Source organism: Atractosteus spatula, chromosome 9 (assembly GCF_055471065.1).
Source record: "Atractosteus spatula isolate fAtrSpa1 chromosome 9, fAtrSpa1.hap1, whole genome shotgun sequence".
Taxonomy (NCBI): Eukaryota; Metazoa; Chordata; class Actinopteri; order Semionotiformes; family Lepisosteidae; genus Atractosteus; species Atractosteus spatula.
The window spans coordinates 48,253,434-48,314,381 of record NC_142714.1 but is presented as its reverse complement, the minus strand read 5'-3'; the positions used below and the strand labels follow the sequence as shown (position 1 = coordinate 48,314,381).

The 60,948-nt window shown below is 51.5% G+C and overlaps 4 protein-coding genes across 5 annotated transcripts; all 4 read right to left on the bottom strand.

Annotated features, from left to right (window-relative positions):
- Positions 1 to 5,899: 5,899 nt before the first annotated feature.
- On the bottom strand, positions 5,900 to 10,914 carry tmsb1 (thymosin beta 1). Its single transcript, XM_088924782.1, has 3 exons — positions 10,829 to 10,914; positions 8,064 to 8,180; positions 5,900 to 6,401 (listed from the first exon to the last, which is right to left on the bottom strand). Exons 2-3 carry the CDS (start codon positions 8,164 to 8,166, stop codon positions 6,355 to 6,357), a joined length of 150 nt encoding a protein of 49 aa, XP_088780908.1. The 5' UTR covers positions 8,167 to 8,180; positions 10,829 to 10,914; the 3' UTR covers positions 5,900 to 6,354.
- Positions 10,915 to 11,866: 952 nt separating this feature from the next.
- Positions 11,867 to 15,561, bottom strand: LOC148828701 (solute carrier family 25 member 53-like). The gene has a single exon (XM_088924779.1). It carries the CDS (start codon positions 14,271 to 14,273, stop codon positions 13,305 to 13,307), a length of 969 nt encoding a protein of 322 aa, XP_088780905.1. The 5' UTR covers positions 14,274 to 15,561; the 3' UTR covers positions 11,867 to 13,304.
- A 662-nt stretch (positions 15,562 to 16,223) lies between these two features.
- Positions 16,224 to 26,807, bottom strand: prps1b (phosphoribosyl pyrophosphate synthetase 1B). 2 transcript variants are annotated; one of them, XM_088924781.1, is made up of 7 exons: positions 26,473 to 26,807; positions 20,923 to 21,106; positions 20,389 to 20,487; positions 20,114 to 20,238; positions 19,683 to 19,856; positions 18,901 to 19,060; positions 16,224 to 18,619 (listed from the first exon to the last, which is right to left on the bottom strand). In XM_088924781.1, exons 1-7 carry the CDS (start codon positions 26,592 to 26,594, stop codon positions 18,527 to 18,529), a joined length of 957 nt encoding a protein of 318 aa, XP_088780907.1. In that variant the 5' UTR covers positions 26,595 to 26,807; the 3' UTR covers positions 16,224 to 18,526. The 2 variants fall into 2 exon arrangements, with proteins under 2 accessions (XP_088780907.1, XP_088780906.1); XM_088924780.1 differs by having other exon boundaries at positions 20,917 to 21,106; positions 26,473 to 26,800.
- A 6,396-nt stretch (positions 26,808 to 33,203) lies between these two features.
- On the bottom strand, positions 33,204 to 58,010 carry frmpd3 (FERM and PDZ domain containing 3). Its single transcript, XM_088925640.1, has 15 exons — positions 57,964 to 58,010; positions 57,168 to 57,322; positions 56,267 to 56,369; positions 55,170 to 55,215; positions 53,466 to 53,570; positions 48,759 to 48,866; positions 45,879 to 46,010; positions 45,472 to 45,591; positions 44,680 to 44,816; positions 43,507 to 43,633; positions 42,495 to 42,584; positions 40,284 to 40,463; positions 39,431 to 39,566; positions 37,065 to 37,967; positions 33,204 to 36,016 (listed from the first exon to the last, which is right to left on the bottom strand). Exons 1-15 carry the CDS (start codon positions 58,002 to 58,004, stop codon positions 33,204 to 33,206), a joined length of 5,196 nt encoding a protein of 1,731 aa, XP_088781766.1. The 5' UTR covers positions 58,005 to 58,010.
- Positions 58,011 to 60,948: the final 2,938 nt, after the last annotated feature.

The window sequence follows — 60,948 nt, the reverse complement described above, 5'->3', positions numbered from 1 at the left end:
ATTCGAACTTTCCCAGCTGCCCTCCTGTGTCAGTGCGCCCTGTTCTGGCTGCAATTCAGCTACTGTGTCAGCTGGGGAGCTGCACGCAGGGCTGCCTGCGGTTCACTCCTGTGAGCTGTGTGGGTGTAATCGGCCCCATCTCTCCCCCAGCCCTGGGGGACTGGAAATACAGGAGCCCACACAGATGCCCCCCCTCCCCGCCTGCTCCCTGGGGTAGCGTTTGGAAACTCGGCAGAAAATAGAACTCTTTCCAAACCCCTGTTTGTTTAAACTGCCGATGGGAACGCATGCCCTGTTCTGTTCACAATAATTTGCTAATGACTCACAATAATGATAACTGCTACAGTCTGGGGATCCACGAGGCGTCTTTTGCCAGGCCCTGGCTGCCGAGTGAACTTTTGTTTGTTCACAAGGATGGAGATTTGCAAGCTGGGGACCAGAAGGTCTGTTGTAACCCCTCGCACAGGGGCTCTGCTGACAGCGGGCTCTCACTCCTGCTTCCTGCTCATCGTACAGGCGTGCAACCTGTCCCACGCTCACAGCTGCAGCCCTGCCATCTGCCATCTGCCGTCGGCGCCCCCTCCCTCCCCAGGTCTACACGTGGGTGGGCAACTGCAGTTGACTGGGGCTACAGCTAACACTCCACAGCTGAGGGGGCTGGGACTGGACCTGATCGGACTTTCCAACCCCCGACAACCGGCCTCCTCAGATCCAGCTGCTGGAACAATTCGGCCAGCCCAGGGGGCCCTGGTGGAGAGGCTGCGCTGGTGATGTACCAACAAGGACAGGGACTCTGTCAGGCTACGCTGGTGACGGTGGACAGGGACTCTGTCGGGGGCCCAACACCAAGCCAATAATAATAAATAAACAAGCAAACAGTGAGTTTTATTCAAACAGGCCTTAATTCACTCAAATAAAAAATACAAAGCAATTTAGTCTCCGTCTTCAGCATTGTGGATTATGTAGTGAGCACTTAGTCTCAAGTTCACTAAAATGAACAACAGGTCGATGAGGAACATTTCCATCATGATTTCCCTCGACAAAATTAACACAGATCATCAGGCAGCGATCTTCCTCTCTGCGAGGCACGGTGCTGAGCTTCCAGACCAACGCCTTTCAAATTAGCATGCAGCTCTCAAAGTGCTCCCAGTGGACGATATGGTGACTCCAAATGTAAAGACAGGCCAGGGGGGTAGGATTTGTATAACTTCCTGAAAGCAACATACTGCACCTGATAGGCGTGCTGTAGCTTGCCAGAGCTCCAGTGGACAAGACCTCAAATACTCATCAGCTCAGGAGAGCTGCTCCTGATTGCAACCCCGCAGAACATGCAGGAGTCGCCTCTCATAGACCAGAGAACTTGTGTCCCCTTGAAATGCCTCTGGCTTTTATTTCCTTTCCATTTCTATTTTGAAAACTGTCTAATGATCAGTTAAACAGAAAACCAAAGCATGGACACGCGCTGAAATGTTCCTCTGTGTCCTGTTTCCCGGGATGTCTTAGCTTTCTGCCTGTTCTATATGCAGTGGGAGTGCTAGCAGAGGCTGTGTGAAAAGTTGGCAATTCTGCTGAAGCTGTTGTGTGCGAGCTGTCTGTTATCTGAGTCTATTTGTTCTGATAACTGGTTCTCCATGACCTAATTTGGCACTTCTGAGCTGCCTGGAAAATGCATTAAATATTTGTAGCTACTGAACGCACACAAAGACTAAGATCTGAGGCAGGAACTGGGTGGCAAATCTCGCTGGGGAGTTTATCAAACAGCACATTCTCCAGCGCAAACTTTGCCACTTTCACCCGAAGTCTGCCTACGGTATGTTCAGAGGAGTTTCAGGCAAGTGGAGACATGCATGGAGCTATAATGTAATGGCAGGTCCCAGGCTGTAGAGCACATTCCTGCACCATGACTTTCATAGCTGCTTTGAACAATACACCCCTGCAACACAAAGTCTCCTGGGGGAAGCAGCCAAGGCAGTAAAGGAAAAAACCCAGCATGCACACTCCGCTCCTGATGTTGCCAGACAGATCCTTGTTAAGTGTTGTGCTTGGATGTCACATTGCTGGTGACTGAAAGTTAGGGTTTCGCAGACATGACACCTGTGTATTACACAGCTCAGGTGTGATACTGAAGCAAAATATGTCAATGCCAGTCTGTAAATGAATCATTGAGTTATGGAATCATTCATCTATCCAATATCCAAGATCTGGAAATTACTGTGACAACCCTGAGTTTATCCCAAAACCAAAAGGCACATAGACTTTATTATTATTATTATTATTATGTAACTCCATATTTATTATTTGAGGGAATTTGCCATTTTAAAATGCCAGCCGTTTGCCTTTGGAATTCAAAGGTAATCAATTTCATTAAAATTCTGAGTATATTTCTATTTTAAAGAAAAACAATCCCGGCACTTTAGAGTAAAAAAAAACTGTAGTAGCTGAAAATAGTTAAGACTTAACAAATTTAGCGAATCGCAGTTATACAACACCGGAAATTTACTTGGGCTGGCCAGTAGCAGCTTGGTTTTCAGTGATTGAAAAGAGGGTCTGAGACCTTATAAACAACAACAAAGTCCTACTTATTCTGCAAAAGACAAGGCAGCCATGAGTGACTCTATTATAGTCTTATGAGCCCCAGTATTACAAATTCATTATTAATGAATGCAGGTCATAAAAAGGCAGGCGGCTTTATTTATCAGTATGCTTTTTAAGTAACTTTCAAATGACAGTTACCAGATTCAATCAACCTCTGCTGCCCCAAATCATGATCAGTCCTGATGTCATTTCCTCATATTAGAAATGATAAGTAATGCACACAAGCCTCTCTCCTCTCTCCCTCTCCTCTCCCTCTCCTCCCTCTCCTGCCTCCCTCCTCTTCCCCATCTCCACCTCTGCAGCTGCCCCTTGGTCACCCCTCACTCCACAGGGGGGTCCCAGCCTAGAGGGTGAAGCCCCACTTTACAAACAACTAAACCCCTCAATATAGATTCTCGACATGCTGAGATCCTGGGTGCTGTTATTCCTGGTGAACCAAATTTCCCCCTGCAGGCTGGGAGTGTGCTGTAGTCTGTTTAGCACCTGGATTAACGCTGGTGTTGTTGTGCAACTGAGCATTTCCAAGTGCACGCTCCTGCCCCGGGCTCTGCCCCCCTGCCCTGCCCCGCAGGACAGGAATGTGAGGTGAGCCGCCAGGGGCAGACGCAACCCCCCCTTGCCCTCCGCCCCTCACCCCTTGACGTGCTGCAACCTGGCTCCAGAGGAGGAGGAGGTTCCTCCTCTCCAGGAGAGGAGGAGAGGAGGAGGAGGAGGAGGAGGTACCTCCTCTCCAGAACCACAGCAGCTCTTTCCCTGGAGCAGACAGGACCAGGCTCCAGCAGCCCCGGCCCCAGCCGGCGTGTGTGGCCTTGTGAGAGGGGTACCGGGGGGAGCAGAGCTGGGGGGGGGGGGAGGGAGGGAATTGGGGCCCGAGAGTCTAGCCGTGAGACTAGCACAGTGAGAGACTCAGACACTGGGGCTGAGAAACCAGGGAACTGATGGACGAGGCCACTTAAAAAAAAACTAAACAGCTTCGACCTGCAGAGGCTGACGAATAATGTTAGGAATCCTGAGACTGAAACCAGCTCAGGCGATCTCTGCCTGGCCACACCGCTAATGATGCATCGACGGATTCAGCTCCAAGAAAAGCTTGATTAATGAGCACACTGCAGGTCTCTATGAAAAAAGAAGGTGATGCGGACATTAGCACTGTAAAGCCACAACAGCCTTGCACTAGGGACAACAGCCTCCAAGTGCTGAACGCTCTGTGAATGTTTGAAAATACTGGGTGAGATAGGTCTGGCTCGACGAGCCTGGTAAATGGGCAGCCTCCTGGTTGGTTGGTTGGTTTTGTTATGATGGTGATTAGGTGCAGCAGTGCGGGATTGGCTTGTCGTCGTTACCCGTCCTGAACTTCAATTAACAACTTCATTTAACTACACAAGTGACCTGTTTTTTTTGGTGAAACTGTTAAAGGACACATGACCCACAGCAGGTGCCAAACAGTCTGGTAACACCTTTTATAGCTGATGGAAAGGGAAGGCTGATAAAAGCCAGGCACTTCAATGGAAGATGATTTTTTGGGGGCCAGCAGACCCACAGAGCGCTTGAACACGAGTCTGACAGCAGCCGCAGTCACTCACCTGTGACTGGAAGCTCCTAGGCGTGTCCTGAGAAATCGCTAAAAGCAGAAACAGAGAAGCGCCGTCCAAGGGAGGCTGGACCGGTCCTCTAATGAACTGCACTGACAGCGGAGGGAACGCTGTGCAGACGAAAGAGAATAGACGGCGTTCAGCCAGGAATCTGGAAGGGGAGTCTGCAACACAGACTGTCGCTCCCTGACATTTAGACTGGGTTGACCACAGTGTGGGCCAAGAGCTGGCTAGAAGCTGTCGTGCCCCACAGCATTCTTGTCCTGAGGGGGCTTCTGATGCAGGACAAGGCTGTGGGCTTAGGCCATGCCTTTCGAACACAGTTCTCCGGGGTGTGTGGATGAGTGGCTGTGCACACCCCTATGTGTATATTCATGTCTGTTCACACCCCTATGTGTATATACAAGTGTGTATGTTCGTGTCTGCGCACACCCCCTCTGTGTATATTCATGCCTGTGCACACCAGTGTACTGTATATGCATGTTTGTGCATACTGCTGTGCGCATTCACGTCTGTGCGTATTCGACCCTGTACATACCAGAGTATGTGTGTGTCTGTGCAAACAGCTTTCAAAAACACCAGCCCATGAGGGAGCAGTTAAGGCTTTAAAATGTAGACTTTGCCAAGAGTCATTGCTCCAAGTGCAGATAAATCTTCTGTTTGCTGGACAATGTTTTGATGTTAAATACGCTCTGGTTTAGTTTCGAAGAGTGAATGAACACTTTGAAAAGTACAATAGTCATATGCTTTTAACCAGGGCTCACCAGGCATGCAGTATTGTATATACATTCCTTTGAAAGTCAGGCCTGGCATATTTCAGCAAGGTGTTTGTTCAGGTGTCAAGTTACAGTGCTCTGCCTCACCTTGTACCTTCACACCGCCAGAAGAGATTAACTGTAAAGAAGTCACAGGGAGTCTAAGTTAACAGAGAGCAGAAAACAGTCACACAAATCAAACCATCTGTCTGCAAACGGAAGCAGACAGCAGTTATATAAATTGATTGCAATCCTGTACCTTCTGCAAGAACATTCATCATTAGTGATAAAAGCCAGGAGCTCAAATGGAAGATGAAACTTTAATAACAATGCGATAATTAGTGAACTTGAAATCTAATGAGCTGTACAGCAGTACCAGTAGTGTGTATCGGTAATTATCAATTACAATGATATTATTAATAATGAATCTGTTTGCACATTCCGGAACCGTAGAAGACCACTTAGATTCAGATCCAGAGGAATCATGGGATTGCGCGAAGGCGACATTGTCCTTTTCCTCTTTTTACTTTGCAAGCCTGGCTCCTGTTGAACGTTCCTGTGCCGTGTGGGAGTGGCTGGGGATGCACACCTGCACTTCCCCTTTCCAGCCAGGATGAGCTTCAGAAAATGCAGGTTTTTGTTGCCGTGTCTGGGAAAGACAGTGCTCTGAATTCCAACAGTCGCCCTCCCCCAGCTGCAAGGCCGCTGGAGACATCTCTTATTGGATAAAAACGTGGACAGCTTCCTCCTCAAAGCAGCTTTCAGCTCGTTTCACAGCCCGGATGTTCAGAACGAGAGCCGGCAGGCATCACTGACCACGATGAGCAAACTGCACTTTTGCTCTCAGCATGATCTCCCCACTCCCACCACACACACACACCACACACAGAAACACCAAGCGCAGGCCGTTCCCCTTTTCAAACATCTCAGTCTTTTTTATTTAAAATCAAAAACTTGTTTTTTTAAAGTGTTTTTTTTTATTAAAGTGTAACAAAACAAATGGCACCAGACACAGAAAACGTTAATCGGTGAAGTTCATGGGTTAGCTGGCGACGCCACCTGGATGCCCACCTGTAGCGCAAGTGCCCCCTCCTCCGCGCTGTTGCCGTGGCACCCAGCTCTCCTCGTGCACCCCCCCCCCCCTCTCTCTCTCCTCTGCGCCCCCCCTCCCCTGGTTTTCCCACCGAGTGCATCACAAAGCAATAGTTTACACAGCTGCAATCCTGCATGGCTCTGAACTGACCCTCCTGCCTTCCCTTAAAAAAAACCCTCCCCCTCCCTGTATTATCGCTCCCCCCCCCAGGCCCAGTCCCACTATCCCGTCTCCGAGTGCCATGAAGGTGATCTTGATCTGGTGGAATGGAGAAGCAAGGCGACAGGCAGGCCTCGAGCGACCGGAGCAGAGAGACGTCTCACTTGGAGCCCTCCGCGCAGCACTGTTTCTTCTCCTGCTCGATGTCTGCAGACGAGAACAGGCAGACGCGCGGCGTCAGTAACACGGTCCCCGGACAGCAGGCCGCGCGGTGTGCCCCTCTCCCCCGCCCCGGAGGAAAGTTGACAGAGACTGAAGGGTTCAGGGCGCTGCCCTCTTTGTGGGTAATGAAAGCTGGGGCACCCCTCATCGACTTTGAGCGTGCCAGAATCTGCTCCAGAGGTGGTCTGCACAGCTGCGAGAGGCCGCTGGCCACTCAGAGCTCTCACACGGGTAGCTACACTATTCGAGCCGGCTTAACCTTTCCCCCCCTTTTCACAGAGGGGGTGCAGGGCAGACAGCTGGGTTGACAGGGGGTTGTCAGGCCAGGTGCCATTTCAGACCTGACTGCCCGCCTGTGTGCCTGGGCACCTCATCATACCACTGAGACGCCAACTGGAAATGGACAGCAACTCAGCTGACTGAGGAAGTGGGCTTGCTGGCTGCAAGGTGCCATTTGCAGCTACCACAGCGTTACAGCGTCTTCACCCGGGGACCGATCAGGCTGCTGGTGTTAAGTACTCAGAGATTCGTTTTGCAGGTGAACAACCAAAGATGATCCGGCTCTGGAATGCAACAGGATGTGGAGGGATGAGAGACAGTAACCCAGGACTCGGACACCACAGGCTTCCACGCTCTTCGGAGCAGGGAATAAAGAATCAGGTCTGTGTGCCTGGCTGGCAGTGAGGCTGCCCTGCCCTGGCAGAGGCTGGGTGAAGGAGAGCAAAGCTGTTCAGCCAAATTCCTGGAGTCTGAGCTCAAGCCTGGTTAACATCAAAGCAAAACTGCCTACACTAGAGGCCACGACCCCCTTCTCTGGCGTTTTTTTGTCTAAAAAGCAGTCAAGACATTCTCTGTGATCTCTGGCATGTTTGAATGTAGAACATATAACACATGCATGAGAGATCACTTCTGGCTGTCCAGTAGCCTCCATCTGGGTGTCCCCTATCGTCTCAGTCCTCCCTCAGTCCTGGGGAAAGTCCTCCGCGTGCCTTCAGGAGGGGCAGGGAAAGGCTCCCAAGCCCACCTGAGCCTGTGTAAGCCTCGTGCAAGAACGGATTGCTCTGCACTGCATTTCTGCCCTGTCGAGCAAGAACTGAGAGTTGCCCAAGCTTCTACAGCCACGTGCGTAAAAAAAGGACGATGAATGTAATGCTACAGTGTTGCGCCATCCGATACAGCTGAGACTCAGCTGCAGCCTGTCACTGCAACCAGCTCCCTAACGACTCCACTCACTATCAGTGGCATCGGGGCTGCAGGTCAGGAGCTGGTTACACTCCGGTGCTGCAGCAGGGGGCTGGGGGGGGGGGGGGTGTGTGGGCTGTCTTGTCCTGTGGGAACACAGGGGCGAATCTGCAACTCCCAGGATTCAGGAAGTCGGTCTGCTCTTCGGTTTCCCTGTAAGTGCAACGTCTGCAAAGTCCCGTAGGCTAATTTTCTTTTTCCCTTCAACAATTCCACACACGCAGAGACACCCTCAGAGGCCCTGCCTGGTGCCAGGTGTTGCTCAACATGGCTGATTGCACCTTTCAGCTGTTCTTTTAAAAAAAGGCTGAACCTGAGACTAAGCCGAGCTTGTCAGGGGCCGCCCGGGCGTGTGAGAGGCATCAGGGCCCGGGGCCCGTTGTGACTGGCCGCTCAGGGTCTCACCTTCCTTGGTGGGCAACGTGTTCTTCTCCGCGGTGTTGGTCTTCTTCAGACACTTCTTGTCGAAGGTCTTCACTTCCTCTTTCACGGGGTTCTTGTCACTCATCTTAGCGGGGTTTTCTGCTCGTCACCGGGAGAGAGAGAGAGCGTGCGAGAGAGAGAGAGGGGAACAAAGCTGTCAAAAAACCTGCCGCTGAAATACAGAATGTGCTCTGGTGTGAAGAAAACGATTCATGACAGCGAAATGCAGACAGCTGTTACGCAACGAGGAAGAATTGAACAGCAGCGGTAGAACGGCCTGTTTTCTCCCACTTTGCAGGCCTCATCTCCACAATACGAGTGTTACAGTCGGGTGCAAGTGAGCAGAATTCCATACGATGCAAATACGGACCTTTAGAAATGTGCGCCCGCAGCTCGGACTTCTGCCGGCCCGAGGAACTCCACAGGCCTCTGCGATCGGAGTGGCTCTACGTACAGAACCGGCAGCGCGAGCCGTGGCGGGCCGGGCTGGGACGCCTGCTCCGAGACAAGACCGCGGGCCCCGCCGGCGCTTCAAGCTGAGCTTCATTGGGCTTCGATGGGATTGAGGGGAGAGCGGCCCGCGGCACCGCAGCCCGGACACCCCCTCGCGCTCGAAAGCTCGCTCCAGCCACACAGCACAGCGCCGACACCCCGATCCCCGACCCTTTCGGGGGAACGTTGAGCAGCAGCTGTCACGCCCTCTGCCTACCACATTCTCACACGGAAACACACCCGCGCTAATTACTCCCCCAGCCCCGAACACTTCTGCCAAACGACACCGCTCCTGCACATCAGCCGACCACGACGCCCCATCAATCAACGCACCCTCTTCCTCGCACAATACTTAAGCCCTCCAGAACCCTCTGCTCTTCGCCTGCCATTGGTCGTTCTTCGGAGCTCCTACTCGCTCTTCGTTACGAACCTCTGATCTTTCCTGCGACCACGTCTACTGTCTTGCCCCTTCGGACTGGAAGCCTTCTCGTTGACTTTCACCTTTTGGATCACGGAACTGCCTCCTGTTCTGGACTGGAACCCTACTCGCCTGCCTTTTGTCACTAACCTCGGACCTCGCCTCTCGCCTAGCCCTCCTAAGGTACCGCATAGGGTTCATCTTCCCGTTTGCTCAGTGGGTCATTCGGGACAGCAGCTGACCAGTGCAGAAAACGGCGGGTTTGCCGGGCGTGAAAACTTTTTAAGCTTCGGAGTCGCCCTGCTGCGGTTGGAACACTGACCACAGCAGGGCCCACGCCCAGACCAAGAACCCCACAGGGAACACGCGCTCTGCCCCACAACTCTCTCTGGGGGGCAGGGCCAGTGACTGACAGCGAGCAGAGCAGACTGGGAGATCTCTCTCTCTCTCTCTCTCTCTCTGCCCTGAGCAAGCCAGCCAGACTGAGCCGGTGGCCGTCTCTGGAGCTCACATCGCTCACCAGTCTCTGCGCCACCAGTGGAGCTGATCACAGGCTGCAGACGCAGCAGCTACCTAGACTACAGGTGGTGTAAGAGCAGGAGCTGTGCCAGACAACTCTAGTTACAAGTAGTTTCACCGCCCGGCCAGACGACGTCTCCAGTGTATAATTTAAATACGATTTGACCTTCTGGAAACTTTAAATACAGATAAAGGCTTTGCCTTCACCTACAGCTCTCTCAGATTAGAAGGAGGCGTTTCTGTCTGAGATCAAGAGGTACCAGAAACGCAGAAAGGGTGTGTTGATTGCTAGACAGATATTTTTTTAACGTCTGTACACGTGCACCGACAAGATTAATATCAATCCCTCGTTATTAACTGCTGCGCCTCCCTTCCTACCGGGGGCCAAAAGGAAATAGTACAATCTTATTGTTCCTTGAAAAAAAAAACGGTTTTCATCATGCAATCTCGGCGTTGCTTCACGAAATCCTTACACAACCAGTGGGACGCGTTCCAAGAAAGACAGAAATATGCGCACCAGAAGGACTGGCGCTCGAAGGGTTCGGGTTGGGCGCAACTGGGCTTGGCCGAGGTTAACTCCGAGCCCGACACCCCCCCCCCAGCCCTTCCCAAATTCCTCCCCGACACGGAAGCACAGACTGCACCCCAAGAGCTGCGGCCGCCCCGCGGGGCAGGTGTTGGGGACACATCGGCGCACCGCGCGGTTTTAAAACAGATGGCGACGCGCGCGTGGGTTGGTTTGCAGAAGGAAAGGGAGAATTTTTTTTTTGGGGGGGGGGGTGGGGAGATCTTTGAAATTGAACATTGTTGCACTGCGTCAGATAAGGGGGGGGGGGGTGGAAAAGGCGGGAGCCGCAACTTGTGATCTAGGCACGAAGACTTCGCAGCAGATCACGCCAGACCCCTGCGTGCGCGAACACGAGTGGGAGAGTTTGAAACACTCCGCACACTGCGGCTCCTGCGCCGCGCTGGGGGACGTCACAGCTGCCGGAGAGAAGATAGCCTCGACTTTCCTCGCATTCACGAAAAAAATAAAAAATAAACCCAATACAGTTCAGATGCCTCTCTCTCCCCCCGGAAAGGCACCGTCCCACCTCGATTAATTTTAATACTGAAAATGTAAAACAAATAACGATGAAGCACAGCTTGCAGTGCAAAATAAAAACCCATAAATTGCTTAAATAAACGTTACCCAGAGCATGACATCAAACCCTTGAATCTGACATAACACCGGGCAGAAACAACCACACAGAATCGCCTAGGTTAAATGACTACTTTACTGACTTTTTCCGTTTTTTAATCAAAATGTAAGACCTACCTGAGACCACAAGGACCAACTGATTCCTTCTTGAAAGGTGTTTCTCTGCTGGCTGGAGAGAAGCAGGAGCTTTAAATAGGACAGCACGCCCCACACCACCTTAACACAGGCCCCTCCCCTCCTCGCCTATTGGCCAAGAGGAGCCCCGTCCTTGCATACGATTGGCTTCTTCCGCGGTCCTTCAAAAGTCAAAACATTTCATAAGGCGTAGGGTTTTCGTGTAATAAAAAAAAAACAGCTTTAGCTTCGGCTAAAACAGTTCTCTCTTTTAACAAACAAAACAAAACGGTGCTTTTCCGTAGAGGGGCACGATTTTATCTGAGCTACGCATGTTCACTTTGGCGTGGTCTGTGCTGTTCCGCGTCAAGTTGGCTTACTGTACATACGAGGAGACAGGAGATTAAAAATGCGACAACAGCGACCTCTGGTGGCCGTTCCCGGGAGCTGGCGCCGCAATTGTGAAAAGTTCTATCGGGATACACGCATCACTTTCCACTGTCCTCTGTCTTCCATTCAAACCTATTACAGGCTATAGTAATTCGGCTGGGCTATTTTACTGGGGTTCACACCCGATGATGGAGATGTGTATTCCTGTTTCTCAGTCAGAAGCTAAAACGAAATCGAACACGCACACAAAGAGAGACAAAAAAACTGATCGAATTCATGACGCGGCTGGATCACACAGGACTCCTAGAACTGTGCGAGTTTTCAGTTTTTCGGCCACGGCGGGGTATCTCGACCCAACGGAATACGTAGTTCAGGTGGGCAGCTGCGTCAGCATGCGTAGGCTGCACAGCAACAAGTAATAGGTTGATTCCATGCTGAAAAGAGAAGAAAGAAAACACAACGTTTCGGCCGTGGAGCCTTCTTCAGGCGTGAGAAAGACAGGGCGGTAAGCAAAGGTCATGTCGAGTGGAATAGGGCCCTTGGCGTCAGGATTCTCGGTTTGTGAAGCACGGAACGGCGACGCAGATATCATCTGAACTTATCATCCATCGTTGTTAAGAAACACAAATACAAAGATTCACACAGACATAATCTTTCAAAAAAAATTTTAATGGCTATTTTATTCCCTTTGAAATCTTATTAAAAACAACCACCAGAGTGCAGATTTAACTGGAGCACTCAATGCACCGTGATGAGCTTTTGTCTTGAATTCAGGACTGTAATAAATACAGTTCCAGACGTTCACATATCTGAGCTCTTTCAATGGATATTTCCAATCGTCCACGAAAAGAAAAAAAAACTTTAAAAAGTGCATTAATAAATTAGAAAACGAACTATGGACTAAAACAGTAAACAAATCAATATAAAAGCTGAGATGCCGGAGCGGGATAGTTTTGTGCGAAACATGGTCTACGGCAGGACCCCCTGAACTTCATTGAAACCTTTCAACACTTTCAGACACCGCCATCTGCTGTTTGGATTTAAGAGTACAGCCCACTGACCGTACAGCGCAGAGAGAAAAATAACTGACGCGCTGGTCAATGCAGCAGTTAGAAACAAAACCCTGCCCTCCCACAGGTCAGCGATTATTTTGAAAATGATGGTTCATAAAAAAAGGTATAAAACAGCAGAGCCCGACACCACACCTGCTCAATCAACATTAACGAGCGCTCATGTTAAGTCATCAGGTTTTGACTTAACAGGAGACCAAACATTTTTATTATTAAGTATTACAAACTCAAAGCGCTCACCTGAAATACTATTATATCGAGGAGCTAGAGCTACCCAGGATCCATGAAATACTGACTTTATGAATCTCTGCTGGAAAATTGACCAGATTTAAAGCTGCCACAAATAGTTCAATATGTAAAGAAGGCAGGAGTGGCGGCTACCTGCAGCTCGAGCACAGAACCACTGTCCTGGACAAGAGCTGGCAGCAGCAGAGGATCCCTTAGATATTCCTCTTCCTAAGGCACCTTCAGGCAGTGCAAGAAACAGGAAATGACCATTTCTCCGCTGTTGGGCACAGAGGCTACTACCCTGTAACGTCCCCGGGAGGAATAAACTGCATAATTCAGAGCCAAGATGGTGGCTTTGCTAAAAACAAAATCACCTCTCCCTACATTACAGTAACTAAAAAAAGAACACACTCTGCCGCCTTTGTTGTTCAGTATTAAGACACAAGAAGGCGTCCAAACATGTTTACTGCTTGGCCTTCTTAGGTCCTCTCTCAGGAGGAAACATGCAACACACAAGGCCACCAACAGCGCTGAGTTCAGGCCACGAAGCGCCCTGCGCTTGATATCAAAGAGGTCTGTGATGGGCTGATGGGCTTGTCTCGGGCGCAGTGCCACCTCGTGCCCTGTTCTTCTGGGGCAGCTCCTGGCGTCTGCATGTCTTACAGGGAATAAGCAGCCTCCTGCTGACGGATGAATCCAGAGGGTGTAACAGAACTGTCCATGTCCCGATCCGGCGCCCTGCCTGTCCCAGTGGCCCGTCCGTGTGCCTGTCCGCCCCGCCGGCGCCCCCCTCAGTCCAGGCGCGGGGGGCGGTGCCCGTGCTTGGCGAGCTGGTCGAAGACGGCGCTGGTGAGACCCCAGGTGAGGCAGGAGCGCAGGACGACCAGCGAGCCGCCGCGGTACAGCAGGGCGACCCGGCGCCCTCGCGCCTCCCACAGCGCGGCCAGGCAGCGGCGGGCGGGGGTCACCTCCGCCCCGACCTGGGCCTGCATGTTGGCGATCAGCACGGTGAGGGGGTACAGCAGCAGGCTGACCGCCAGGCCGTTTGCCCCCCCGGAGACGAAGGAGGCCACGCCCGCGGGCACCCCCCTCTCCCCGAGCCCGTCCCGGAGGGGGTCCCTGAAGGCGAAGTACAGGGCGCTGCCCAGGCCGTTGCGCGCCCCGATGGGCAGCAGGCCCCGGTAGAGGCCGTGGGCCGCGCCGTCCGCGGCCAGCCGGCGCAGGACGCTCCGCAGCGTGGGCAGGGCGCGGTGCTTGCGCCCGTCCTGCAGCACGTTCTGCACCCTCTCCAGGGGCGTGAGCGCCAGCGCCTCCAGCAGGCCCGAGCCCAGGCCGGCCAGGGCGCTTCGGAGGAGGGGGGGGGGGCCGCCCTCGCCGGGGGGGGCCAGCAGGCGCAGGAAGGTGTCGTGGGAGCCGAAGAGGAGCGTGCCCTGCACTGCCTTCGCCAGCAGGGGGGGCGCCACTCCCCGGTAGAACTTCCCCGGCCCCTCGTGGAGCAGCTGGGCCGCCGCCTCGCGCACCGCCGCGCCGTGCAGCTGCTGCCGGAACACGGTCTTGTAGAGCGGGAAGGTGGCCAGCGTGGCCAGGGCGCTGGAGGCGGCGCCGCGCGCGTAGCTGCTCAGCCAGGGCGGCTCCGGCCCCCGCTCCCCGGGGCCCCCCGCCATGCTCGCGCCGCTCGGCAGCGCCCCCTGCGGGACGGACCCGGGCACCGCCTCCTTCCCGCCCGCTGGGACCGGAACCGAGCCCTCCTCACCCACCATGGGCGCCGGGGTCCGGCCCGCGCAGAGGACGGGGGACACAGACACTCACAGCCGGGGGGGGGGCCCCCCTCCGGGCCAGCAGGGTTTGCAGGGCTCTGGCGGAAACCTGCCTCTTCAGAGCAAGGAAAGCCCCCGGCTTGCGCAATTAATCATGGACTCAGGGCAATTAAGGGCTCAGGGGGAAGGGAATGCGGAAGGCTTCTGGCTCTCTGGAACTGGAGGGGTGCAGCCCTGAATTCTGCTATTATTCACAGAAAATGCTCGTTTTCAGAGCTTTCGAGACGGAGCACTGTGGTCCGTGTTATATTATATTATATTAACACGTCAGGCTACAGTTTCAGACCACAATGGGTTCCGGAGAAGCCGATAAAAATATAAAACTGCAAAAATAAAAAAAAGCTACTCAAATAAAACTTGCAACAGCGCGTTTTTTTTTTCCTTTTCCAAAAGTGTGTCGTATCGACGCGTTACTGCTACAACCCCTCCCAGCACGAAACAATGAGATTTCTCCGCATCTGGTCCGCAGCTCCTTGCTCTGCGGTCCCGGCTGTCCCGGCATCTCTTCAGCCCCCTTTACTTGAATCTAGACATTACAGCGCGTTCACTCTGACGGCAAAGGCAACTTCGAACAAACAAAAAAAAAAAATCTTTGCATGTGAGCTAATTAAAATCACGACGCCACACTTTCGCATTCCAGCGTTATCGGATGGCGAACGATACAGCTACCGTACAAAGCACAGAAAGTCCCAGCTCTGACGCACGGAACACTATCGGCATTGAGATACGAAACGACTTCTGCATCTAACTCGGAACGGACCCTATACAGACGTGTAGAAATTACTATCAAGATGTCCTCCTTCTAATTTAAGATTTCCGAAAACACACAATGCGTCTAGAACACATCCTCTTTTCTTGCCATTCGGTGTTCCGTCCCTGGGTGATTAATGACAGCTACTATACCTCCGTAAGACTGTCAATGAGTTCCGACATAGGGCGTTCCGCTTCGTCCTGTAGATTAAAATGTGTATATAAAGAGCTATTTTTTTCCCCCAAAGGTATCCATCTATAGCATTTCACCTTATAGCTACATGCACTGCAATTTGTAACAACGCGTTAAGAAGGCGGTGCTGAATTATAAAGAGGATGCCACAACCCGCTCTCACATCCGTCTAACCCTCCGTCGCAGCGTAACAAAAGAAAGAAGCGACGCGGGTCTAGAAGAGGATTCTCCGAACCGCTACCTGCACCGGCCCCGCTCCTAATTGGATGACGCAGTTCCGCTCCGCCTCACCCAACAGGCAGCACGAGCCCGCTCCACGGCCGCCGGGATGGAGGCGTGCGGCACGCGCCCCTCGTGGCAGCGGTGGGCAATCAGCTTTGAGCAGGCGCACGGATGTGCCGTTCTTGCTCTGGCGCTGGTAAGCGCACTTGTTCAAGGGGGTGAAACCACTCCGGGAAAGCAGGCGTCCATTGTGAAATCAGGCTGGGATTTTTTTTTTAATAAATAAAAGAGCAAAAAAAAGTGTAGGGAACTTAAAATCATGCAATTTGACTCAAGAGAAACCACATAAATTTCTACAGAATGGACAGGAAAAAGGGGGCCTTCTGCCACAAGGCCTATCCAGATGCAACCTTAAGATTTTAAGTAGCAAAAAATGCAAATTAAAATCCCTCTCAAATCTGCTTACCAGTTTAGCAATGGGAGAATTTTAACACTTTATTCTGTAAGTAAGGGGCACTGCAAACACCCCTCTTACTTAAGAAAGAATAAATGTATGTGTTAATACCTGTACCCAACTCCTATTCCCCCTCGTAAGTTTAGAACGAGCTGGACAGAGTCAACACCCTGTGTCAATAGTCCTACCCCCCCCCTCCCCCTTGCACCAGGAACCCACCAAAAATACTTGCCCTGACCAAACCAAAGGACCCCTTCATTAAAACACCACCAACTTGCAACCAGAGATGACTTTATTATTCCATTGAACAGATGCAGTACATTCTGAGAGGCCTCGGGCACACAAGAGGCAGACCGACAGACAGGAGGCCTGCCCCGCAAGAGAAAGGGACAGAGTTAAGCGGACAGGAGATGGCTGGGGGGTATAGGAGAGAAGGGGACTTCAGTCCTTCATTCATCTTGCACTTTAAGGCACCAGGCAGGCAAACGATTCTGCAACATGCCTCTCCAGAGCACTGTCCATGCGAGAAGGAGACTCCGATTGCGGTCTTGACAAATAGTTGCACACACAAAAAAAAACACAGTGTAACAGCAGTAAGTCCATAAGAACAGCAGAGCAAATAGCACACGGACAGGTCTTGCACCTTGCGGCTACCATCAGCCCAGGTTTCACACCATCTGAGTGCCAGGCTCCTTTGTAGCATGTTTGATGGCGAGGGAAATTAAAAAAAAAAAAAGATACAGCAATGGGGTTTGCTAAGCAGAGAAAACTACATACTGCAGAAGAAATGTTTGGGTCAATTATTGTTGAATGTGGAAGAAGGGATCTCCCAATCTTCCTGGAGAGCCCCGGTTTAACCGCTTTATACAGGTTGCCATGAAAGCAACTTCTAAAGCAGTAGACTCCATCGCAGGGCCTGGAAGCCTCATTTAGTCTTTGAGGCCACACTATATCAACCCGGTTAAAGATTAGGAACACTTGTAAATTTACTGAGCAATCAAGCAAGTAATTAACTGGCCATTGAAGGGACGCTGGTTCTTGTGGGTTAACAGGACCCAAGATTTGTTTTAAATCAAAATCTTTAAAAAAAAAGTTAAGACCTATAAAGGATCACAGTTCAATCGCTCCAGGTTTAACAGATTAAGATGAAAAGCTGAAAACCCTTCAAGTCCACCATGGGCTAGTTCCCCTAAAACCATGTGCTTCATTGAGCAATACCTCAATAATCCAGTCTTTAGGAATAGGAGAGTTGTGATTTGGGGTGACTCAAAGATAGACAGGGGATCTCCTTGGCCCTGACAAAAAGCCACTTTTCATATCACCATCATCCCATGGCTTGAAAACATATTAGTGTGGTAAAACAAATTGAAACCTTTGTTCCGATTTCTTTAAAATTGCTTGAGATGTTATTAAATCTTCCAAAAAGGGGTTTAAACTCCCTGAAGATGTAGACAAATATGTCTTCAATGTAGCAGCTACATGACATTGGTGCTACAAAAGGATGCTGCCAACCTGTACCTCCCACTGCCCATTAGTTCCATACCCAGAGGCAAGGACCATGGGACAGGCAGGGCAGAAACCTGTACAAACACACAAGTACTAACCGAAGCAGGAATGTAAGCACGTACACCAGTTTTATTTTTTTTAAAAAAAGTAATAAAATATTCTTCTAGAAGTCCCATTTTCTTTCAAACTTAAAAGAATAAAACGGCAGATAAGAGAGCCATTCACTGAGGAAGCTCTAGTCCCCTGCTGGAACCCCAACATGAAACCCCTCCACTACAACCTCAACGTCTTAGTGTGTAATAGTGTGTGAAATGCAGTATAAACCAATATATAAACCATTATGTATACAAGTGCTGAACCCTGAATACTACTTTTACTACTACTACTAATAATGATCACCATCAAAAATGTATCCTGCTAATTTTGAACGTGAATTTTAATGATTTTTCTTGAGCAAACTAATTATAGTCACTCAGGAGGGGTTTCCCCAGCAGCAACGAGGACGAGAGCTTCCCCTTATTCACTGCGCGCCTTCAAACACTGCTCACCTACACGACTAAGAGCCGAGCAACGCGGGTCACGTTTTCAATGGTTTCAGCGGTCGAGAACGCCAACCGCGGGCGGGTCAGGAAAACAAAGGGGCTTGAGATGCGCGACACCGGAGAGCAAGATTCTCCAGGCTGGATTTTGCACAGAACTGTGGATGGCCTGGGAGGGCACCATTTTACCACCAGCCCTACTAAACCATCTCGGTGAAGGGACTGGCCTTGCGTCACCACTGCTTGACTTTGAGTTTGAGGGAGGTGTGCGGGTGCGAGTTGGGGGGGGGGGGGGGGGGGTGGAGGGATTAAAGGTTGAAGATTCAGCCAGTCGGCACCTAGGAGGAGCACCGAAGCAGCCAAGGAGATGGCAACGCTTCCCCCAGTGTTCCACGCCGTTTTCTTTTGGTAAAAGCCGATGCATCAAAGCACCAGAGGGCTAAAGGATGGTGGCAGAGGTGTGTGTGTGTGTGTGTGTGTGTGTGTGTGTGGTTGGGGGGGGGGGGGGGGGGGGGTGGAGTGGAGTTGAGCGTTACAAAGGAACATGACTGAAAAGATAGGAGACGGACTCGCCGTTGTGTGTCCGCCGGATGGCTTCTGCCAGGATCATGGAGATATCGATCACCTGTGGGAATAAATCAAGACAGATCCTGAGCTCGGGACTCTACTTGGAAATTCACATTGTTGCTCTTAAGACAAGTGCTGGAAATGCACCACTGCCGTTTTAAGCACATGGAAAGACAGACAACACATGCAAGCGGGGCTGTAAAAAAAAAACAAACCGCAGCTAAGCACAGGAGAGAAGCTTGTGAATTCTGTGCTGCCTGCAGCCACATAGGTTTACAAAAGCGCCCACTGGCTGTACTACAACAGGCAGCAGTACCAACACACATTAAGCGCTCTGACCTGTATCTTAGGACAGTGCTTCATCTTGTCCTCCTGCGGGATGGTGTTGGTGACCACCACGGCCTCGAAGCAGGCGTTGTTAATGCGCGAGATCGCCGGCCCGGAGAAAATGCCGTGAGTCAGGATGGCGTACACCTTCGTGGCCCCGGCCGACAGGAGCCTGAGGAAGCAGAAACTACCGTCAAGAACCTCGTTCACACTCCACAGCAGTCAGATAAAAATGGGCAAATTTCCACACCTGAAAACGTTACATTGCAAACGCCTGGATAGCTCATTCAATCACTAAGGAGACTCAGTTAAAGCGAGTAACCATACATCTATAATGCATGAGAAACTCACACAAGGTATTTGCTGGAAAGTGGTCCCCGTCTTATTTTGAAACTAGTGGCTTCTTTTTGCTCACACAGCCTACGCATAACCTCTTTTGGGGCTGTTTAATCTGGTCTGAACTGCGCCAGAGTCCCACAGACAAATCCACACACCCGAAAGCACAGTTTCACTTGAAAACGAACCTCAAGGGGCAGCTCTTTACAAGGCAGGAAACTCGCGTACAGAGCTGCCTTTTGGCCAAGAAAACAGCCAGATAGAGAGATGGCCTTTACGATTTGGCGACTTAGTTACTGGGTCTTCAAGAAGAAACGTCAACACGTTAAGCCATTGCAGTACTGAATAAAACTGCACCGGGTGTGCCGTACTGCAGGGTAGTAGGGTAGGAGGGCCCTACGCACAGACGCAAAATGTTCACCGCAGACCCATGGAAGGGCACCGAGGGCGAGGCTCACTTGTCAGCAGCATGGCAGATGGTGCCACATGTGTCGGCCATGTCGTCAACCAGGATGGCAACCCGGTCTTTCACGTCCCCCACCAGAACCATGCGGTCCACCTCGTTGGCCTTCTTCCTCTCCTTGTGGATCAAAGCGAAGTCCACGTTCAGTCGGTCAGCAATGGAGGTGACTCTGCCAAGAGAGGGCACCGGAATTCAACACTCGGAGAAGGCATGCCACTTGTGTACGGTCTCAATCTACAGCAGGTTCTGTCCAGGAAAGCCCCAATTCAGTTACCCTTCTTTAGAAACTAATGTAATGGTTGGGTTGCCTATAGAACCTCTCCCCCTGTCTGGGGAGGGGGTGTGGGGGAAATCACCAGCACCAGGCTTACTGCAAACTAGAATCGCATAAAATCTTCCCCTTGGCCCCGAAAAAGAAAGAAAAACCTTTTGGCGCCCCCTGCGTCTGGAGACACGATGGTGCAGTTCTTCCACTCAGGGATGTTCTCTTTGATCCACTTCAGCACGGCCGGCTCAGCGTACAGGTTGTCCACCGGGATGTCAAAGAAGCCCTGTGCAGGACCAAGGCAGGAAACAAGCTCAGCTCCACATTGGGTCAGTGTTTCAACCACTTGGGAGTCCCCAAGCACAAAATGACAGCAGGCTACCGTGCTGTTCCCACAAGAAGTCATCGCTGTTAATCTTACTGCACCACAGCTCACCTGTATCTGGGAGGCGTGGAGGTCCATGGTGATGATGTGATCTGCTCCAGAAACAGACAGCATGTTGGCGACCAGCTTGGCCGAGATCGGCGCACGACTCTGCAAAAAATAAAAACAAAGGCTATGGCATACTGGACTCAGCTGTCGGACAAGCGCGCAAGTCTGCTATAAACAAGAAATTAAGTTTAAATTAAATTAATTTTTAACTTGATTTCCAACTTACTCTACTAATGCAATGAATGGTGACCAATCATTTGAAGCTAAAGAACGGCAGGAACTTAAAACTGTGCTAGGGTGACCTATAAATCGCAGGCTTAACTTGTGGTAGTTAATCATATGGCTGAGAGAAATAAAGTTCTTTAACAAAAAAAAATGCTTCAGCCAACAAGGGCATGCCTTTCAACAAAGGGCTTGACTATTTTCAAACATAGGTTAAACGGAAATACTTAGAGTCGGTTCCAGCTGCATCAGCGCAGCTCTCAACTCATGCAGCCATGCTGGGAAGGAATCGAGAGTGAGGCCCCTCACCCCCACCTTGTCCTTCTTGTCCTGGCGGGCGTAGGGGAAGCAGGGGATGACGGCGGTGACGCGGGAGGCCGAGGCGATCTTGCAGGCGTTGATCATGATCAGCAGCTCCATCAGGTTGTCGTTGATCTCGCCGCAGCCGCTCTGCACGATGTACACGTCTTCCCCCCGCACACTCTCCCCTATCTCCACACTGCAAGGGGGCAAGGACAGGGCAGACTCTGGTTACCGCCAGACACACCCGCGGAAAGACCGCTGGACACTACGCTAGGGGTTCCAGACGACGGAGAGGTCAAAGACGAGAAGAGGCCATCTGACAGTCAGCAGCTAAGGCTCTCATCCTGCTGTTTCCTGAAAGAGGCACTGGCTTCAACAAATTGGCTGGGCTGCCCTTTTCATACTTCCATTAACCTTCAGAGAATGGAAGTTAGAGGGCTCTTTGCATTACTTTGTATACAAGCATGTTTGGGCTTCCAAGTCAGAATGAACACCGAGTTAGGGAAGCCTTCATTCGGTTTTGCCTCCCTGTGCCCCTTCAGAACGGCTTCACGCTTGTCACGCACACCTGCTCCTGCTGGACTCCTTTGCTGTGCACTTTCCCCCGCCACACTGCACAGCACGGCCTCGGGACTCCAGAAATATTTCGTTTCACTGGCATTATAAATTAAAGTAAAAACTGCACGAAATGCATTTCCTGGGGCCTTCTGGTTCTAGTCACAGCCTGGACGCCCGCAGTTGACTAAGTGGAGCACTTGGAACAGCAGAAGGTGAAGTCTTCCGTGAAGGAAGTAAAAACCGTCCCTCATCTCTGGTGAGGGTTTTAAGACCCTCTGGTCCCAGAAAGGTGTTTATTCCTGGTAAATGTCAGAACAGCCAAGAGCCCAACCCAGAGGCATACTGCTCAAGGTGGAACGGCTCCATGGACAGGAGGCCAGCTCACTGCAGCAAGGAACAGTTTAGAAATTAAGCCCACAAACATGCATCCCTGGAAGATGGGGGGGGGGGGGGTCAGGAACACATGGAGAAAAAAGGACTTTACAAAGAAGGCACCCCAGGCCAGAACTGAGCCCAGGAGCTGTGGCAGCAGCACCATGCTACATTTCTGCCCACCAACTTAACATAAACCAAAGTGGTTTCTAAAGTAATTTCACCCATGAACAAAACCCCATTTTCCTTGAGACTGCCAAAGCACACTCAGAACATCTGCACTGTTCACTCCTAACTGCCCGCGCCTGGCGTGCTGGTAGCTTAGTCCATGCCGCAGAGAGCTCTGGGACCCTTGGTCGAAGTGCTTCTGACATGAAAGGTGCTTATTGGGGCCAGGTCCTTTGCCTCTGTGACAACCCCTATCCCTTGAGCTTTTTACTTACTGCGCTAATCGCCTCTGACTATTGCAGGTAGGCGCAGGCAAGTGTGGCAGCAGGAGCGACAACAATGAAAGACAGGAGAGCAGAGGCAGCGATCGAAGGGACGACCCAACAGACACGCTGTCAACAACAACAACAAAAAAAAACTAACAAGCTGTGCCCATCAGGATTACTAGTCACTCTCCAAGATTAGAGCTCACGCATTGAAAAAAGATCAGTTTCATTTCAGGACAGTGTTCCCAAGCGCTGGAGTTCACCGAGAACACTAGATCAGCCAGGGTCTGCAGATCTGAGGATCCCAGCAACCAGCCGGGACATGGGACTGTCGTTACCCCGGGCTAGACTTGAATACAGCTGCGTACCAATGGAACAGCAGCTGGGGATATACATCTCACAACTCCTAACAAAACGAAGCCTTTCCCAAGCTATATGAAAATTCATAACCTTGGGGGAAAAAAAAAAAATCAAGATTCCTAAATTATGAAGGCACGCACCTGTTCATATCGGATCCAGATCCGATACGTTTCATACTATGAAGAACGTATAAAAGAGGTTACTACAGGTCACAGTAATATTCCACTGGGTTGCCAGAGTAACACCTGAAAGGTACATGGCTTAGCAACAGGACCTTTCAGGACCAAGGTAAAACAGCACACGCACACGCACACGCACACGCACACGCACACGCACACGCACACGCACACGCACACGCACGGCCAAGGGGAGGAGTGCATGATCTTCTCATGACTTTCCCCACAATAATTCTCAAAACAGAAATCAGTATTTCTCATCTTGTGACAGAGTGCAAACTCTAAACACCCCCGTTCCAACCACAATCTTCCACCAAAAAAAAAAAAGGACTTCAAGGGAGGAGCAAAATAATTTGAACACAAACCCAATTTTATCTATTGCTAGATATACGCCTTTAATGGCCGACTAGCCTTTCCAGAAAACAGCAAAGCTAGGTCTAGTGTTTTGTTGGAGATAAATGCTCTGCCCCCCCCGCCCCACACGCACTCTTTTGCAGGGTTGAAGGTTGTGTATCTGCATGCGTCTGAAGGCCAGGATTAAACGCAGCCACTGTCAAGACACAGAAGGTAAACAGCACAGGGAGGTCAAGACGCAGATGTTTTCCTACTCAAGTCCGCAGAGCCAGAACAGAAATAGAAACGGGTTTCCATCCCAATCGGAGACAAATTTGTAAAAGAGAAAAACCATGGCAACAATAACTTAAGTCTGGATAACACCGAAAATGAAATACCTACATATTAATTCACTTAGCCTGTATGCATATTTTAGAATAGCAATTTCTTTTGAATATTATTTTCAATGAGATTAAACGAACTGTGTTATCAACTGTCATACCCATCAAAAAGGAATAAAAGTGCATTAGTTTTGCTATTTTGGAATGTGGCTATTTCTTCACTTATCTGACCCCAGGACAGTCTGGGACTAAGGCTGTGAAAAAGAAGAAGCAGCAGCTATTTCTTCACTTAGATTTACAAACTGTAAGACATGAGAAAACATGGGGGGGGGGGGGGGGAATCCAGGAAGAGCAGGATAGCGATACTTCCAGAAGCTTTTTTTGCATAGCATTCTTTTAATTTTTCCTGCAGGTTTTGTTAGATGTCAGGTTATTGAACAGTGCTGCACATAAACTGACAAGATAAGGGTAGCACAGCCTCACATCTTGAGAATATCTCCTAAATTGAAAGTGATAGGCCAGTTTCCAACTGGAGCTGCTGCTTTAACTGAACTTTGGAGCAATGTGTAATCAGGTTAGATGAAGAAATATTTCACTATATAGAGCTTCAGAGCCACTAATCATTCAGCCATTGGCCTCTGTTCTGTTCCTGCTGACATTTACCCTACCAGCTGTAACACGATTACCCAGGGATTAGAATTTGTCAGGGAGACAGAACTCAACACTGGGGGGGGGGGAAGGTGTGCACACAGACATTACCAACTCGGGCACCGATAACGATGCTGCAGCCTGGACACTGGAACAAGGACCACTTTCAAAAATCAAACCAATCTGGACTTCGAGCAAGCTTAACCTGCATCACCATCACTCTGCAGTTACTGTCCAACAGGGTCAGCTGACAGCTGGTGTGGAGAGTGTACTGGTGCACTCTGGCTGCTGTCACATCATCCAGGAGGTGGTGGTGGAGGGACATACCCATTACCTGTAGAGCCTTTTGAGTTGAGTGCCCAGAAAAGCTCCATACAAATTTAAGAAATTAAATTTTCTACAACCAACTGGACGAGACCCTAGGATCAATTAACTACCAAGAAACAGGCTCGATGGACCAATTGGCTCCCTCTCATTAGTAATCAATGTTTTTGTGGTCTAAAACTCAAACTTCATCACTTTAGTCATTGAATCAATTTAATAACAGATCAATTCAAAGCTGCCTGAACTTAACTCGCATATATAATCCCCCACCAAGGCTCAGCTTGGAATTATCTGGTACGTTACATACTCATTGAGCACAATTGCGGCAGGTGGATTGTTGGGCCTGAACGCTAACTCGCACCCCCTCAAAAGCGTCGGCACACTTTTTAGTGCAAAGCCAGAACCAGTATTGGCCTGACCGGGGTCAATGTGACAAAAGGAAGAAAAAAAAGACTTGAGATATGTACAAGGAAGGGGTTGTGAAATGCAGAAAATGACTGACCTAAGGGGGAAAAGCACGTCTAGAAACTGAAACCTTAGTGCACAGAGAGCGATAGCAGGAACAGCAACAGCTCTCTGAAATGTACCCGCGTCTCCCATCTTATCTGAAATATCTGTAACAGACCCAATTCCTTACATCCCCCGAGTCATGTACCCATGATCTGAAATTGTTGAAAAGCCTGCCAGCCTCTAGTGTTTTAGGAACAGGAAGACCTTGCGACAATCGCTTTGATTACACAGCGCCGGGCGTCCTTGGCTTCGGAAAGGCGCTTTCTAAACAGATCTGTATTTTTATCGGGCTCTGCGACTTGCATTGCAGGGAAGAAGGGGCCCGGCTCCCTGGTCCCTGACCAGTGACCCCTGCAGCCGCCCCACGGAGGGCCGAGGGCAGAATATCGCCGTTTTGAAGATGTCCGCTCTGTCTGACCTATAACGCTCATCTAATGCGACACCAGCTCGAGATCGTGGGGAACTGAGCGAGACCGGCCACATCTATATTTATATCCATATGTGTGATATGAGTGTGATATGATTTTCTGTGTACTGTTCTGTTCTAGTTTGTTCTTGTGCGTCTGGACTGTGAGTAACTCTTGTATTGTATTGTATGTATTGTACTATTATTATATAATTCGTTACATTGTGGCTGTGTTGTGTGTGTTAAGCTGCTGTTGCACTGCAATTTCCCTCACGGGATCAATAAAGTATCTATATATCTATCTATCCATCAGCCTGAGAAACACGGGGGGGGGGAGGGGGGAGGGGAAGCTGAACAAGCATTTACCCGCGTTTTCATTTCCGTATCACGGGAGAGGGTCCAGCCCGCACTATCCACGCCGCCTCGAACACGTGCCATCTCCTCTGCGGCACTTTGTAAGCACGGGGGCCAGATATTACCATTCAATCGATTCGTACCGGACTGCGCAGACACTGTTCGATATATCCCCCCGTGCACCCGAGGCTTGAACATTATTTGTCCGTTACTCGGCGCACCCCAAAATGCATCTTTTTTTAAGTCGGGCTCCTTTCAGTACAAATTGCATTTACTGTGAACCCGCCACGTATAAACGGGGGCTTTAAGACATGACCGGGGGGAGGTTCTCCCGCCGCAACACCGATTTCATCACCTCCAAATACATTTTTACACGGGTTCTTGCTTTCATCACATGCTCAGCCCGCCGTCCCCGCCATACTATTTGTAGTCCAGGCATGACGACATAGGGATTTAAATAAGGCGCAGAACATCAATACCCAGGAGGCGCCTCCTACCGCAGGCCCCATTGGATCTTGGGATATGTAGTTCAGTCAGCCGCAGCAGCTCTCGGCCCCCGGTACAAGCACTACAAAGCCCAGGGTGCCCTGGGAGGGAGCGGTAAACACTGCGTTGTTACCCGTTACTCAGCACCACAAGCCCATGTGGGTACAGTACCCCCAGAAAAATAAACACCCAGATAAAGGAAATTAAAAAAAAAAATACTCAAGATCCTCCCGATCCAGAATAAAACGTGACGGACTCACCAGGTCTCCTGGTTGCTAAATTTCTTCGTGACAACCTTGCCCAGCTCCAGCCCGAGCCGGTCGGCGATCTTCTGAGACAGGTCCTGGTGAGAGCTACCGCTGAAAATCTTAATATTGGGCATTTTTGGGCGTTCCAGGGCGTCGGCTTACAGAAACGTGGGACGATAGAAGAAATAACACGTGTGCCGGGAGACAAGTAGGTTACTTTAAATAAAATATCTGAGCTCCGAAGCCTCGGAAATCGGTCGAACAGCGCGTCTCCTCCGGGACGTATCTGAGTCTTAGCCGGTCCTCCGTCTGTCCACCATGATACCCCGCGCGCACGCTCACTCACGGCGGGGCACGAGCAAGCTTCTGATTCCCCCCCCCCCCGCCTCTTACGTGGGCGGCCCGCATACGTCACGCAGCCCCGCCCCCCCATACACCTCCTCTGATTCGTCAGGGTCCAAGAGCTTTCTTGAACGGGATTGGCTCACGCCGCTGCGTGACGCGCCCCGCGAGAGCGCTCTTCTTCGTGTTGATTGGTTACTCAGATTCGATTGACTTTTTTTTTAGAGGGAAAAACGATCCGCCCTCTCCCTCATTGCTCGTCTCCTATGGCAAGATGAAGTTTCTCATGAAGGAAAATAAGCTTTGTACAAAGATGTTGATTTATTTTGGGAACCTTGAAACTCACGGGTCCTGCTTGGAGACCTGACGGCAGTTCAGCCGACACATTGCAGTATAACCTTGCACCGTCGAGAGTGGCAATAATAAAAATCAATTTCAAAAGGAGAAACGCAGTTATTTCACTGGTCCTAAAGCTAGGTGTGATATACTCTAATGCCTAGAACCAAAATAAAAACACAACATTTTCGATGCGATTCCAATTAACTTAATTAATTAACATTTCCATTCTCACAACAGAGTCAAGGGCAAAAGTTCTTAGGTTCCCAAAGACCGAGAGCAGTGCGCCCTCTACATCAGCAAACGTTCCCGTGATGTGTCTGCAGCTCAAAGAGAACGTGGCTGGTTTCATTCTGCTGCGCAGTAGGCTATTGTGAGTGGTTAATACTTTGCTACGTTTCTTGGTTGTTTGCAGTTTTTTTATTTAGAAAAAAAGCCTTAAATTGCATTAAAATGTAATGCAAAATGCGAATTTCATTTATTATGCCAGTTTTGAGTTTGTTTCGCGCAGTGACCATCACCAATAGGGACAGAGAAGGGACTCGGTGTTGACGAGCATGGTCATCATGCGGCGCCCTATTCTGTCTTATATATAGATTTTTGTTGTTATTGCATGAAACAGCTGGATGAGGATCAATTAACCGATAATTACCAAACGGGCCAGATTATACTTTTTCTGAGGGAGAATGGGGTGATATCTCTCGGCTGTCTCCTCCCTCGGGAGGAGCTGGAGACTGCTGGCGGGGAGAGGCAGGTCTGGTCTTCTCCCGTTACCCCCTGCGATCCTCGCCAGGGGTCAGCGGTTGGAAAGCAGGGATGAAGATGGAGAAGTGGTGCCCTTTCTCCTCCCCCCTGGGGCGCTGTGTGTGCCCAGAGTGGTAAGGATGTCAGCAGCTGCTCATCAGACCAGCAGTGGTTTACAGAGGCGCCGATGAAACACCACAGAATTACCTCAAGCTGCCGTGTGACTGCAACATCGGTTAATTACCAATTTTCCCGGCTAGTGTTTTTGTCCAAGGCAATTTCCACTTGCCCCCTTTTATACAGCTGAGTGTTTTATACCAGAGCAGTTTAGATGAAGTACTGTACTTTGCTCTAGGGCACACCCGCTGTGTCTCACCAGGGATTTGAACCCGCAACATCCAGTTACAGGGTCTGAAACACTAACCAGTGCTCCACCCTGCTGCTAGGCTAAGAAGAAAATATCTCTTCTGACCTCCTGGCAGCTTGTTCCAGACCCTGACCACAGCTCCATGTTGCGGCCAAGGGACATAAAAGACACCTGAGACATTCAGTAATGGCAACCGGTGCACCGATAGGGACAGGTTGTTAAGTCAGGGATAAAAGGAGAGAATAGAACTTTCTAACATTTCCTTCCTGCTTTTTTTTGCAAACGGCATGGTTTTACACAAGAAAGTCCTTGTGCCTCTTTCTTTTTCGTTCTGGTTCAGGGATGAACGGCCACTCGGTAGCTGTAAGAAGGACTGCGTTGTGCTCCACAACCACTGCAGATTCCACAGTCCTGGAAAGAAGACAACACAGTTCCAATCACCCTGAAGAAGGAAGAGTTTGCTGCTCTGGCCACAGAGCTGGGGGGGGGGGGGTCTTGGTTTATCTGGAATGTCGCAATGTGATGGTGAGGGAGCTGTTGGGAACGCTTTAGCCACTCCGGCTCTGAGACACCTGGGAAAACACTCCCACGATATCTTACAGCTGCACAGGCTGTTCACCCACCCTGGCGGGTTCAGTCCCCGGTCACACAGGACAGAGACTGCTCCTGGGACGTCTTGTTTTCAAGTGTGAGGCAGAGGCAGGCTGGGTTCAGAGAACCTGTTTTCCAGACCTTGGATCCTCAGGGAAGGGACTCGGGAATGAACAGTCATCTCCAGTGTGGTGTGTAACTGCTGACAGAGCTCTGGAGGCAGTTTTCAACTATGTGTTTCGTCACGTTTTAAGAAGCAAAGTGACCTAATTGGCAGCTACAGAACCTGGACAAATGCCCAGCCTGTTACACCAAACACATTGAACAGAAAAGTCAACACAGGATAAGAGGATAAGGGAGTTCTGCACCACAGCTGAGTTGACACATGTCTTAAAGCTACTGAGGCAGTTCAGGTAAACCAGCTGCCATGTGACTCGTGAAGCTGCACACCTGCATGCAAAATATGATCTGTTCCATAGATCTTTAACCCAGTGCATGTGTGCACACATGATTGTCTTTTACTCATTATTGTAATTTATGGCCTTCCGATACCCTGTATTTTTACAGAAAACACAGTGTTTACTCATTTTGTTCTGGGGCTGCTGCTGTCTCGTCAGAAGGCCGAAGGAGTATCTTGAAAAGCCCACTGATTCTGAGAAATGTTTGGTTCTCAGTCCCGCGATCATGCGCTCGATTGACAGAACAGTCTCAGCACAGCAATACAGAAAGTGTCCTCTATCTAGTTCAGGTACAGTAGCAAAAGGAAATAAGACAAGTCACAAATGAGAGGAGGCCATACCTGTTCTTTCAGTTTCTGGTAACTTATTGATCTGAGGTCTTTGCCCAGACTGTTCTTCTGATTAAGGATAAATATTTCCAAACACGTATTGCGTAGTGAGCTGCAGTCACCGAGGTGCCCAATTGCTCTTCCAGACTCCTTTGCCCAGCCACATCACAGCCTGTTTCTGCACATGAACAACTTAAATTACAGCACCTTTTTCATCTCCATTTATCAGGCGTGTCCGTAGAACATTGGTATTAATATCAGGGTTAGAGTTATTGTTAGGGTTGAAGCAGGAAACGGCAGACATTAGGGTTAACATGACGTTTAGGGTTAACGTTAGAGTTAGCATTAGGGTTAGGGTTAACGTTAGGGTGGACGTTAGGGTTAGTATTTAAGGAATCCTACGTCTTTGTTTCCTACAGTATGTCCTGGTGATCTTATCACACGTTAAAAGGCAGGGTTAGGGTTGGACGCCTGAGCCAGATCATAACCCTCATGGCCACAGCTGTGGCTGAGCGGAGAGCCTATGCCTGCTTTCTTTTGGGTGCCAGCAAATCAGTCACATGCTTAACTCACGATCTAAGAGCTGACGTTTCAGTTATTGCCAGCTGCTACGAACAAGCACGGGCGGAGACAGACCTGTGTCCGGTGGCTTCAGTGACCACAGTGATGCAGTTCTGGTTTGTCTGTATCTTTCTGCTTTTCTCGTGCTGTGCCTGTTTTTAAGGCGGCAACAACGACACCTCCATGTAATGTCGGACTCCATTCCACAAGCGTCTCAGCCAGCCTCTCAGGTTACGTGTCATTAACTTTATTTCACTTTATTGCTTTTAAAACATGAACCACGTCAATACACAGACAGGAGACTACAGGTGAAGACAAGGAACATCAGCTAACTAAATAGCTAACCAAATAAGCTCTAAAAGGAAATGGAACAGAGGAGGCGATCTCGTTCTGCAATCGAAGCCCGAGGGGAAAACGCAAAATCATGGCAACACGCGAATCACTTGACCACAAAAAGTGAAAAAAAAAAAGATTGTTTCTGTAAAAATAATGGAAGAACAGTGAGTTTTCAAACATATATATTTTATAAAAATAAACATGGCCCACGCTTTCAGAATTATAATTTTTCTTAAATATAATTTTAGACTATTGATCTCTGTAACTATACATCACTACTAGAAATAATACTAAGATACAGTTGAGTGGTACTTTTTTACAAAACAGTTTGAAGCCTTGTTTGCTCACCTTTGCACTGTCACTGCTGAATACTGTAAAAGAGTGTATTTTTATCCTCACAAATCACCCGTTTGTTTTTAGTACATTATATACAAGGTCATGATATATAATACATCTGGATTGAATTAAAAAGTATGACACTTTCAAAACACACAGGCCCACACTCACACAGATAAAGAAAAGGGTAACCCCCCCCCCACCCCCCCGACATCTCTCAAAGGTGGTCATCGTGGCTGTGGGTGATGGTCACCTTTAGGGGCTAAGGGGGCCAGGGGAGACGAAGTCTGTGCAGTTATCACTCAAGCCCAGCACACTCCGCGAACTGCCACAGACGACGTTTTCGAGACGAAACAAGCAAAGAAGCTTCAGCAGAGAATGGAACCGTCGCTCTGAAAAGATCCCGCTAGGATGAGGTGAACGCATTTGCAGCCGGAGAATGGCTGTGCGAGAATGGTGAACCAAGCGGATGAATGGTACTGCCAAAACACAAAAGCAACCCGCCGTCTGCCGCGTGACTTGGTAAGAGTATCCCGAGTGCACCCAGACCGCAAAGCTAGCTTCCAGGATATTGCTGCACACTGTCCGTTGCAGATTCACACACATGCCAGCTGTCTGATGGCATGAGATTGGAGAGGGACAAAAGAGACAGAGAGAGGTGTTTAGACAAAGAACAGGTGATTGTTTTATTAAAATACATTAGAAATAAAATATACTAGATTGTGTGTTTTCATTTTTTTTTCTCCAAAGATGCATACTGGATATAGGAGATATAAAATTGCAACGTCAGGTTTTGGGGGGAGAAGGGTAAAGGGACCGAGCACGGTTTTCTTAAACACGACGGAAAGTCCCCGTTTGCCGTAACGGTACTTTGATTGAAGTTTCTGCCAGCCTATAAAACTTATTAAAAAATAAGACCTCAGAGAAAAGTGGAACAAAGGGAAACCTCTCGAGGTATCAAGTGGCCTGCAGGGCGGCAGATCAGGGAGACATTTACCTTCCAATCCGTGCTAAAATCTCAGCTGGCAGGAATGTGATCAAGCGTGGCTTGGAATGGGCTGGTGAGTTAAATTCTGTCACTGTGTGTCCTGAGACAGTGCATGAGTATGGGGAAAGGCATGGGAATCTGCCATTTCCATGCTTTTCTGCCCGTGTGAGGAGCTTGTCTGGAGTCATGCAAAGGACATTCGGGATGAGCAGATGATGAGTGTGTATGTGTGTGAGACTCGTGCACGTGCGAGTATAGGAGTCTGGCCCAGTCCTTTGCTTTGGCACATCTGAGTGTGGATCAGAGAAATCACACAGCAAAAAGCACCTCTACAGATTTCACAATGAACGGGTTTGCATTGAGCTCCCCATTGTGGTAGGACTGTCCCTTTGAAATATGCGACCCATGGTGAGTTTGAGTCTCTGCTACATTGTCTGCCCTGAGCATGTGTGCCCCACCTTCTTCACTAGGCATCAAGAAGCTTTTGTGCCCCCATGTGCGTCTTAATAGTACATACATCTGAAGTGATCTAAAAACTCAGCTTTGTGAACACATTACATTTGAAGAGTCCATAAAGACACTGTTCACATACCCAGTGCAGTAATCCATACAGCATCACAAGTATCAAAACATCATACGAACAAACACACCACCCAATCAACCAACTAATTTTATAGAATAAGCTACTCACATTTCATTTTTAGAGGGATATGCTGCTCAGTGCACATTAGATGTCGGTTCTTTAATCACTGCCATCATCATCGTTATTATTAGGATTAATATCATTGTTAAGATTATCTCTTAAAAATTAACGCAGTATGAAAACCTCAAGTCTCAGCCGCTGTGACAGAAAACGCTAATGAATGCCGAAGGGCTTGGTATGATCTTCTGCAGGATTCTCCCCCGGGCCCGGTCTGGTGTCCGGCTGAATGCAGAGGAACGCTGACCTCTTTGGCCTCCACGCCTGGCGCTCGCTGTGGCTGCTGGGGATGGGGTCTCCCTAGGGCGGCCGGAGAGAGAGAGAGACACCCTTTGCTGCCTTGGGCCTCTGCGAAGATGGGGAGAAGGAACGGCTGTGCTGCCATGCGGGCCGGAGGTGTGACGGCACAAAACTAAACTTGGGAAGAAATCAAAGAGATGCAACCAGTAAGGATACTCCTCTTCTTGCCAAATACTCAACAGGTGGTCCTGGAGTCACGAGAAAGGGCAGTCACTGTCCCCATCCCTTTGGTTTCCCAGGGGTCTGCAGCCCCTTTCGGAGGAAGTGGAGAGGGAGGTGGTGTCGCTGGGCCCTGGGTGGTCAGCCAGTCAGGGTGCTGTGAGGAGAGGTGTGTGGTGCGGGCTCCCGCGGAGCTTCACTTGCCGATGAGGGTCTTAATGGAGCACGAGAGGGAGCCCACCATGGTGCCTGCAGGGGCTGGCAGGCCGGCGCCGCTGCTGCTCTTGGTGGGAAGGCTGCTGGATCTGCCCATGGACTCCTCCGCCGCCCGCAGGAGGAAGGTGTAGTTCAGCGCCACCTCCTCCACCTTCCTGAGGAGCTCCAGCCTCTGGGCCTCGGAGCGCACCCCCCGCACCAGCTTGATGAAGGTCTCTGTCAGCCCGCAGAGCACCTGGAAGCTGGCGGAGACGGCGGCGAGCATGCGGGTGGGGCTCTTCTCCACGCCGGCCACGCGCCGGCACGAGGCCCGGAACTCCTTGAACCGCAGGGCCAGCTCCTGCTTGTACTCGGCGAGCCGCGGCGCCTGCAGCCGGGGCTCGTCCTCCGCCTGGGGGCTGCCCGCGCACTGCCGCAGGATGGCCAGCAGCTCGTTGGCGTCGAGCTGGGCGCTGAGGAAGCCGTCGGGCAGGGAGAAGGTCTTGCCCTGCAGGGCCTGCACCCGGGACAGGCTGCCTTCCAGGGTGCCAGAGCTGCGGAGGTCAATCTCCTGACTCTGTGGTTCCTCCTCTCCACTGCAGCCATCAGCGTCCAGGACCTGGAGGGTCTTGCTGACCACGGGGAGGGTGTTTGCGTCCAGCTGCATCCCCGGCAGCACCTGCAGGGGGATGGAATAGGACAGCTCGTCCTTTTCGCTGCTCTCGTCCGCCGCTTCGCACTTGCGGTAGCAGAAGCAGAAGGAGCAGCACTTCTCCCCGTCCTCATCCTCCTCTCCCGGCAGGCCCATCACCACCTCTCCTGCCCCCACCCTGCCCTCGCGGAGCAGCTCCAGCTCCCTCCCGGCCTCGCCCTGGATGGAGAACACCGGCTTCTTCTTCCCTTCCCCGAGCTGCACGTAGGAGGGCTCCCCCGGGGTGGGTACTTTGCTGGCACCCGTTCGGGATCTCTCCATTCCCTTCTCCAGGCTTTTGGCTTTGGCAGGCTTGGCCTCCGCGTACAGGGGTGCCCTTTCACTGCTGTCCGCTTCGCTGATGCTGTAGCGTCTCAGGAGCTTCTTGTACTGAGGCGCCCCCATGCACTCGGACCGGGAAGCGCAGGCAGGCAAGCAGGACATGGGCTGGTCTCGGGGTTCACGGGACTCTAGACTGGTGGAGCGGATCCGGGTGGTCTTGATCTCTAGCGTCTGCGGTCTCCTGTGCCCTTCCTGTGGCTGGGAGGGCTTAAGGATCGGAGGGGGGTGCTTACTGACAGTCCTTTCCCTCCCTCTCCTCTCCATGGCTGATCCCACGGGGGTGTCCGGCAGCCGGATCCCACGGCACATCCTCTTGCAGTCGCAGCTCCGCCGCTGCTCCCGGGAGATGCCGGGGACTTTTTGCACGGGGCTAGTGCGGAGCTGGCAAAGGCAGGGCGTGCCTGCCGGCAGCACTGGCGAGGGCCCCGGAGGGAGGAACTCCACCTGCGCCGCTTTGGGCTTGAGAAGCTCCTCGAGGAACTCCAGCTCGTACTGCCGGACCTTCTGCAGCTGGGCCTGCCGCTCGTCCGTCTCCCGGCGCATCCGGGCCGGGAAAGTGGCCGACAGCAGGTTTCTGAAGCTCAGGAAGGAGGCGCTGCGCTGCTGCTTGTTCTTGCTGCCGTTCTGCCTCTTGTTCTCCGTAGCAGCGGCGGCAGTAGCTGTGGCGTCTCCCGAACCGGCAGGCTGGGGGCTCTCCGCCCCAGGTATCAGATTCCTAGGGACTTTCTGAGACTCCCCGGTGCCTTTGCTCTGAGATGCGTCTGCTTTGCTCTCCGGCTTCTCCTTGCGCTCCGGCTTGTCCGGGGCCAGTGGAGAGTACTTCGGTGGAGCCAGGAGCCCGGGCTTGTGGCTCTGCTCGGTTGCCCTGACCGTGCTCTCTTTGCCGGTGGGCAGGTGCAGCCCCTTGGCCTTCGCTCGCAGCCGCTCGTCGTCCGTCGGGGAAGAGGAATGGAAAGCCACCACCTTCTGTGCCTGGGGGTCTTTCAGGCGCACCTGGGGTCCAGGCTCTGCTCGCCCAGGGCAGGTGCAGAACAGCTCCCCGGCAGGAAGGACGCTTTTGGAGCTAGAAGGCTTGTTGGTCTTACTGGAGGCAGCCTCGGCGTCTTGGCACAGCTTGTTAGTCTGACGGATCTTGGCAGAAACGGCACTGTCCACAGGCAACAGGATGGGTAAGGCTTTGTTGGTAAGTTCTGGGCTTGGGATGCAGAAAACCTTTCCTTTCACCCCTGCAGAAGGGTTAGGGCTCAGCTTACCCTCTGCACTGCTCGGCACCTTCTGGTCCTTAGTGACCTGACTCTTCTCCCCCTGGCTGGCCTGTTTGATCTCCCCACCGGGTACTTGAGAAGGAGAGGCCACAGCGTCACTGAGACTGGGACCAGGGGTGCTTGCCAGGTTCAGCTCCGCGGTCTGAGGGCTCTCTGCTGGGCCTTGCGTCCTCCCCTGCTGCCCTGGGGGTGCCGGGACGTCCTGGCTTGGGCTGACTCGCAGAGGGGTGGTCTTGGTGAGAACCAGGGGCTTGGGGGAGCAGGCGGTCCGCAGCTGTCCCACCGAGAAGGCCGCCCCCCCCAGAGCCTGGGTGGTGCAGCCGGGGATAGCCAGGGGGAAGTCCCGCCGGCTGAAGAGGCGCTCCTTGTTGACGTGGTGAGCCAGGAGATAGGCCTGGCTCTGGTGCTGCTTCATGGCCGACACCATCTCGGAGACATCGTTGAGCTCGGAGGAGTTGGTCTCATGTCCGGAGTCCAGCGACGATTCAGGGGTTATCGCTGCCAGCACGATCAGACCTGCAGAGGACCAGGGCATAGACGCAAAGTCAGGGACAGAAAAACAAAATTCCTGTGTCTTAAAAACCCTTAGTGAAGTGACTATGGATGACTGGGAGAAATACTCATAGCTAATAAGGGTTTTCACTAGGGATCAGAAAAGCAACAGACACAATTGCATTGTGCTCGGCAGGACAGAGTATGACAATTTAAAGTCTGTACTTTGTTTTAATTTAAAGGCTTCTGTTGTAATTGCACCATAAATGATTCCAGTGGCTTATCTATTGCACCCTTTAGTGAAGCACCTTTATGCATTTAATACTTAAAATGGTTTAAACCTGCAGTCTGACATGTGAGCATTTTTTGGTTTATGACTCTTGAGAACAGGCCACAAGATATTTCAGAACAACACATTTCTAGTTTATTACAGCTGAACGTACAGACTTGCCGTCTTAGGGGAAACAACCAAACTATGGCTTCATTGAAAAAAAAAATCCTTTAATACAAATCAGATAAATATAAAAGTAGAAAGAACCATCCTTGGCTGGAGTGTTTGTCTGAGGGAATTGCTCCCTCTTGGATTATGATAACGGGCTTTTAGAGAATTAAATTACAGACCGCCAAGTTCACTACAAAATGATTACAGCGATTTCAGTGGCTGTAAAGGTGTTTTAATGTCAGGAGGCAGCGAAGTCTCAATGCCACATGCCCTTTTATGTAAGATGTAATGAGAGCTCCTCTGTGTTTTGCACTTCTTGCGATTCTGAGTTTTTTTTTTAAAGCCTACAACTTCATGCAGCTTAAAAAAAAGGATTTCTCCACCTTTATGTAACGAGCTCTGGAAAGGAATGACAAGCACACTGGCGCGTCATGACACTGATTAAGACCATGCTGTGGGAGACGTGCCAGAGTGCTGCGCGGTTAAAACGGGCAGCGTCTCGGCTTTGGCGCGGCGCCTCGATGTCTGCAGTGTGTCGGACAGGCCCAGCGAGCCCGGCCCGTTGCTGGTGAGTGGGTAAAGACAGCGGCAGCAGCCTACAGCCTGCAGCCCTGTCCGCCCTGTCTCCACCTGCTGTCTGCGGGGGCTGCTGGTGATGGTGGGGGTAGTCCTCCGACGCCGCCAGGGCCTCCAGAGCCTGCAGCGTGGACACCAGCGCCTCGTCCAGCTCCTGGGCGTGATCCCGGACCGTCCGCGTCGCCACGCTGTCGATCAGCGTCACGGGCACCTCCTCCGACAGCCCCGGCCCTGGCCCCGCCTCCCCTCCCGCGACCACCGCCGCCGCGGCCGCCGCCGCCGCCGCCCGGCGCTTGGGGTCGTCCTCATCGGAGCTGTTGTCGCGGAAACCCGGGGGGGGGGCGGCGATGGTCTGGGGGGCCGGCTGGACGGCGCCCCCCTCGGGCTCCTCCTCGTCCTCCTCGCTGCCCGGTGGGGGGAGAGAGATGAGGTCGACAGCGCCCCCCTCGCGGGAGGAGGCGCAGGAGCTGGAGCAGCGCGGCGGGGCCTGAGGGCGGACGCCCCTGGCTGCGCCCGCCGCCGCCGCCGCCGCCGCCTCGGCCTTCAGCTTGGCCTTGCAGGAGTCGCAGAAGAATCTCTCGGGGCGCTGGGTGGGGTCCATGGTGTATGCCCGGGCCCGGACCCCCGGGATGTTTGGGGAAGGGCTGTCTGGACCTGCGATGGACTCCGAGCTGTTAAAAGTGGGGTCCGATTTCGTGCGAGGCCGGCCTTCCTCCCCTGAGACCAGATTCTCGTTGATGTCCATCAGCCCATCCTGCTGCTGCTGCTTTTGCTGCTTTTGCTGTGGCTGGTCCTTGGTGTGCAGGTAGCAGAAACCCAGGGAGTCTGCCCCCACCTGACCAGCTGACCTTGGGGCTGTGTCTCTGGGCAGCTCTTCTCTGATCGCTGCATCTTCCAGCCTGATGGCCCCCGTGATGGAGGGCACTGGTCTTGGGATAGGATGGGCACTTCTGTAATCTAAAGAGATAATTATCAGAAGAGCTGAAAGGTGGTGAGATAAGTGATGGTTGGATGGAGGATGTCCGGATGGCAGGGCTGCAGTGTTTTGTCTGATTCTGTACCTGATGCAAGAGAGACAGACCTGCCAGTGATGCACTATGGATGGGTCCTGAGATCTCTGTCCGATGAGATGGGCATGACACAATCCTGGACGCTGCCCTTTTATCAGGGCCAATGGTGCCTTAAAGAACCAAGCAATGGTGCTGGGCCAGAACCGATTATTGCTGGACCGAACAGCTTGGCGAAATGGTTTGGGATGACGCTTGCAGGCACGGAGATGTTACTTCTGACAAGCAGGGATGCAGAGGTTGTAGGTCACATGGAGGCGAGCTGTCCTGCTGCCCATGACTTAGTTTGAGAATGACTGCAGTAACTTCAGTCGTGGCGAGGGAGAGCAAGAGAGAAATACAGAGAGATGGAGATCGAGAGACTTTTCAGGACAAGCGAAGATGCATGAAGCGACCAGTAAGATGGCTTGGCTTGGGGAGATGTGAACCATGCCTTCGGTTTAGGGAATGTTGTATTTTTCAGCGCAGGACATAAAAGTAAGCAAGAATCTGTACCTTTGGCAAACGAAGCTGACTTGGGATGGAGATGGGAGGCGTGGGCTTGGCAGAGGCACAGAAGACGAGCGCGTAAATATGGGATGACGTTTCCAGGGTGACTGGTTTAGCATGAGTCAATGGTGGCTAATGCTTATTCTTTCCCCGTGCGAAGAAGCAGATGACCGTCCAGCCAGATGGAGCCCAGGAAGCCATTGTGGTGACATAACCCCTAACTTATAAATCCAGGGCAGCTGTCCACATGTTAAGATCTGGCATGCATGGCCACTGGAGTGGGACCTGGCTGAGCTCCTGGAGTAGCCCTGCACATGCTCGAATGAAGGGAGCTGTGAAAATCAGAAACTGTCTCTGGTTCGATGCTAATTACTAACCCCATGCAGCTTCCAAGAAGCTTCTTAACAATTAACTGGAGATCAAACATCTTAATTAATTAAGAACAGAGTTGGACTGAATGGAACAAGAACTCGGTTGGAACTGGAAGACAAAAGGGCTCAGGGTTCCTCCAGGACCAGGTTTTGGAAGCACTGCCCAAAGTATTCCGCAGGGATTCATCTGGAAGAGAGGCTGTAGCTGCTGCAGCTCTGAGGGCTGGAGGCACTTCTGTCAAAGTGCTACACGATCGCGTGGCTGCTGGGCATTATCAGGTCACAGACTGTGCTTCTCATCACATGCAAGATACAGTCTTGACTAAAACCCCTGCACACCTGAATGAAGCCGTTAGGTTTAGCTGATGCTGGCTGAGCAGCGTACAATTGAACAAACAGCACCACACGTCCGAGGTGAGATATCACTGAGCCTGACATGACCCTCCTCTCTCAGGCCCAGCACTGTAAACAGAAGAGCTACTCACTAACATACCTGCCTTGATCATGTGGGACTGACCAGGTGTCCGGCAGAAAATGGTCTTCTTGGGGTCCACAAAGAGCTTGTAATAGCCCGAGATGAGGCAGGCGAAGTTCATGGCGTCTGGCCACTCCATGAGTAGCACTAGAGGCTGAGGAGGAAGAAGAGTCAGGACAGGAGTCAGCTGTGCGTGTGTGGGTCAGCACTGGCAGCCGGGGTTGTGTGCACGATGACAGTTCTCTCAAAGACATTTCCTTGTTGCACATGTATGGACACTGGACACACTCTGACCTCAGTGCTTCACATTTTGAGTCTGAAAGCTGACCTAACAGCATGTTTTAGAGGCTCACCTCCTCCTTCCTCAGACAAAAACAGCTACAAGGTACACACGAGAGAGCGACTGCAGAGGTGAAATAGTCTAGTTATTTTTGTGAATGTGTTTTTTGTTTTTCAACGGACCAAAATGTTTATAACGAAAATGCCGTCACCTCCTGCGTCCAAGCAGGTTTCGTTTCCACTGCCGAGACCATCACTTGACTTTAGTGGAAAAGCCTGATGAAAATACTAATTAGGGCTGTGCCTCCCAGCAGAGGACTTCTGGTGACGCAAGTGAGCTAACAACAGCTCATTCCTGAGCCCCGACAAATCCCCTCTCTCATCAGGTAGTCGACAGAGGGTTTTTGCTATTTGATCTCTTTTTTGGAAAGTAAGATGTGTTCTCATCGGAAAATAGCTGCATGCCAGCGGGATTCAGATTCGCACGCCAGGGCTGTCCGAAAGTCCCTGGATTTCGTTTCTCCCCAGGAGCTGCTGGGCCTCCCAGCCTGCGATGCAGTGTGAACGGCCCCAGGGCCTGTCCGGACTCTACCTTCCCCTCCAGGATGCTGACTTCCACGCGGGCCACTCCCTGGTTCTCTCGGAAGAGCTGGACCTTGGCCACCCTGCTGAACTCGGCCAGGACCGTGGTGAGGTTGGTCTTCAGGTCGATCACGTGGCTGATTCCATGCCGCGGCCCCACGAGCAGCGTGGTGGCGGACTGCTTCTCATCCTGTTGGAGAAGACAGTGGCGTCCGCACCTCAGAGCCCAGCCCAGGCTTTCCTGCAATACCTCTGCACGTGGTGCAGCACATGCTGAGCCTGAGTGTGTGACCTCCTGGATCAGAGGGCAGCAGTGTGGGGCAGTGGTGAGGTCTCTGGACTCCAGGGGCGGTGTGGGGCAGTGGTGAGGTCTCTGGACTCACGGGTCAGTGTGGGGCAGTGGTGAGGTCTCTGGACTCCTGGGGCGGTGTGGGACAGTGGTGAGGTCTCTGGACTCCTGGGGCGGTGTGGGGCAGTGGTGAGGTCTCTGGACTCACGGGTCAGTGTGGGGCAGTGGTGAGGTCTCTGGACTCCTGGGGCGGTGTGGGACAGTGGTGAGGTCTCTGGACTCCTGGGGCGGTGTGGGGCAGTGGTGAGGTCTCTGGACTCACGGGTCAGTGTGGGGCAGTGGTGAGGTCTCTGGACTCCTGGGGTGGTGTGGGGCAGTGGTGAGGTCTCTGGACTCCTGGGGCGGTGTGGGGCAGTGGTGAGGTCTCTGGACTCACGGGTCAGTGTGGGGCAGTGGTGAGGTCTCTGGACTCATGGGGCGGTGTGGGGCAGTGGTGAGGTCTCTGGACTCATGGGATAGTGTGGGACAGTGGTGAGGTCTCTGGACTCACGGGTCAGTGTGGGGCAGTGGTGAGGTCTCTGGACTCCTGGGGTGGTGTGGGGCAGTGGTGAGGTCTCTGGACTCCTGGGGCGGTGTGGGGCGGTGTGGGGCAGTGGTGAGGTCTCTGGACTCACGGGTCAGTGTGGGGCAGTGGTGAGGTCTCTGGACTCATGGGGCGGTGTGGGGCAGTGGTGAGGTCTCTGGACTCATGGGATAGTGTGGGACAGTGGTGAGCTCTCTGGACTCCTGGGGCGGTGTGGGGCAGTGGTGAGGTCTCTGGACTCCTGGGGCGGTGTGGGGCAGTGGTGAGGTCTCTGGACTCCTGGCGCAGTGTGGGGCAGTGGTGAGGTCTCTGGACTCCTGGGGCGGTGTGGGGCAGTGGTGAGGTCTCTGGACTCCTGGGGCAGTGTGGGGCAGTGGTGAGGTCTCTGGACTCACGGCGCAGTGTGGGGCAGTGGTGAGGTCTCTGGACTCCTGGGGCGGTGTGGGGCAGTGGTGAGCTCTCTGGACTCCTGGGGCGGTGTGGGGCAGTGGTGAGGTCTCTGGACTCCTGGGGCGGTGTGGGGCAGTGGTGAGGTCTCTGGACTCCTGGGGCAGTGTGGGGCAGTGGTGAGGTCTCTGGACTCCTGGGGCGGTGTGGGGCAGTGGTGAGGTCTCTGGACTCACGGCGTGGTGTGGGGCAGTGGTGAGGTCTCTGGACTCCTGGGGCGGTGTGGGGCAGTGGTGAGGTCTCTGGACTCATGGGGCAGTGTGGGGCAGTGGTGAGGTCTCTGGACTCCTGGGGCGGTGTGGGGCAGTGGTGAGGTCTCTGGACTCACGGGTCGGTGTGGGGCAGTGGTGAGGTCTCTGGACTCCTGGGGCGGTGTGGGGCAGTGGTGAGGTCTCTGGACTCACGGGTCAGTGTGGGGCAGTGGTGAGGTCTCTGGACTCCTGGGGCGGTGTGGGGCGGTGGTGAGGTCTCTGGACTCCTGGGGCAGTGCGGGGCAGTGGTGAGGTCTCTGGACTCCTGGGGCGGTGGTGAGGTCTCTGGACTCATGATGTGTCTAAAGCCCAGGAGGGGCACAGCTGTTGCACATCACACATTTGCGGAGGTGAGATACCCAGTTGGATAAAATGTTTTCCGCTTTGAATAAAAGTGTCAGCCGGACTAGTTACATCTCATCCTTCTACACTCTGTATGAGGCCGAGCTATCGTATACCAGTGTGTTTGTGCTTGCTCCAGTGTGTGCTAAGTGTTTTGTTCATGGACACAGTTTTCTGGGGCAGCGCTCAGGATATTGACACACACACACATACGCCGGTAGAGCGACTGCCCCGTTGGAACCCTGTACCCTGGTATGCTTGATGCCCCCTCCCCCTCCCATCCCCGTGTCCGTGCAGTGGGTCAGTTACCACGCCGACGGTGTGGAACAGGAGGCCTCCGAAGGGCGGGAGCTCGTTCAGGACGCGCATGTACTGCAGCTTGGCCTGGAGGGGAGGCACCTGGCAGGGGAGAGCGCGAGAGATGAGCCCGCCGGCAGCCCGCACAGCAGGAGCTCTGTCACACAGACACACAGCCAGCCTGGGGACTGGCACACCCACACGCAGCGAGGCCGCAGTCACGGAGCGCTGTTCCAGGGCGCTGCCACACACAGCGGCGCAAGGCACAACACATGCTGCCGAACAGCTAATTGCCAATAACTGCCGTTGAACAGAAAATAGGAGTGTTTTTTTTTTTTTTTGCACTGCCATCGACTTTTGTCGCCTTTTAAACGTGCCCCTGCAAGTACCGTAAGTGCTTGTTTCCTTGTCCGGCATCATGTTATGACTGGAACAGGCGGGTAGCGTGCTGCAGATTAGTCCAGGTATCCCTCCTTTTAAACTCCCCATTGAGAGCAAGTGCGGAAATAATTGCACTCAATCATTTCAATCAACCCGCGGAAGAGGATGGATGTGAATTAGAATCAGCACTGACACCCTGATTACCACCATCAGCAGACTGCTGTACTTGGCGTTTTGCACCGCCCATCAGCTCTGGGAAGCTTGGCTGCTATTCCACGTTCTGCCACATGAGGGCACTCTTACTGCGCTGATGCAGCACGCCACATGCTACCAGACCCGACAAGCTATCCACAGACATTCCACAGATCGAAGAGTTATGTTGCCCATGTTGGCAAAGAAATTGGCCCGTCTTCTGCGTAGTGTGGTGGAAGCAAAACACTGATCTGAATTATATTGCATCGTTTGGAATCAATGCCATAAAACTCTTAATAGATGTCATAACTTTCCACTAAGGCTATGTACACAACCATGCAATAAATCGTTATCAAGCACTGTGCAGAAAGTACAACAGCTTTGTGCAAGATGCCAGATAGACGCCCTGAGAGAAATAATCCCCATGCAGTAGGGGGCGCTGTGCCGCTACCTTGTTCCCAGAGGGAGGAGGGTGCTGGTAGGTCTTGAGCAGCTGGGAGAGGGACTTGCAGACGTTCTTCTCCTTCACTGTGGGCAGCAGGGTCAGGGGCAGGAAGGGCTCCAGGCCCCACTCCTTCCTGGGCAAACCGCGGGGAGAGAGAGGAAGAGGGCGTCAGGCTCACACTACATATAGGCCTCTTGTACAGGGTGCTAATGGAATCAGTGGACCTGTTCAAGCAACATTGTTGTTAAACGTGTGCACTGGAGGGCAGCAAAGCTTGGGAACGTACTCATGGCACCATAGAGAACATGTTCCCTGGACACTGATTTGGATCTCTCCTTCCGTACGTGCAGTCCATCACAGTAAGGAGCAGTGGAGACGCTGGTGCAGCGCCCCCTGGTGTTGTCCAAGAGAAACTGTTTGCATAATGCAGTGATATGAAAAGACCAGCTCAATCTGTGCACATTCTTTTCCAGGGCATCAAACCTGCCATTTTCAGCCTCACTCAAATCCAAGAGGACGTAACCCTGGACATCATGCCTCAGGCTGCGTGGAAGAAAAGAGCAGTGAAGTGTCTGAGCGCGCCAATTCGGCAACCCGCTACGGCCCTGAGCAGACTCCCTGCCATGAGCTACCCAGCGCCCTCTAATGGTGGAGCGTTGCACTGCCCCCTGCCCCAGCCCCCTGCCTTGGGGGTAAAATCGCCAGAGCAGGCCTGTATTACAACTCCATACCAGTACGGAGCCTCCCTGTCTGCCTGTTCAGAGCTCAGGGTGCATTGTCAGGGTGAACCTATAGACACGATTCCCTTCCCTGCTTATATCAAAAACTAGTGACAGGCAATACAACAGCTACACCAAAGCACTCGACAGCACACTGACACACACTGTCATTGCTTTCTCTGCGCTTTCTGCAAGGCAAGACGTCGAGGGGCGGAGGTCTGGCTTGCTCTGCAGAAAATATTTGGGAAAATATTTGGGAAAATATTTGGGACGTTGCGTGCAAGCACCCCCAACCCAAGAACCTTGCACAGCTGCCTGGAATAGTGGTTAGGAGCACAGGGCTCTGCACAAGGAGGGTCGCGGGTTCGAGTCCCAGAGGTGGGTTCCCAGGCAAGTTCTCGCACACGAGAAGGTGTCCCCAGCTGGCGCGTCCGGAGGAGTAAAGGAGCTCGGCACTCACTCTACGTGCTTGAGGGAGATCTTCTGGTTGGGCCTGGCCGCCGACACCGTGATGTAGATGTGAAGAGCCGCCAGCTTCAGCGTGACGTCAGACTTCCAGTCCGCGCCGAAGCGCTCCTTGATGACGTCATTGCGGCTCTGGTGGGGGGGGGGGGGGGAGAGACACAGCCGATATCTCACCAGGCACTGAAGTGCTGTCACACCTCTCCATCAGCAGACACTGCTTCAGCCCTCTGACCCCGACACCGCAAGCTACACGGCCACAGCGCAGAGTCACGCCACTCGCGCTGGCCGAGCAACAGAAACCTGTCTCATGCGTTGCGTTGCAACTTCAACAGGGACAGAAATAGCTTGAAATAGCTCCAAAACAAAAAAAAAGGTTTCCCATTAAATTAAATCTGCATATTCAATATAAAGACCCATTGAGAGGCCGAGCTTGTTTGTCTTGGAAAATCCTGAAGAACATAGCTAAGCTCCTTAAACACCGAGAAATATTACCTTAGGGCACGGAGATCAGTGTAAAACATCAATTTCTGTCGGAGATCCCAGTTAGCTACAGTGAGGCAGCTCAGGGCTGCACCCCATATGACAGCATGACTGGTAAATGTTCACAACAGATGATTGTGCTTTTCGCACCGATACACTGTGCATTTCTTTTAGTTTACCTTGAAGCTGCACGGTTTATAGTGTGTTTTTACCAGGCACTCCTGGACCTAGCCTATGTTCTGCTACGTGCTACTGTCCCTCCCGCACACAGAGGTACAGAGGTGCAGAGAGCGGCCTGGTGCCCCACCTGAATGTACAGATACTCGAAGGCCGCCGGATCTCTCCTCAGCAGGTCTGCAGGGTCCTTGGGGAAGAAACAGATCCGAAAGAGACACTTCATGCCCTGGAAGTAGGTCCTCTGCACTACCTGAGGAGAGAAGGGCTACAGTCAGTGCTCTCTACATGACAAAGCCAGGGCTGAGTTCACCGGCGATGTTCTTTTCAACCTTTTGCAATTCAGAGCGAGCAACCGCACAGCCACAGTGCGTAAATAACACATTTTATTTTGACCTGGATTTAATTTTGGTTGGCACTTTTACCCGCCCCCTGGGGGCGGATGTCGCCCAGGAGCTCCCGAGCTGGGGGAGTCGTTCTGCTAGAGGGGGACAGGGATGCTGACCGGGGGGTGGGGAGGGTTTTCGGGTCGGGACTCACGTGGGTGAGAGGCTGGGTCTCCTGCAGCAGGTGCAGCCGGTGGTTCTGGTCCACCTCGCCGGACTCCAGCGCCAGGGCGAAGTGCTCGATGTAGCGCAGAGACAGCCGGTCCTGTAGGGATGACATCACATCCTGGAGGAGAGGAAACTGGGGGTCAGAGCCTCAGAGGAAGAAATGTCTCGGTGGGGGGGGGGGGGAGTGGAGGCACCTCATGGCTCTGGTCACCCCAGGGGGCGTGGAGGCTCATGTTTTGAGCGTCCTCCTGATAATACCGGGGTCTGATGGTCCCATCAGTCACCTGGGCAGGCTGCCCATCTAGTTCAAGTCCCTGTCCACAGAAAGCTCAGTCACATGCGGAGTCCCCTACGAAGCACCGGGGGTGACCGGACCCGTGTATAAGAAAGGAAGAACTTGTTACTCATCAGCACATAACCCACCTCAAGCTCTTTTTCCTCTGGAGCGCTATGCTTTTATATGCAGAGTCACAAAAACCTACTGCCCTGGCCAGTCAATTAGTAGCATATCTCCTATAGCAGACCCCCGGGCCGCAGAGAGACTGCGGAGACGTTGTACAGGTCTGTGTGAGCGCAGTGTCGTAGCGCAGGGCTCGTGCTGCATTCACAGAGCAAGCCTGGGCGGGCCAGCGATGACAGGGCACCTTCCCAGAGCCCCAGAACCAACACCTGGGCCGATCCGTCCCAGGGGCTGCAGACTCTGCAGGAGCTCAGGCCAGTGACCCTGTCATCTGTTAACCCCGCCCTTCCTAACTAAAAAAAAGACACCAAAGATAAAACTGAAAACCGAAAAATGCCACAAAATACCGCCAAAAAAAAAATAAAACGTACCACTCGGAATCCCTCGGTTTTTGGACACTTAGTTTTCTGTGCGTCAGCACTTGGCTTGCCAAACGGAAGAGTGTGCCTGGACCTCCGGGATACGCTGTCACTTAGAATTCTCTAGTAAATCATGATTCCTTATACATAATGAACTAATTTAACAACTTTTATTATATTCTGCTGTCATCTCCAGCTCAATTGCCAAATGTTTAGTTTGCAAAAATAATCTCTTGGGGATGTTTATCATTGGTATTAATTGGGGTAAGATCTGACTTAAAGGGTTTCAGGTTTCCTGGAAGTCCAGGCTGTTGAGTGTTTCTCTGGGGGTCTGGGGTTCTTTTAGGGGACTGCAGCCTGCCTTTCTCCCACAGAACATCTCTGAGGCCCATGCAGCTCCATCATCGGTGTGTGCGCCACTGTCGGGGCGCGTGGCCTCTATCCAGCAGGAGCGATCAGCCAGGCGCAGCTGACCTGTCAGCCTCGCAGAGCCACAGACAGCGATCAGCTGTCAGGGGCAGACGGCCGAGCAAAGAGGAGCTTTGAAGAAATGCCTGGCTACACAGCCCCTCCAACCATCTCCATTTCTAAACCTGAGAGCAAGAGGCACGTCTTTACACAAGGGGTTGTGGGAGCGTGGAGCACGCAACCCAGCCATGTCGTTGAAGCCAATACCCTAGCTTCTTCCAAGAAACTGCTGGATGAGATCGTCGATGAGCTAGACAGGCTAGATGCAGCCGTTCTTGTGGTCTTAAACACATCAGAGAGGAGTGTACAGGTGCTGTGCTGGGAATCAGCTGTCAGGATGTCAAAGCCGGTCACAAGGGCCAGGGGATGCAGGGGAACCGGCACGAGGACCTGCCAGGACCAGACACTGCCAGCTGTTCTGCCAGCGGTGCTAAGGACACAGGCAAGCCCTCTGGGAACTCCTGTACCCCTAATTCACCCTGCCTCCCTCCCGCTGCCTCAGCCCGTACCCCTAATTCACCCTGCCTCCCTTCGCTGCCTCAGCCCGTACCCCTAATTCACCCTGCCTCCCTCCCGCTGCCTCAGCCCATTGCCCTAATTCACCCTGCCTCCCTCCCGCTGCCTCGGCCCGGACCTCTAATTCACCCTGCCTCCCTCCCGCTGCCTCAGCCCCTACCTCTAATTCACCCTGCCTCCCTCCTGCTGCCTCAACCCCTACCTCTAATTCACCCTGCCTCCCTCCCGCTGCCTCGGCCCCTACCTCTAATTCACCCTGCCTCCCTCCCGCTGCCTCGGCCCCTACCTCTAATTCACCCTGCCTCCCTCCCGCTGCCTCGGCCCGGACCCCTAATTCACCCTGCCTCCCTCCTGCTGCCTCAGCCCCTACCTCTAATTCACACTGCCTCCCTCCTGCTGCCTCGGCCTGTACCTCTAATTCACCCTGCCTCCCTCCCTCGTAGTCCATCAGCTCTAAGCAAAGCACCAAACGTTCTTTCTGCCATCATGGCTTTCAGGCCTAATGAAGTCCCACACTGCCTCCCTCCTGCTCCCAGAGACCAGGACTAATGCAAATCCAAATTGTTTTAATCACTTATGGCATAACATGATCTTATATAAGTGGCTTGCATTAAACATTTATCGATTTTTATTTTACCTTAAGTACATCTAATTAGACCATTTAATTAGACCAGCATTAGGGAGCCCCCTGCCCCCGCCAGCGCTGGCCCAATCAGCTTTACAAGCTGATCTGTATCTTTACGGCATGAGAAGGAAGCTAGAGGCCTTGTCCATGCGCAGCCAAGCTTAACACCATGAAAAGGCTTGATTTTTCCTTCTGGAGAAATATTTCCCGAGACAGCTTTCGAAAGTGACATCGGTCTCTGTTTATAATGTTTCCCCTTGGCCTGTAGTACCCTCTTGTGGGTCCCCCAGAGAATCCCCGAAGTTTAACACCAGCCATGCTCTCCCACAAGGGCCTCCTATTCCATGTGTGTCCTCCTTATTGCCTGCTCGTGCTCCAGCCCTGATCTCCGTTTCCCAGGCCAGTCCGGATCCCCCCCTCCTCCTCGTGCCCCCCTACCCTGACGGTGGTCCTGCTGTCGAAGGTGAAGGACTTGATCTGCCCGTTCTCCAGGAACACCTTGAGCACGTTGGGGATGAGCAGCAGGGTGTCGTCCTTCAGCATGGTCTGGGAAGAGGCACAGGGACGCCGGTCAGCAGGCAGGGAGAAGAGAAGAGACTTTGTGAAAGAAGAGAGAACCTCAGAAAGAAAAGCTTTCGCACTTATTTTGATCATTTTCACTGTACGTCCCCTCTCCCTCCCCACCTTCTCCCAGATTAGAATTGCTCGGCTCACTGCACAGGGGTGATGAAGAGCATGCAGACATGCTCCTGGGACCCATCCACCCACCAGGACCCCTCTTTTGGCGCGCGACAAGCTCCATGAGAAGTCGCAGAGGGGGCGCTGTTTTGTTGTGCGCCAGGAGAGCCCTGGCTGACCAGTCTCACTTCTAACCTTGGGGCCACTGAGCCCACTGAGCCCCATCACCTGGGGAGCCCCAGTACAGTCAGGCAGGGACATGGCCCAGGCCTGGAACGAGAGGAAGGAATATTCAGGGGAGTGTCAGTAGCTGAAACATCCATCCAGCCATTTTCTACCCTCTTGCTCCACTTCAGGATCGGGGGGAAGCCTATCCTGGCAAGCAACAGGCATATGGCAGGATACACCCTGGATGGGACACCGGTCCATTGCAGAGCAGACAGACACAAACACACACACTCACACCTGGGCCTGTTTCCCCAGAAGCCACTTAACCCCCAGTATGTCTTTAGACTGGGAGAAAACTGAAACACCCTGAGGAAATGCACACGAACAGGGGAGACCATGCAAACTCCACACAGATAGTATCCCAGGAGTTGAACCCAGGACCCCAGCACTGCTAACCACTGTGTCACCGTGCTGGGAGGGGGGGGGGGGAGGGGCACTAGATGGTGGGAAGACTGGACTAAATTGTGAGAGTTAATTAATCCATTTTTTTGCAGAGGTTTTTAGGTGGGGACTTGCAATTTTCATTGCCTCCTTCCACATCTGCCACTGTAAGGAAAGAGAAAAGATGTAAAGGAACTCGGAAGAAAGTTTAAAGAAAGGATGACATAATAAAATAATGGGATGGATGGGGGTGGAGAAGAACATTTCTGCAAAAAAGCATGGAGTCTGGAGCTGAGGAAGAACAAGAGCAGAGAAGCTCTTTCCATCAGGACTGGGGGCGCTACTACTACTGCCTCAGAACCCCGTCCGGACCTGGACTCTGCTAGCAGGATGCCCTGAGTGCGGCCCGGTTCTACTGCAACCTGCTGTGGGTCTTCTGCCCCAGAACCCTGTCCGGATTTTCCGGACTCTCCTAGCGGCATCCCTGAGTGCGGCCCGTTTCTACTGCAACCTGCTGCAACTCCGCTACTCTATGCTCAAAGACTACATAGCGTTATTTTGTTTTAAACTTAATTGCCAAGTTTAATATATATTCAGGGTGAGTTCAGGCAGAAGCGGTATCACAAGTCATGCATAATTAAATATTGCAAGGATAACTTCTTACAATAAAAAAGTAACACAAGGTCATTTTATGCTCGCTCATGAAAACCCTCTTTAAAGTAAACTATGTGACAGGGTTAGAAGGGAGCTGTCTTGCCTGTTTGCTCTTCCTGTTGCAGGGAACCCTGGGGCCCTTCTGTGAGAGGAGAGCTCTGCTCTGTGTCCTACAGTGGCGCTGCTGGGGAGGGGGGTTATGGGAGAGTTTAAATTTAAAAACTGACACAGCTGCTTTCAGAGGTAAATACGACCTGCTGTGTTAAAGTGTCTTCAGATTGCAGTGACCTTTGGAGACATTCCCTGGAATTATTAACCACAATTTCTTTGTATGAAATACGTTAATTTGTTTTTAAAGGTGTCTGATAGTTGTTTCAATTTCTGTGGGTGTTTCTATTGCTGAGTACTAGGGAAAAAGTCTGGCTCTGCTGTCCCATTTTTAAAAAGCAACCAGTCTGTGCACAATTGCCATTTGGTAGCTGTTTGTAAGATCCGGTGGAGCAGACATTTGACCATGGTCTTGTGAAATGTGTACTGGACTTCAGTGCGCTGGGATCTTCCACACTGGTGTTCAGCTTAACAGAGCTGAATACCAGAATATCAACCTATGCAAATAAAGTGGATCAAGTGGTTTGCTATTTCTAAACAGAAAGATTTTATAGAACAAAAAAAAAAACTTGTTTTTACACCGTGCAAAACAATCTGGTTTAGTGCAGTGCACTCTCAGTGTCGACCATGTACTGCTCTAGTATCTTTTGTACATGTGACTAGGCAGTGATGGCGCTATTAATTGCTGTATTTAGCATTATGGATTGCTGTGCTGAAGCATTTCAGCATTAACAAAAGAGGTTGCAGTAGATGATTGCACGGAGTCATGGGAGGCTGCAGCATTAGGGCAGGCAATTTAAAACCAGATAGGACGGTTTGTTTCAAATTACTGATAAACCACTGGCAGGCTGCGTGTGATAGAGTTAATTCACGCCTGGCCTACTATAGCAATTAGAGGATGCCACAGTGTATTGGAAATTGTGACATATGATCAAATTAACTCACGCAGGAGACAGCCTCATTTTCCTCTATTTCTTCAAGAAAGCTCAGGTGCCATATGACATTTGTGCATTGCATTGAGTTAGCACTGCTGGAATACATGCACGTCGGATCTAATAAACTTCCTGCATGTAAGGAACTGCACCGGAGAGCCAGGTGGCCAAGTGGGAGGTTTGGGAAGGTTGTTGTCCTGATTTTTTTCAGACAATTTCTCCTTCAGGGAACAGTGAAGAAAACTTCCACTCTTCCCCTGTTTCCTTCGATTCATCTTCAAGACCATGCCGCAGGTAGAAAGAGGCTGTTTAGTTTCTCTAATGGCTTCACTGTCTGATGGCTCCTTATGGAACATCAGACTCACAGTGGATTTGTTTTGCAAGTGGCACATTTTTTATTAATCCCAAACCTTGTAGTGCTAGAAAATACTCTTCTTATACTTCTCTTAACATGTTACTTCAAACAACAAAATATCTCAAATGTAAGGTCTTTTTCATACTTTAAGGTCTTTGGTTCTCTGATGTGTAGGATAAGCCCACTGCACACCAATCTCTGTTGTCATTCACTCTTTGTTTAACTGCTATCACTGCCTTGCAGTGGATTATGGAACAGTCTGAGGTGGATTTCAAATCAAAGAACAACTTCTCCCTGCTGAACATGTGGCTTGTCTTCACTTGTGGAGGAAAAGCGAGCGTTTAGGAGCTGTGACATCAGGCATCAGTGGATCCTGGCCTTTACTGACATCATTTGTACGGATCTCGCTGCTGCTTCTCGGATCCATGGTTTCAGAGTGAGAGCTATAAGGGCTTGGAGGGCTTTCTGATAATACAGTCGAATCCATCGCGGCCAACTGACTCCTTTGAAAGGATACACAGAGGGGGTAACTCTGATGAAAGGGGGTAACTCTGATGACAGTGGGGTAACTCTGATGAAAGGGGGTAATTCTGATGACAGTGGGGTAACTCTGATGAAAGGGGGTAACTCTGATGAAGAGGGGTAACTCTGATGACAGTGGGGTAATTCTGATGAAAGGGGGTAATTCTGATGACAGTGGGGTAACTGATGAAAGGGGGTAGATCTGATGAAGAGGGGTAACTCTGATGACAGTGGGGTAATTCTGATGAAAGGGGGTAATTCTGATGAAAGGGGGTAGATCTGATGACAGTGGGGTAACTGATGAAAGGGGGTAACTCTGATGACAGTGGGGTAACTGATGAAAGGGGGTAGATCTGATGAAGAGGGGTAACGCTGATGAAAGGGGGTAACTCTGATGAAAGGGCTTGATAAGTGAGGAGAGGTGTTTGGTGTTCAGCTGCTGCACTGTGTTTTTGAAAAAAAAAAAACCCAACATGAAACAAAACGGATTAATAAAAAACCCTGAGCTAGGAACCCAGGAGATTAAAAATCTGGAATCTGCTGAAACGTTATTTTTCCCGATTGAGCCTTACATTCCAAAAACGTCTGTGGAGCAGCACATGCAGAAGGATTCTAGCATAATTACTTCCTTGCAGCGTGTCTACAGTAAAGAGGCTCCTGGTCCCTCAGCCTCCTTCGAATGTTAAGGGGCCTTTTGTGACACAGATGCAGTGTCAGAGTGTTAGGTCAGAGAAAAGCTGCTTAAAAGCGTAACGAGAGACACAGATCTGTCACGATTATAGTTCCCCCTCCTTAAGGGTGCTCCAGCCCTTTCACTAGACTTTATTCTCTGCACCTGTTCCCTATTCCCAGCCCACCTTAAAAGCCAGGCGCTGACGCTCATCCGGGCTCTGCATCTGATTTCCATATCGTGCGAGTCCGGGACCAGGAAGCGCCTGGTCCCGTTAAGGTTTTAACCTCTGTTCCCGTTCCCGTTCCCGTTCCCCGTCCGCCGGTTCCGACCCGGCCTTCGTGGTTTTTAATCTTTCTTCTGATGGATCTTCTGGTTCTGGACTTACCCTTGTGTTTTGGATTTTCCCTAAGGATTACTCTCTCGGATTGTTCGCCTCGGCCTCACCTCCCCCGTGCACCAGCGCACCTTGGACACGCCCCCCTGTCTTCAGCCCCGTATTCCTGCATGACGTTTCCCTAGTGTTCCCCCCACTCCGTCGGACTGTGTCGTCCGCATAGGGTCCGGAAAGAACTGTTCGTTACAAGATCCCTGTGGGCGGTGTGGCGCTGACCTACCGGATCGGGGTCGCTAACGGAGACCTGCTCGGAGAAACGGACTTTTGGTGGATTGGTCCTAAGCCGTGCTTTCTTGGCAGCGCTGATGAAGGCCGACTTGGGTGACTGGAAGGGAGAGAGACAGAGAGAGTAACACCTATAAAGTAAAACACGGGGAAGAAGTAAAACTTCCGGACACGAGGAAGAAGGCTACAGACACCGAGAGAAAGCTTCTCTCTCCGACTGTCCAATTTCCCACCACCTTGTAAGCTGAAGAGGACAGCCTGTCAGTCTAGACCAATGCAAGTTCATCCCATTCCGCCTTAATTGTTTGGATCAAAAACCCAGATGAGGGAAAGGGCAGCTTTGCCATCTAGCACAGGTGCAAATGGCTGAGTCGTCTCTAGTTACTTTACAGTAATTCTGTAATACTGCACAGCCGTTCAAGTTACACAACCCCAGTGTGGAGAACAAGCAGATCTGAAATAAACTTCCAAAAACATTCTGACTATCCCTTTAATAAATCACTGAATTTGTTTCAGATACAGGGTGCTCATAGTTATGTCTGCCGCTGTGTGCAAGAGGCATGGCTGATTGGCATTGATCGGTTTCGGGGGGTGCTGTGGTAATAATGTGGACAGTAATGGAGCTATCTGGGTGTAAGTGCACTGAGGATGAAGCAGCCATTGCATTAACGCACCTCTGGACAAACCATCGATCCCTTCTGTGTCTTTCCCTGCTCCTTAGCCCAGGAGCAAACAGCCTCATCTACGTGTATTTCAAAAACTGGTGGGGCTCACATCCCCATGGGACCCTTCTACTGCAGACTCTCTCTACTGCTCTGGGGACAGGTGAGTCAGCCTCACCGGTGATAGTGCAGCATGTGTCAGAGCCATGGTCTGCATCACGATCAGCTTTCTGAAATGTACAGGTGATTTGACTTGACGGATGCAAAGAGGCTTGCCTTTGTACGGCTGGGCTTTTTACCGAAGCAGGTAGAGTACAGTACCTGCGTAACACTAGCACCCCACCTGCAATCTAAACCATCGATCTTCCAGACACAACCCCTGACTACTGCCTCACACCTCTTTTCAGGCCCTACGCTGTATTACAGTGTATTTCATCAGTTTTATACTTCATATATTTTTTATGCCTACCAAAAAAGGAAACCTGCAGAACCGTAATATGTTAATACTTTCATTTTCAGCGATACAAGGTTAACCTTGTTTTCACCTCCACTATACGACGCACACGCACAAGTAACACCGCACTCTTCCAGGTTTGGGCCACTTGACTTGTAAATGGAATGATTTTTCGCTAGGGCTCGTGGTCCGGTGGTCAGTGCGGGTTTAGGTACCTGGCACTGTACTGGTCAGTATGGTCAGGTGTGCACTCCAGTCAACAGCAGTCGAACCACATTAAAGCCAGATCTCAGACCCTGGCCCAACTGTGCCTGGTGAGTACTGGGATGACAGACCTCCCAGGAGAAACCAGTTAGCTGCCCTAGGTGAAGCTGGGGGACTGGAAGATGGCAATTTCTCACTTCTCCAGCCTGTGTCTGTGTAGTGAGTCTGTTGGTAGCTTCTACATGTCACCTTTGTAGGTCCTGGATTAAGGTGTGGATGAAGTCAGACCACCCCTATATCTAAGGACATGTGTAGCCCCTTCAGAAAAGTATATACAAGCAATTTATGATTATTAAGTGTACCAGTCAGCCATGCTTACCTGGTGAGGCTGTAACACAGTGAGAACGATGGATTCCTTGCAGCTCCTAGGAAGAAAAGACATGGTGTGAGACAAGGGCATCACACTGCCAGACTGGCACAGAGTTCTCTCCCAAACCAGCCCTACACTACCCTCCCGAGATAAGTTGGTAGCGGCCGATTTGGGCAAGTCCATTTTCCACTGGAAGAGGGGGAGCTCACCATGCCAAGACTAAGCTCAGGGTGAACACAGCTGTTTCGGGGGTGAAAATGCATTTCATCGTAAATCCTTCTCAAGCAGCACAAGCAGCTGAACCTACCAATCGTCATGCCCTTATGAAACTTTATTTCACTCCATTTTTGTCTCTTTTTTACTTGCTAATTCTCAGCAGGGAGGCTGAGTTCAACAGGAAATGAGCACTGTGATGCCCCAGCGCACGACAGGCGGACTCATTAGACAGGGGTCTTTCTCCACCTGCTATAAGATTTGATCCCCTGTGCAGGATCTGCAGCCCTCTCATTCGGCACGAGGCTGTAATTGACACTTCAAGAAACACAACCAACAGACAGCAGGCAGAAACCCCCCAGCAAATGACCTGTGTCTCCATGCTGTTTATCCAAAAGGTGTGTTTCACCCAGGGTGACAAGAATCCTCTGGTTGAAAGCCTCCAGGGAGAACGGGACCGTGCATGTGAGGAATATAAATCTTAGCAATGCAATTAGAGTGCCAACCTTTCACCTCACAGTATAAAATATTTCATGCTCTGTCTTCACAGCGCAGTGGAAAATTGCAGTCAATTCATCTACAATTTATACACATTTTTTGCTGGCTAATATTTAAGCTGTTGAAGTGCAAAAAAAAAGATTTGAGCATTGTGACAATTTATTCTTTGCCCATAAATGAAATTATACGGAGGCTTGCTGCGCCAGAACGACGTTTCAAATGATGTGCTAAAGTCCCAAAAATGTTCAGGCATCAAAGCAACAGAGGGCACTGCAATACATTTTTCTGTTGCAATTCTACACAGCAGAGGCTCCGCCTTGCCCTGTGCCACGCCCTGTTCCCCATTCCATGCCCCGCTTCTTGCCCCGCCCCCCGGTCACAGTGAAGGATGTTACCTTACAAGGTCTATGACTCTCTCTCGGGACACTTCGCTCACAGGTTCCTCGTTAATGGCAAGGATCTGGTCTCCAGGCAGAAGCTTCCCCTCTGAAGGCCCACCTGAGTCACAGAGCGGGAAGGCAGGGTTGGCCCACAGGAGAAGTGAGGGACAGAAGGACACAGAGACAGACGCTGCAATGAGGTACAAGGAGACAGGCCTCTGACAGCCCTGTCAGTCCAGACCAATGTTTTGTTGTTTTTTAATTGGAAGAGGAACTTTGTAGAAGATCATCCAAGGAATTCATCCATCCATCCATTTTCTAACCACTTCCTCCTGTTCTGGGTCGTGGAGCAGCAGGAGACTGTCCCAGCAGGCAACAGGCAAGGCAGGGAACATGCTGGACAGGACGCTATACGTGGCAGAGCAGACACGTATACACACGCAATCACGCCAAAGCCAATTTTCCGAGAAGCCAATGAACCTATCAGCATGTATTTGGACTGTAGGAGGAACATGGGGAGTGTTCATGGGGAGAACATATATACTCCACGTAGAGCGCACCCCAGATCTGGAATTGGAACCCAGGGCACCATTGCTGTGAGGCAGCAATGTTAACCACTGTGCCACCGTGCTGCCCCTTTTAATTGATTGGCTTGTAATTAGTTAGAGGTTCTACAATTTTCAACAAGGTTCAGGCTCTGCTGCCCATGGTCATTATGCAATAAAACGACACAAAAAAGAGCACATTTCAGAGCAGAGAACTTTTGCCACGAAGCAAGTGACAGCCTTCTGCACTGAAACAAGGGGGGTGTTTCTGCATGAAACAAACATGCTCATTAACATGACCGCCCCCCCCTCCTCTGCCCTCCCCATCCCTCCACCCCTATTGACCACACCAACCCCTGGCCCTGCCCTACCTGGGGAGACAGAGCGCACAATGACGGGTCGCTCGCTGCCAGCGACGAAGCCGAATCCGTGAGTGGGGTGGCGCAGAATGGAGACCTGTCGAGCTGCGCCTGGAGTCAGGCTGCCACTGTCCATGCCATTGCAACTGTCCTCTAGAACAGCAGGGCTGCAGCACAGTCACAGCAACAGCAGCCAGCAACACAGCAATCAGAGTCAATGTAATAATGGCACCTACACCCTCTCATAGCAAACTGAACATGCCCAGTACACTGCACTTAGAAATATAAGCTTGTAACATGTTTTTAGTGCACAAGTAACCATGCTTGTCATTAATCAGTTTGTAGCCTTCAAAACCTTCACACAGCAAAGCAAGGTAAACTATACGGGAGCAGTCAAGATCGTGTGTGGAAGTAGCTAATCATATTCACGAATCAAATCCAATAGCCCCACATCAAGTGTTTCTATTCATTAGCATCAGTTGCTCCTCCCTTCAAGTACACAAAGCTAAAGGGCTGCTTTTTGTACTGCTAAACATCAATCTATCAGAATTAAAACACCAAAAATTGCAGTAGAAGATCAGCATCAGCATAAAGAGGGAAAAACATTGAATGGAAAGAGTAGAAAAAATCAAAAATATCTCAGATTTGTGCACAGCAGTGGATAGATATCAACAATTATAATATTTTGCCAAGAATAATGTAACGGCTTCTATTCTCTTGTGAATAAGATAAGCAGATTGCAGACAGTGAGCATGCATACTGCAGTCCAGCTCCGTAGCACAGTCTCCAGGGCCAAGAGAGGAAATACCTTCCACAGGCGTCTGTCCGTCCATCTTGCACCTGGGCCATCCCCTGAGCAGAGCGGCAAGGGGGGGCGCTGTCTCACTGCGGGGGGCAGTCTGCCGTTCTGCACTCATTCACCTGCAGAAGAGGAAGGCGAGAGGTCTGCTGTGATAAAGCAGACCCCCCCCTCTGTTCATGCACAGCTTCTCCGGGGTGCGAGGCTTGAAGAGAAACAGAGGCTTCTGACACCGGGCGGACACGCGTTGAAGGTCATTCATAAACCCGGCTCTCCTCCCGCTACTGGGGCACTGCAGGAGTGAAGGTCTGGGTCAGGTCACTAGCCGACTGTGACTGAGACTCCCCATTGCCGTGGGGGGGGACTAAAAGGCTGGGGCTCTCTTGGATGTCAGCGACCCCTGCCGCCATTAATAATAATAATTCATAATTAATAATTACTTACACTAATATAGTGTTTTTCTGGACACTCCACTCCAAACGCTTTACAGGTATTGGGGACACCCCCCGACCACCACCAGTGTGCAGCCCCACCTGGATGATGCGACTGCAGCCATAGTGCACCAGAACGCTCCCCACACACCAGCTATTTAGTGGGGTGATGAAGCCAGTCCAGAGATGGGGATTATTAGGAGGCCATGATTTGTAAAGGCCAGGGGGAAATTTGGCCAGGACGACGGTGTTACACCCCCAGTCTTTCCGCGAAACGCCCTGGGATTTTTAACGACCACTGAGAGTCAGGACCTTGGTTTTAAGTCTCATCCGAAGGACAGCGCCTTTTTATCCTATACAGTCCCCGCCACTATACTGGGGCATTAGGACCCACACATACCGCAGAGTAAGCTGCCCCTACTGGCCCCACTAACACCTCTTCCAGTAGCAACCTTAGTTTTTCCCAGGAGTCTCCCATCCAGGTACTGGCCTGGCTCACACCGGCTGAGCTTCAGTGGGCTGCCAGTGGCTGCTGGCATTAAATGATGATTGGCTTGAAGATGGGTGGGTCAAAGGAATGTGCCTGATTTTCCTCATTCTCCCCTCTATGCGGTCACATGGTGTGGTACTACAGACCCTATCAAGAGCATTGGGAAGGCTATAAAAATACAGTACACACCAACATGGTAGAGTATAGCATATAAGATCACTAGTGGGTGGTAAGTCAATCAGAAACTCCCCATACGCCCAGCCAGCCTCTCTAAAGGCCACATCCACAGATGAGCCAGGGTGTTCTGTGCCAGCCACAGTCTCTCAATACTTTTTTCCCAGGCTGGTTGACGATGTGAGGCTGCACGTTGGCACCGAACGCAGCCCCTGAAGAAGAGGCTTGATAAAGGGGAACGGATTGCAAAAGCAGGCGCTCATCCCTTGTCCAACTCATCTCATGCTTTCATACAACTATGAAATTGCATTGCAGGAGTATAGAAACACATGAAATACAGCGTGACAGGAGTTCAAGAAGAGGGAGTTCTTCTGTGAGTACCCTATCTGGGGAAGAAAGCCTACGTTTTTTCCACATATAAAGTCAAACTTAGCAGCCATGGACAGCTGCCTCAGCTGTATTAAAGATCATCGGTGTGGCACAGCTGGCTCTAACCGGTGATAGAGTGGTTTATATGTATTTAGCAAAGAACACCTTTCACCTAGCGTTGTAAAATGGACTGAGCTAATTAATACTCACTTTCCTACTTTCCCATTCATTGTGACTGCTTAACCATCCATTACAAAACTTTATCTAATACAGGGTCGCAAGGGATCCAGAACCTCTCCCTGCAACAGGCACAAGGCAGGGTACACCCTGGGCGGGACGCCCGTCCATCGCAGGACGCGTGCTTACTCCTTATATTATACATAAATACATCAGGCTGAGAGGCTGAGCATTCCTGCTGATTATTACCTGGGCTGCCTGCCTGCTGGCCTCTGTGAGTGACCACATGTTTCAGAATGAGCTGCTTTCCTTTTTTGGCCCCCGCCCCCCCCCAATACTTTGTGTCAAACGTCCCTTTAAACGTTTTCGGAGTGAGAAACGTTAAGAGGCAGGCACACACAGAGAGATCGGGAGTGAACGCAGAGGCGGTGAGTTTTTTAAAAGCCAGCAGGGACATTTCCACATAAAGTACAAAACCACTTCAGTCCCTCCGCGCCGCCACTAAGCTCCCCCCCCCCCCCCAGCATTAACAGCTGCTCAGATGGAAGCACAGTGGAACAATGAAATACATCCTGCTTGTCATTCCCAGCGCAAAACTGTTCCTTCACGTTCCGCGGTACTGGAAGAATCCGAGAATGAGCGTAGACAGGAGAGCGCGAGACAAGGAAGGGAAGGAGAGGGTGACCGATGGAGGCAGAGAGAGAAAGGAAGGGAGGAGGGGGGGACTGAGAGTGAGGAACGAAAAGGGAGCATTGGCAGATTAAGAGAGAGAGAGAGTGAGAGTCACAGTGCAGTCCAGCTACTGTGAGTGTTTGTCTAGCACCATTGTTATGGGTAATAGCAGGTTTGCACCTCTCTGAAGTGCCAATCAGTGTTAAGTGTCACTGATTTCTTCCTGTTGCCAAGCACCGCCGGCAAGGGGAGGGCGGGTGTGAACCAGGGCGCTGGGAAGGCTGGGGGAGGGGCAGGTCATTCAGCCTCGGAGTCCCGGGCGCGGATCTGCCAGGGGCTGGGTGGACGTGGCTGCGAGATGTCGAGAGACAGAGAGCTCAAGAAATACAGTAAGAGAGGAGGGGAGCTTACGCCGCTGTTTTCAACCATCCCTGCACAGGCAATAAATGGGTCTTCAAATTCCTCCTGACAAGCTGCCACTCCAGACCCTTCAGCCACTTGGCATTCACAGACCTGCCTGTCAGTTTAAAAGATTAGGGCATTGCTGGGGATAAATAATTCATACTGCCGCTCCCTGTTATGACATTATGCTGACGAGTCACGCGCCAGAACCGTCGCCACACATCCCCCCCCCCTGCAGGAGAGCAGCTACTGTGGATGTTTCTCCGATTTCCTCACCGG

Excerpts from the sequence above, each read along its gene's own strand:
- tmsb1 (XM_088924782.1), bottom strand. The coding sequence starts at position 8,166 with ATGAGTGACAAGAACCCCGTGAAAGAGGAAGTGAAGACCTTCGACAAG. Across the intron at positions 6,402-8,063 it reads CACGTTGCCCACCAAGGAAG|ACATCGAGCAGGAGAAGAAA; the intron begins GTGAGACCCTGA and ends TCTCGTCTGCAG.
- frmpd3 (XM_088925640.1), bottom strand. The coding sequence starts at position 58,004 with ATGGCCCAGGTGCAAGATGGACGGACAGACGCCTGTGGAAG. Across the intron at positions 42,585-43,506 it reads CTCCTCCCTCTGGGAACAAG|GTGCCTCCCCTCCAGGCCAA; the intron begins GTAGCGGCACAG and ends CTCCCCTGCCAG. Across the intron at positions 37,968-39,430 it reads GTCCCACATGATCAAGGCAG|ATTACAGAAGTGCCCATCCT; the intron begins GTATGTTAGTGA and ends TTATCTCTTTAG.
- prps1b (XM_088924780.1), bottom strand. The coding sequence starts at position 26,594 with ATGCCCAATATTAAGATTTTCAGCGGTAGCTCTCACCAGGACCTGTCT. Across the intron at positions 20,488-20,916 it reads ACAAGAAGGACAAGGTGGGG|AGTCGTGCGCCGATCTCGGC; the intron begins GTGAGGGGCCTC and ends TATTTTTTGCAG. Across the intron at positions 19,857-20,113 it reads GACGCAGGGGGCGCCAAAAG|AGTCACCTCCATTGCTGACC; the intron begins GTTTTTCTTTCT and ends CTCTCTTGGCAG.
- LOC148828701 (XM_088924779.1), bottom strand. The coding sequence starts at position 14,273 with ATGGTGGGTGAGGAGGGCTCGGTTCCGGTCCCAGCGGGCGGGAAGGAG.